At 43.2% G+C, this 72,089-nt stretch overlaps 1 protein-coding gene across 1 annotated transcript; it reads right to left on the bottom strand.

The window, feature by feature from the left end:
* Positions 1–39,524: 39,524 nt before the first annotated feature.
* On the bottom strand, positions 39,525–40,296 carry LOC122690082 (60S ribosomal protein L15-like). Its single transcript, XM_043897046.1, has one exon. It carries the CDS (start codon positions 40,187–40,189, stop codon positions 39,575–39,577), a length of 615 nt encoding a protein of 204 aa, XP_043752981.1. The 5' UTR covers positions 40,190–40,296; the 3' UTR covers positions 39,525–39,574.
* Between the last annotated feature and the right edge of the window lie 31,793 nt (positions 40,297–72,089).

The following is a 72,089-nucleotide window of genomic DNA, read 5'->3' as shown; positions in this document are numbered from 1 at the left end:
GTCATGTGCTGTAGAAGCTGCTGACCTTCACACTCCCTGAAGGGAGGACACGGCGGAAAGCAGAAATGAGGCACCTGTGCTCCGGGAACAGCTGGAAGGACAGGTCTTCAGCTCGTTAGACGTTCTCAGGAGCTGATTTTATGAGCCCATTTCCTGTGTCGCCTCCTATCTAGAAAAGCACAAACATCCTGCGTGGTGACGACTGTTTCTCATGATGAACAGAAGCTCCAGGAGACTTGCAGAAAATTTCTGGAAAAAATACGTGCCTGACTGCACAAACTCCCCCTTCACCAAAATCACATATATCCTGACCTTGCCCCGCTGCCTCTTTGGAGTATCTGAGAGCTATCTGGAGAGCGTTGGCTGCTAAGTCAGATACTATATCCTGACCTTGCCCCGCTGCCTCTTTGGAGTATCTGAGAGCTATCTGGAGAGCGTTGGCTGGTAAGTCAGATACTATATCCTGACCTTGCCCCCCTGCCCCTTTGGAGTGTCTGAGAGCTATCTGGAGAGTGTTGGCTGCTAAGTCAGATACTCTGCAGGTGCTGTTTCTCTGTGTGTGGGGAGAATGTCTCTATGAAACAAGGAGAGAGACCCCCTCCCCGCATTGCAAGGCATCGAGAGGGGAGAGAAACTAGCATTTCAGTGACACATGCCATCAAACTTCGCTTTTCTCAAGACTCTTGTTCTCGTCCTTTAATACATATTTCACCAGCCTGGTGGGAGTTTAATCATTTTCTCTTTGTTCTCTTATAGAATAAAGTTTTAGGAATACAAATGAAGAGGAAAGGGGGAAGAAAAAAAAAAAGACTCAGAAGGTCTGTCATTATTATGAGGCTGTCAGACCCGGAAAATATAGGCAGTCATAGAATTCTGTTTTTAAAGTATAATAATGACTGAAAAATATAGGCAGCCATAGAATTCTGTTTTTACAAGTATAGTAATGACTTCTAATCATTAATTACACGGCACGATAGTAATTAGCATGATAGAGACACTCTATCCTTTCATTTAACATTTATTTACTGTGCTTTAGGCGATGTGTGATTTAATTTTAGCACACTGCACTCCGCTCATTACATAAACTGGTGTTTACCCCAAACTGCTATTTTTATGGAGATGAAAATGTCAGTCCATTCTACAAACTGATTTTAATGAGGAAAAATCTAAAGAGACCTGAGGGAAGGAGGGAAGGAAGGTGGGATGGAGGGAGGGAGAGAGGGAGGGAAAAATAAATAAGGTTTCAACTGGTTTTTAAAGGAAAACAAAGATAATTTCACCAAGATTACAAAAGACCTAGGAAGTAGTAATGTAAAAAGTGAGTGAAAGGGAAGTTCAAGATTTCTCTTCCTCTGTGTGACATCTTTACTTTCATGACTTGTATCTCCTTTATAACTGACAGTTGTGATCTACACATTGCAGGACGTTGTCAGACTATTTAGCATTTCTGTAGCACAAGAGTGCTGGAGAAGACTCTTGAGAGTCCCGTGGACTGCCGGGAGATCCAACCAATCCATCCTAAAGGACATCAGTCCTGAATATTCATTGGAAGGACTGATGCTGAAGCTGAAGCCCCAATCCTTTGGCCACCTGATGCAAAGAGCTGACTTATTGGAAGAGACCCTGATGCTGGGAAAGATTGAAGGCAGGAGAAGAAGGGGTGACAGAGGATGAGATGGTTGGATGATCACCAGCTCAATGGACATGAGTTTGAGCAAGCTCCGGGAGATGGTGATAGACAGGGAAGCCTGGCGGGCTGCAGTTCATGAGGTTGCAGAGTTGGACCTAACAACAGGATTCTGTTGTCAGATCACATTTAACTTTGTGGTTGAATGACCCACATCCCTTTCTACCTGTTGAGTGTAAACTTGGGTCTTTAAGTGAAAACATGTATAACGTAATGAATATAGCTAGTATTTTACAATAAGTATAAATAGAGTGTACCCTTTAAACACTGAATCACTGTATTCTGCACCTGTAACATATATAACACTGCACATCAACTCTATCTATGTAAAAAGGCATGAGAGAACAAAATTCAAACATGCATAAAATAAAAATAGGACTTCCCTGATGGCAGTGTGGTTAGGAATCCTCCTGCCAATGCAAGGGACACAGGTTCGATCCTTGGTCAGGGAAGATCCCACATGCCTTGGGGCAACTAAGCCCATGTGCCACAACCACTGAGCCTGTCCTCCAGAGCCGGAACCTGCAACTACTAAGCTCCTGTGCCCTAGAGCCTGTGGTCCACAACGAGAGAAGCCACTGCAGTAAGAAGCCCGCACACCACAACTAGAGAGGCGCCCATGCACCCCGCAGTTAGACAAAAGCCCACCCAGCCACCAGCAGCCAGTGCAGCAGAAAATGAATAAATAAAGTTAAAATAAATAAATATAGCAGTGTGATCATGTCAAAAAACAAAACTACTAACTTTTTTTTTTTTTTTTAAGAAGTGAGAGTGTAGCCAAATGACACCAGGACGTTCTAACAGATAAGTCTAAGTAAAATCCGCTCAGTCGAGTCTGACTCTTTGCGACCCCGTGGACTATACAGACCATGGGATTCTCCAGGCCAGAATACTGGAGGGGGTAGCCTTTCCCTTCTCCAGGGGATCTTCTCAACTCAGGGATTGAACCCAGGTCTCCTGCACTGCAGGCAGTTTCTTTACCAGCTGAGCCAGCAGGGAAGCCCAAAAGACAGGTGGCGCTGAAAGAGAAATGGTTTGGATTGCTTCACAGGAGCCTGATCCTCTGAACAATTCAATCTTTGCAGAGGGCAGTCTTCAGGACACTGTATCCGGTTTAGAATGAGTTAGGAAAGTGATAAAGGGTTTTTTTTTTGGGGGGGGTGTTTAAAGATATAATGGGGCTTCCCAGGTGGCATTAGTGGTAAACAATCTGGCTGCCAGGGCAGGAGATGAAAGAGACACGGGTTGAATCCCTGGGTTGGGAAGATCCCCTGGAGGAGGAAATGGAAATCGACTCCAGTATTCTTGCCTGGAGAAGCACATGGACATAGGAGCCTGGTGGGCAACCGAGTGAAGCGACTTAGCACACACAAGATATACTGATCACTTCTGTCAAGAACAAAAACAATTAGCTATACATGTGCTAAATGAGGAGGGCTTAGCAACCCACTCCAGTATTCTTGCCTGGAGAATCCACAAGGACAGAGGAGCCTGGCGGGCTACAGTTCATGAGGTCACAAAGAGTCTGATGCAACTGAGTGACTAAGTACAGCACAGCACACCTGCTAAATAGATTTCTACTTATAATGCATTAATTCAGACGCTGACACGCTTAGCAAAGTGTCAACCACACATCGGCACGTGCCATGGGCACCTGCCACCCACCTCCACAAGGATTAAATCAGGTGCTGCTGAAGCTGCTGCCCTTCATCACCTCCTGAAAGGGGCTCAGGGCGCAGAGCAGATAGGAGGCATCTGTGTCCTGGGAGAGACTGGCAGGACAGGTCTGCAGATGGCTAGACGTTTTCAGGAGCTGATTCTGTGAGCCTGATGCTTGTATCACCTCATGTCTAGAGAAGCACTAAGATCCTTCACGGTGATGACTGCTCCTCGTGAGTAGCAGTAACCGTCACGAGACCAGCAGAAAGTTTCTACCAATAATAATAATAATAATAATATATGTGTGTGTGTGTGTGTGTGCCTAATTGCATGTACCCTGCCTCAGCAAAATTACATACATACTGACCTCCCCACTCCACACGTCTTTGGAGCAGCTTCTCAGCCGCTATCTCAGGGGCTGTCTCCCGGACTGAAGTCCTCACTTTGCCCCAAATAAAACCTGACAGACAAGTCTAAGGCTGTGCATTTTTTAAGTCTAGAAAAGGTACTGAAAAGTGAAAGGCAAAGTCGCTCATTTGTGTCCGAGTCTTTGCGACCCCATGGACTGTACACTGCATGGAGTTCTCCAGGCCAGAATACTGCAGTGGGTGGCCTTTCCCTTCTCCAGGGGACCTTCCCCACCCAGGGGTCGAACCTGGGTCTCCCATATTGCAGGCGGATTCTTGACCAGCTGAACCACCAGGGAAGCCCCACAAAAGGTACTAGTTTATTGAAAAAGTTAAGAGTGTGGTTTACTGTCAAACCACATTAAATAGGTCAGACAACAGGCACCTGTCAACATCTGTGGAGAAAAACAAGTAACAATATCAAACACGTATTTTAAAACTCTATTTCTTAAAGTAGAAACTTTTCAAAGAGCAATCAGCAAGTAAGGTAATCTGACGTATATTTGAATCAGAGCACAGCAAACGGAATTGATTAAATATGGTTCTGTCACTTGCTTATTAATTTAAACTGCATACTCTTGAATGATTCAATAAAGAGTAAATTTTAAAATGAAAACTCAGGGGGTTTAAACATTATTAAGAAAAGGAGTTTCAAGTTGCACTTGTTTTTATAATGCCTCTTAAATTTTTCTCGGCAGCTGCACAAATCCCATTATTATAATTATTTATAGCAGACTTGTTTTCTACAATCAGGATATAAAAGTTATTGGTGAGCTCGTTCAGAGTGAAGTATTTCAGTCATGATCCAACTAAAACTCATTCATCTTTACGAACAGACATGATCTTCTTCCAGCGATAACTGGTGAGGAGCTTCCCTGGTGGTCTAGCAGTTAAGAATCCACCTGCCAATGCAGGAGACACAGGTTCGATCCCTTGTGTGGCGAGATCCCAAGTGCCAGGGAGCAACTAAAGTCCATGCGTCACAACTGCTGAGCGTTCGCTCTAGAGCCCACGAGCAGCACCTACATGCGCCACAACTACTGAAGCTTCTGTGCCAGAGACTGGGCTGTCAAACAACAGAAGCCACTGCAATGAGAAGACCACCCAACTGTAACAAGAGAGTAACCCCCACCACTTGCCACAGCCGGAGACAAGCCTGCACGACAACAAAGACCCAGCACAGCCAAGAATAAATAAATACATGCCATTTTTTAAAAACTTATCATTAAAAAAATAAGGATGCTGAATGAAATAGCCTCTAAAGCAACTTCTGTTTCCAACATTCCTAGATCTGGTAAAGGTTAGGCTGCAGGAAACAGATTTTTTCCAACACCGAGGTGACCTTGACTTAGATATTCAAGTGCAACGAAGACAAGCAGCGATGCATTCCCTGTGAACATGTGAAAGTACTTAATCAGTCTGAACAGCCTGAGTGAATCAGAAGGAAGTGATGAAGTGAGAGGTTGTCTCCATGCAGAAGCCAACAGCCCTCCCATGAAGTCCACTGGGATGTCTGTTCTTCTCCATCTCCCGATCAGCATCCCGCCCACCATCCACCACGGCGAGTCTGCACGCCCTGAGTTACCATCCCCATCAATTCAAGATGGCACCCGTGAGGTTTGCAGCAACTACACAGGAGCTGCTCTCGGTACATCTCTGCTCTAAGAAGAGAAGGGGGACAGAAGCTCAAATCACTCACAAGGGAAGGTAAGCTCACTCAGACGTGAAGGCGTCAATGAATTTGAGTGTCTGGCTCTCGGCTTCCCCATGGACTGTAGCCCGCCAGGCTCCTCTGTCCATGGGATTCTCCAGGCAAGAATTCTGGAGTGGGCTGCCATGCTCTCCTCCAGGGGATCTTCCCCACCCAGGGGTCAAACCCATGTCTCCTGTGTGCCCTGCACTGGCAGGTGGCTTCTTTACCACTGAGTCACCTGGGAAGTCCCCTGACATTAGAACACAAGGTTCATTTTCCCCAAGTTATCCAACTTCCTTTCATTCATTCGTGCTTAGTCGCTCAGTTGTGTCTGACTCTTTGCAACTCCATGGACTGTAGCCCACCAGACTCCTCTGTCTGGGATTCTCCAGGAAAGAATACTGGAGTGGGTTACCATTTCCTCCTCCAGGGGATCTTCCCGACCCAGGGATCAAACTTGCATCTCTCAAGGTCTCCTGCATTGGCAGGCAAATTCTTTACCACTGAGCCACCTGGGACTCCTCTTATATCTATATCAAAATTATAAATTAAACCAACCCTTTGTGTAGGTCTGTTATATTTTCTTGATCAGAAATGAAGTGCTTTTGCATATTTTTCACATCAATCTCTCTGAATATTTTTGAACCAAAAATAAAAAACACACACAAACAAACAAACAAAAAAAAAACAGATACAAATTCTAGCAGAAGAATATCCAAAGAGAAACAAATTCTATCAGAAGAATTCCAGTAGTGTCTGCACCTTTATTTTAGCAGTCTGCACTTGGACAGACAATTCAACAATGGCCTTGGGCTGAAGCTCAGTTTACAGTTTTACATTTAAAAAAAAAAAATTTGGTAACCAGTATAACGTAGTGAGTCATGGATACAAATGATGTCTTTCCTTCCAGTGTTAGGCAAAAGCAAGGGTTTGCTTCACTCACTCTTACAATTGCTTGACATTGTTTAAGGGCTTCATTCTTGACCCAGGCTCAATGACTGCACAGAATGACAGTCAGTTCTGGGAAAAGTCCAAAGCTTTGTTTTAGGTAATAAACAGTTCTCCTTCACCACGGAAAAGCGATTGTTACCAAGTTCAATCAATTTGCTAATAGCTCTGCCCCTCTTTCTCCAGAAACTCAAGCTTTTTGTCAGATATGGCATTTTACTTTAGAAATCTTTTTTTTTTTTTTTTGGCAAGAATCATTAATTTATTCTTAATGGTTTTGAAGATTAAAAAAAAAAAAACTGTTAATTTAAAATGACAATCGGTGTCTGCTCCTGTTACCGAAAGCCGGGTCCGGTTGTTTGCAGCTCAAATGGCAATAAGGAAGCCAGGCTGGTGGAAAGGAAAGTTTGCTTTATTTTGGTTGCTGGCACTTGTTGGCGGGGGAGGGCAGGAGCCTGTACAAAGGCCAACCACCCGCCCCTGACAATCAGGGGGCTAAGAGCTTTTAAAGACAGAGGGAGGGGGCTTTTTGAAACATATGGTCAGCCCTGACAGTCATCCTGAAGTTGGTCAGCGGTGGCCTGCTCAGCATCACCTTGGTTGTTTCAAGTGCAGTTGATCTCCACTTCCAGGGTCGCTTTCTTCCCACGTCCTGCAATCATGAGAGCTTATCACCTGGCTACAGTCTGGTCATCACGTGGCTAACCTCTCCACCTGGTGGGGGGGGTCTCAGCACCTATAAGACAGCTCACAGGACATCAGTTCAGTTCAGCCGCTCAGTCGTGTCCGACTCTCTGTGACCCCACGGACTGCAGCACGTCCAGGCCTCCCGGTCCATCACCAACTCCCGGACCTTGCTCAAACTCATGTCCATCGAATCGGTCATGTCATCACAGGACGTGGGTCAGACTATTGGACAGTCCTTGAGGAGGAACTAAAGGGGCTTTGCTTTTAGTGAGTACATGATTATTATTTGACGGCTTTCCTTTGTTTCTGCACGTTCTGCCTTCTCTGATTAAAGTGATCCTTCGGCTAAGGTTTTTCACATAGAAAAGGCAGGCAGAGGACATGGAAGGCAAGGACCAAAGGCTCCAGCTACATTTCATTACCATATAGTGTCACCTCTTCAAACATTACAAGTCTACTTTGTTTAAATTGTTTTCTATACATACTAAAAAAGAAAAGCTACATTCAAATGTCCTTTTACAAAAACAGCTTTGTGAGCAGATGTGTGTGTGTGTGGTCACATCTTAAAACATTAGAAGTCTACTTTGCTTTCTCTGGACTTCCACGTTGGCTCAGACGGTAAAACATCTCCCTACAGTGCGGGAGACCGGGGTTCCATCCCTGGGTCGGGAAGACCTCCTGGAGAAGGAAATGGCCACCCACTCCACTTCTCTCGCCTGGAAAATTCCATGGGCAGAGAAGCCTGGTGGGCTACAGTCTATGGGGTCGCAAAGAGTCAGACACAATTGAGCGATTTCACTTTCTTTTGCTTTCTATACGGATTGAGAAAGAAAAGCTATATTCAAATGCACTTTTACAAAAAAATAGCTCTGTGTGCAGATGTGTGTGTGTGTGTGTGTGTGTGTGTGTGTGTAATTTCCTGGGTAGGTTCTCCTGGAAGAGAGCCTGCTTTCAGTTGGGTCTGCATCTCTGCTTGGGATATGGGCACGCTGGTGATAAACTATGTCTTGACTATTCAAGGCAACTCACAGGCATGATGGAAGAAAAGGAGACAGTGAAGACGCTCTGGGGAAGGCAATTTAAATTACTCTTTACACAGCATCTCTTTTTTTCTTAACTGGAGGATAACTGCATGCCAGTATGGTGATAGTTTCTGCTGTCCAACAACATGAATCAGCCATATGTATACATATGTCACCTTCCTCTTGAGCCGTCCTCCCCCATCCCAGCCCTCGAGGTCACCACAGAGCATCAATCTCAGCTCCCTGTGTTATAAAGCAGCTTCCCACTTGCTGTCTGTCTTACACACGGTCATGTATATATGTCAGGGCTACTCTCTCCATTCATCCCAGCCTCTCTTTCTCCAACTGTGTCTTCACAAGCCAATTCTCCATGTCTGCACCTCCATTTCCTCTCTGCAAATAGGTTCATCGGTACCAGTTTTTCTAGATGCCATGTGTAGGTGTTAATAAGTGATACTTGATTTTCTTTTTCTGACTTATCTTCAGTCTACACAGCATCTCGAGAGTGAGCGGCCCTGTGTGAGTGAGGTGGGCATGGATGTGGTTAGAATGCCAATTTTTTTTTCCCCCAAAGGCAAGTGAATGGAGGCACTACTGCACCTCAGCTCCTTCGTGCTCCAGGCTGAATAGAGATGTTTGGCAAACACAGTTCATTTTCAGTGAAATACGGCTGTCTGCCCGTTAACATTGCTGTATGTGGATGACACGGGCTTTTAGTCAAAGAAATCAAGCCCTCCTAAAGGGGATCCCTTTTTTTTTTTTTTTACTGCCTCAGTTCACAGAGGATGAACACGGCTCTAATATGGTGTTCTGATACACACTATTCCTAATATAGTTTTATGAGCGGATAGGTTCAACTCCTGAATTTCTCAGACAGCCAGAAAAAGCAACACCATTTCCCTCTTCCCTTCCAAAAGAAATAAAAGAATCACTGTTACAAAACTTTGGATATGTGGACTTTCCCCTGCAAAAACGATCTAAATATCATGTGATGTCACCTGTGTGTGGATTGTTTAAAAAAAAAAAAAGTGACACCAACTAAATTATACAAAAGAGAAACAGATTTAGAAAACAAACTTATGGTTACTAAAGCAGAAAGGTGGTGTTGGTGGGGACAAGTTAGGAGTTTGGGATTCACATATGGATGCTACTATATATAAAGAGGTAACAAACAAGTACCTGCTATAGAGCATAGGGAACTACAGTCAATATTCTAAAATAACCTATATGGGAAACAATTCAGAAAAACAATAGATATGTGTATGTGTGTGTGTGTGTATATGTGTCAGTAACTCATTCATGCCCAACTCTGCGTCCCCATGGACTATAGCCCGTCAGGCTCCTCTGTCCAAGGGATTCTCCAGGCAAGAATACTGGCGTGGGTTGCCATTTCCTTCTCTGGGATATACGTATATGTATAGGTATAACTAAATCGCTTTTCCAGGGCTTCCGAGGTGGCTCAGTGGCCAAGAATGTGCCGCCCAAGGCAAGAGACAGGGGTTCTATTCCTGGTCCGGGAAGAGTCCGCATGCCTCGGGACAACCAAGCCCAGCTCCCACGACTCCTGAGCCCGTGCTCTAGAGCCTGGGAGCCCCAGCTCCCGAGCCCACGTGCTGCAACGATTAAAGCCCGTGTGCCGGGAGCCCGTGCTCCACGAGAGAAGCCACTGCAGTGAGAAGCCCACCCAGCACAACCAGAGAAAGCCCACTCATAACAACGAAGACCCAGCACAGCCGTAAACAAATCAAACGACTCAGACAGCTCAACAAATAACTCACATCACCTTTCTGTACGCCTGAATCTAAGACAACGTTGTAAATCAACTATACACCAATATAAAATTTAAAAACTTTAAAATAGTAAAAGCTTAAAAAATAAACAAAAAGCAAAACAAACAAACCAGAAACTCCACCTGTTGCTTCATGATGCAACGTACGCATTTTATTTTAAACCTCAATGGAGAGAGGCATATCTCAAACCTATGGTGAAAATTACCTAGGGAGAAATCACTTCTGAGGGCATATCCTTCACTGTCCAACCACCACACTTGCTTTCTGGTTACCAAATGTGTGTGTCAGGTCCCCCAGGAAGCTGGGTTCCTGCAGTTCTATATGATACTAGCTGGGCTTGGTGCACACCCCACAGGTCACAGGTTCAGCCCCATAAGACAGCCATCACCAGAGGTCACCTTGAAGACCCAGGCTGGCCAACCAGCTGTGACCTGGGGTTCCCATCACTCCCACTTCGGTCTGATCATTTCCTAGACCAGCCTACAGAACTCAGGGAAAGATACTTATGTTTACAAATGTATTCTCAAGAATATAATAAAGGATCCACCCAGAGAAAAACATGAACTGAAAGGATATGTGCACCCCACTGTTCACTGAAGCACTGTCTACAATACCCAAGACCTGGAAACAGCCTAAATGTCCACCAACAGAGAAATGCATAAAGAGGATGTGGTAAATAGATACAATGGAATATTATTCAGTCATAAAAAGGAATGAAACAATGCCATTCTCAGGAACATGGATGGACCTAGAGATGATCACACTGACTGACATAAGTCGGAAACAGGAAGACAAGTATCACATGATTATCACTTACATTTGGAATCTAAAAAGCAATGATAGAAATGAAGTTACAAAAGAGAAACAAGACTCACAGACTTAGAAAATAAACTTGTGGTTTCCTGGCTGGAAGGGTAGGGAGAAGGGATAGTCAGGGAGTCTGGGATGGACATGGACACACTACTGTATTTACCATGGAGAACCAGCAAGGACCTGCTGGACAGCACAGGGAAGTCTACTCAATGTCAGGTGGCAGCCTGGATGGGAGGGCAGTTAGGGGGAGAATGGATGCCAATGGACATGTATGGCTGAGTCCCTCTGCGGCCCCCCTGAAACCATCACAGCACTGTTAATCAGCTGTGTGTTCAGTTGCTCAGTCATGTCTGACTATTTGCAACCCCATGGACTGTAGCCTCCCAGGTTCCTCTGTCCATGAGATTTCGCCACTGTTACAAAGATGATGATAATTAATATAGATGTGTAGAAGTAGAAACAAATATATATATATATATATAAAGACTATATAGAGAGAGTATATGTATAAAGGATATATATCTATCTATAGATAATCAAGTCTACATAAATCCCAAGGACAGAGGAGCCTGGTGGGATTCAGTCCACGAATTCATAAAGAGTCAGATACAACTGAGCAATTAAACAACAACAGCAACATAATGCAGTTATAGCTTCATCTGTCTTAACTGCAAAATCATTTTGAAGCCCAAAGATTAGAAAATTTGATTCTAAATGTTTAACAATCTATGAATAGCAAATCACAGCTTTGAAACTTTTGATTTCCCGTTTTATCAAAACTACCCTGAATTTACCTTTATAATTTTCACTGGAAATTGGGCTCTTGTTGGTACAAGTGGATCGGCTGTCACAGTAAGTGAACTAAGTCAGAGAAAGACAAATATCATATGATGTCACTTATTTGTGGAATCAAAATATTATACAAACATTATTTTTTTGTGGAACATTCATTCATTAAAAATAACCAGACAATCGGTAGCTGGTTACTCCATGCAATTTTTCAGAATCTGAGCAAAGTAGTTCAAAAGTAAGAAATAGTCTCAGTAGATTTTTGGCAGCTCTTTAAACCCTGTTTGGTGAATATACGGTTGGCCATCACATGGGAGCATTACTTAAGAAAAGGAAAGAAGGGAGAAGAAAGGAAAGTAGAGGAAAAGTAATTTTTTTATATCCCCAAAGGAAAATAAGATACCTTTATATGTTATTTGGGGCTTCCCTGAGAGCTCAGTAGGTAAAGACTCCTCCTGCAATGCAGGAGACCCCGGTTCGATTCCTGAGTCGGGAAGATCCGCTAGAGAAGAGATAGGCTACCCATTCCAGTATTCTTGCGCTTCCCTTGTGGCTCAGCTGGTAAATAATCCATCTGCAATGTGGGAGACCTGGGTTCGATCCCTGGGTTGGGAAGATCCCCTGGAGAAGGGAAAGGCTGCCCACTCCAGTATTCTGGCCTGGAGAATTCCATGGACTGTATAGTGCATGGGGTCTCAAAGAGACGACTGAGCGACTTTCACTCACATCACCTATGTTATTTGAGCTAATCCTGAAAATAGTAGTGTTTTTCAATAGCATAACTCACAACTACGCTTCTGAGTCAGAAAGCCAGTCAGTAGCTAAAAAGTCATTTTCAAAATCCTAATATTTTACAAGTGGGCTTGTGCCCTAGTTTCTCATTGAAATGAAATTTTACTCAGGGCATTTATTATTCATTAGGCTTGAGTCTTGGCTTTAAATCACTCTAATGAGGAGGTAGGAGGGAACAGAAATTTCCCATTATACGCTTTCACAGGAAACGTTTAAACACGTTGCCTCTGCATTATTTAAAACAGAGCAGTAAGAGCAATTCTGAAATACCATCCACCTACTCTAGCAGCTATGCCAACTGACATTTAAATTCACTCAGGTTTCTATGGACAATGGTGGAGGAGAAGAGTGATTAGGCCGTTTAGAATGGCATTAGGGGCTGTCCGCCTGATGGGAAGGAGTGGACAGAAAGTGAGGTGGTTAATTACAGGGGACAGTCGGTCGTACCCAAGAACAGCACTGGGGCAGAGGAGAAGGCTCCAGTTCTGTCTTCAGTCATGGGAAATGACCAAATGATTCTGCCGAATCCTCATGGCGAATGGGAACTGGGAAAGTCATGAGAAAGCTGTTGTAAGAGAAATTAAAAAGAGAAAAAAAAATTGTCTTGGATGAGTGAGGGTGTCAAAGGAGGAAAACTCAGACCTCCTTGGAGGTTTGGTGATGAATACTTCACGCTTCCACTACAAGGGGCGTGGGTTCCATTTATGGTCTGCGAAGTTCCATATACCGGGAGTTATGGCCAAAAAAAAGGAAAAGAAAAACAGACACACATGCACACAATGAAAGCTTTACCTTAGGTGTTTGGAATCAGCAGGTAGACACTATTAGGTATAAACTAGATAAAGCAACAAGCACCTACAGTATAGCACAGGAAACTATAATACATATCGTGTACTAAACTATAATGAAAAAGAGGCTGAAAATTTTATATATATATATATATATATACATACACATTTACATACACACACATATGTATAACTGAATCAGGTCATTGTACACCTCAACCTAACACAACATTGTAAATCAACTACAGTTCACTCATAAGAAGAAAAAAAAAAAAACTTTGAGTGAAGCTGCTGCAGATAACACTGGGAATGTCACTGGGATTTCTGAGCCTTGGCATGACCGATATTGGGGACCAGCTTCAACTCGGTTGTAGGGGTATTGTCCTGGTCATCACGGGACACTTATCGATGCCTCCATGGCTCCCATTCCCTAGATGTCAGAAGCACCCCTGCTCTACTCATGACAGCCAAAAACATCTCTACCTCTCTCCTGAGGGGCGAAATTACCCCACCTGAGGACCAGCATCAATGGAAAGCTGAAGCATATAGCTTCTAATCTGTAGGATACAAGAGAATTTACAATTCCAGGTCATCAACAGACTACTGTTCTATCTACACTAGATATTCTGTTGGTCCATGTTGGGTCTTGGCGCTAGTGGTAAAGAATTCGCCTGCAGGCTTGATCCCTGGGTCAGAAAGATCCCCTGAAGAAGAAAATGGCAAACCACTGCAGTATTCTTGCCTGGAGAATCCCACAAACAGAGGAGCCTGGTGGACTATGGTCCATAGGCTCGCAAAGAGTCAGATGGGACTAAAGTGACTCTGCGTACACAAATAGCTGCTAGCATAACTTATATACATACCTGTAAATACACACACACACACACACACACACACACACACACACACACTTGATTTCCCACCTCTATACAAATCTAATAGCATAATTTCTAATACAGTGAATCTAGAAGGAATTCCTGGTTATTTCTTTTAATATTCAAAGTTTTAAAGGATTGACATTTCGGGCTTACTTGGTGGCTCAGTGGTAAAGAGTCTGCCTGCCAATGCAAGAGACCTGGGTTCCATCCGTGGGTTCGGAAGATTCCCTGGAGAAGGGAATGGCAACCCACTCCAGTGTTCTTGCCTGGAGAATCCCATGGACAGAGGAGCCTGGCGGGCTACAGTCCATGGATTGCAAAAGAGTTGGAGAGGACTGAGAGACTAAACAACAAACAAACATTTAGATCCATCACTTTTTATATAAAACCCAGTTTTCTCTTCCTAATTTGCACAATATCCCATTAAAATGTGTCAAGAGGTCATGCGTTTCTGCCTTGTACCTCACATATTTTTACATCTGTATTGAGACAGTGTTTAAATTTGAGAGGGTAGACTATGGATATTTTTATCACAATATTCAACAACATTGAAGGAAAACTCTTGGTGACTTCTATAGTGAGAACCAACATAGTTTCTTGATTTTTACAGACTGAATTCTGTCTTCTCCCTCTCCCCAAAATGTATATGTTGAAATTATAGCTCTCAGGAGTTCAGAATGGGACTGTTTGGTCTTTAAAGGGGGAGTGAAGATAAAACGTGAAGAAGGCAATGGCACCCCACTCCAGTACTCTCGCCTGGAAAATCCCATGGACAGAGGAGCCTGGTGGGCTGCAGTCCATGGGGTCGCAAAGAGTCAGACAAGACTGAGCGACTTCCCTTTCACTTTTCACTTTCATGCATTGGAGAAGGAAAATGCAACCCACTCCAGTGTTCTTGCCTGGAGAATCCCAGGGATGGGGGAGCCTGGTGGGCTGCCGTCTCTGGGGTCGCACAGAGTCGGACACAACTGAAGCGACTTAGCAGCAGCAGAAGAAAATAAAACGAGGTCACTAGTTTGGGTCCTGATGTCATAGGACTGGGATCCTTATAAGAAGAGCTCGGGACACAGATAGCCAGAGGCACGACCATGTGGGGACACAGGGAGCAGACGGCTGTCCACATGCCCAAGAGAGAGGTCTCAGGAGGAACCAGCCCTGCCCACACCTGGGTCTCAGACTCCAGCCTCTAGGACTGGGGGCGACATCACAGTCTCTTATTGCTCAAGCCACTCCATCCTTGGTATTTTATTATGAAAACCCAAGCAGAGAAACATAATCAGGTTCAGCCTTACCAATGCTTTTTGATAAATAATCTTTCCTTAACTTGGAATAAAACAAAAAAAGAGAGAAATTGACGTGTTTTAAACTGAAATATCTACTTCTTCACCCTCAATGATGCTAACGGACTGAATAAAACAGGAATGAAGAATTATTATTGCTCCTGTTATGTTAAATTTAAATTTATATCTTTGAATTCATGATCCCAGAAGATACTTCAGAACAGTTCATCTTCACATTCACAACTGTAATCGTATTCCCTCAGATGATTACTATATTTTTAAAGCAAAGCCGTGGCCATTTCCTTAACATTCTTTATTAATCATGTTTAGATTTGGTTCCTGACGTTAGTTATTTTAGAATCCAGATGACTGAATGCCCGACAATCATATTTCAACATTGTAATAAAAAAGAAAGAAAGTGTAGTCACTCAGTCTGGTCCGACTCTTTCTGACCCCATGGACTGTAGCCCGCCAGGCTCCTCTGTCCATGGGATTCTCCAGGCAAGAATACTGGAGTTGGTTGCCATTTTCTTCTCCAGGGGATCTTCCCGACTTACGGACTGAACCCAGGCAGATACTTTACTGTCTAAGCCACCAAGGAAGCACCTCTAATAAACTGAAGTGAAGTGTTAGTCACAGAGCCCTGTCTGAGTCTTTGCAACCCCAAGGCTTGTAGCCCACCAGGCTCCTCTGTCCATGGAATTCTCCAGGCAACAACACTGGAGTGGGTTGCCATTTCTTTCTCTAGGGGATCTTCCCAACCCAGGGATCCAACCCAGGTCTCCCACATTACAGGCAGATTCTTTACCATCTGAGCCACCAAGGAAATCCGTCTAATAAAGTGAAGTGTTACTCAGTCATGTCCCAGTCTTTGTGACCCCATGGACTGGAGCCCACCCAGCTCCTCTGTCCATGGGATTCTCCAGGCAAGAATACTGGAGTAGGTTGCCATTTCTTCCTCCAGGGAATCATCCCGAGTCAGGGATCAAACCCACGTCTCCTGAATTGGCAGGCAGATCCTTTACCACTGAGCAACCGGGGAAGCCCCAGCATGACATTAAGTACCTTAAATTTACTGTTGAACTTGAGTGGCTGTCCTACACCCTGCACCCTCAGGCTGCCTCTCTTCCACGCCCACCTCAGATCACGGTCATAAGCAGGAGGACATGTTCCTCTGGGGGGCTTTCCCGGCAGCTCAGCTGGTAAAGAATCCACCTGCAATGCAAGAGACCCTGGTATGATTCCTGGGTTGGGAAGATCTGCTGGAGAATGGAAAGGCTACCCACTCCAGTATTCTTGGGCCCCCCTGGTAGCTCAGCTGATAAAGATATCTGTCTGCAAGGCGGGAGACCTGGGTTCCATCCCTGGGTTGGGAAGATCTCCTGGAGAAGGGAAAGGGCCACCCCACTCCAGTATTCTGGCCATGGAGAATCCCATTGACTGTATGGCCCATGGGGTCGCAAAGAGTCGGACGCGACTGAGCAACGTTCAGTTCTTCCTGTTCCTCTGGCATGCTGACATCATCAAAAAGGCCTTGTGCAAGGCATGTGCAAAGAAACAACACAGGTACCCTGGGTTGCTGTAGAACCCTAGCATCGCTCGCCAGTGGAAACTGAGCCAGCACAGGTTTCCAAAAACATCTGTGGTGGATAAGCGAGTTGGAAAAAGCAGTGCTCAGTAAGACAGACACACACAATTCGTGTCAGGTGAGGGGGCTTTAATCCTGTAGGGGCTACATCACCACCCATCACTCCTTCGGTGCTGCATGAGAATCCACTTGGGCTCTTGTTACAAAGCTCCTTCTAACCCTGCACACCTGGTGGGGGGGGGGGGTGTGTGTGGCTGTGTTTTCAACCAGCTCGCCCAACACACCGCAAGCTGCGGATCCTCACACGAGTGGTCCCCAGTCTTTTCCACACTAGGAACCTGTTTCGTGCAAGAGAATGTTTCCAAGGACCTGGGAGGCGGGGAATGGTTTCAGGATGATTCAAGCACTTTACATTTTTTGTCGCTTTATTTCTGTTCTTAGTACATCAGCTCCACCTCAGATCATCAGCCATTGGATCCCGAAGGCTGGGGACCTCTGCCCGGGACTCCACTGTGCCTAGCAAGCCCATAGGGCTCCACGACACAGGGATTACAAAGGAGAAAGATGTACTGATAGTTCACTTACTTGGACAAAAGTCATGCATATAGGTGATATTAGAATCTTCCAGCCAAGGTGCATGATCTTAACAGAAAAGCAATCATTCAAACAGGAAAAGAAAACAACCAGCCAACCAACTAACCCAGGGCTTCCCTGGGGGGTCCAGTGGTTTGTTGCAGAAACCTGTAATCAAGAAACCAAGTACCATACCCAGAGAGTCGGAGAACTCAGGTTTATTACGCCGGCGGGCCCAGAGGAGTTAACTCTCCAAGCTCTGAGCCCAACTGCGAACAAAGGAGTTACAGAGTTTTTATAGACAGATTATAGTGGGCAACACTGGCTGTTAATAGGCTGGTTTAAACTAAGGGGTTTCGCACACCAAGAACAGCAGTCCAGATGGGGAGGGGGCATGCCTGACCTTTACACGGACAGGCATGATTAAGCAGGTTTCCAGGGGCCTGGCAATTGCAAAGAGCAGGAAAAGGGTGAGTGAGATCAGCTCCAGTTCCTCGAATTCTAAGTCCCCACTTTCTGAGACTATGAGACCGAAGTGATCCAGACTTTGGAAGGAGCAAGCTGAGTGACAGAGGCAGAACGAGCAGGAGGTTATATAAAATTTTAAACTTGTCCTCTTCAGTTAAGAATCTGCCTGCCAATGCAGGGCACACAGGTTCCATCCCCAGTCTGGGAAGATCCCACATGCTGCAGGGCAAAGAAGCAGGTGCATGACAGCTACTGAGCCTTAGCGCACCTACAGTGGGTGGTCCACAACAAGAGAAGCCAGCGCAATGAGAAGCCCAGTGCAAAACCGCTCCTAGAGAGGAGCCCCCTGCTCGCTGCACCTAGAGCAAGCCTGTGCACAGCGAGGAAGACCCAGCACAACCTACAACAAATAAATAGTTTAAAAATTAAACAGACCAAAAAAAGAAGCCAGCACTGAGTCTCCGAGCACCAAGGATATGGAGCCTGGGGTTGACGGGTCCACAAACACATAAGAAAATCAAGAGAGGGAAAGAGAAGGGGGGCAATCATACAAACAGCAACAATGTTACTGAACTCAATATATACTGCAAGTCTGAAAAGCACAGAGGATGGCCACCTGGGGCCGTGTGCACTCAGGCCCAGGCGTCCCAGACCCAGGCTGCTAGAATCAGTGGCACCAAAAAAAAAAAAAAAAAGCAAAACTGCAAAAAGTCTTTACCAACAAAGGAAGGAAAGAAATGAATGCAGGCAAACCAAAAACTCGCCAGGCTGAGCACAGAGTTGCAAGTGGGCCAACACCACAAACAGGGAGATTCCTAGATGCAGGAAGTGAACACACCTGCTCAACCGCAAGCCTCGGGGAGGAAACTGAGGTGTCCTGGTCACAGGGAAATCCCAGAGGACACAGCGTGTCCAGCGAGCAATCTGGGGAGCACCGAGGGGCAGAGCTGCAAACTGAGCAAACGGCTCCGCTCTAGCCATCCACGACTAGTCTGCCGTAAAGCTACGTCGTAAACGTAGGTCGTACGGCTGCGTCTGCTTTCTGACCTGCCTGGCGCACTAGCGTATGCTAGTCTAGGTTAATATGCTGTCTAGGTTATGACCAACCTAGACAGCATATTAAAAAGCAGAGACATGACTTTGTCAACAAAGGTCCGTCTACTCAAGGCTATGGTTTTTCCAGTGGTCTTGCATGGATGTGAGAGTTGGACTATAAAGAAGACTGAGTGCTGAAGAATTGATGCTTTTGAACTGTGGTGTTGGAGAAGACTCTTGAGAGTCCCTTGGACTGCAAGGAGATCCAACCAGTCCATCCCAAAGGAGATCAGTCCTGGGTGTACATTGGAAGGACTGATGCTGAATCTGAAACTCCAGTACTTTGGCCACCTGATGCGAAGAGCTTACTCATTAGAAAAGACCTGATGCTGGGAAAGATTGAGGGCAGGAGGAGAAGGGGACAACAGAGGATGAGATGGTTGGATAGCATCACTGACTCGATGGACAGGAGTTTGAGTAAGCTCTAGGAGTTGGTGATGGACAGGGAGGCCTGGAGTGCTGCGATTCATGGGGTCGCAGAGTCGGACACGACTGAGCAACTGAACAGAACTGAACTGAAGAGTACACTAAGTGTAATCCCAACTCAAATTACCCTCAATCTTACTCCAGAAATGTACATGGCCACTTCAAGACCACCAGACTTGAAGAGACGTATGAGAGAGGGGAAGTAAGAACTTGACATTCCTTTTTCTAAACCATGTATGGCTAGAATTCATAAACCAAAGAAGACTTGGAGTCAGTGGAAGTTTTATTTCAAGATTTAGTTGAAGCCTTTTTTTTTTTTTTTTAAGAGGGGCTTCCTTGGTGGCTCAGACAGTAAAGAATCTGCCTGAATGTAAGAGATCCAGATTCGATCCCTGGGTCTGGAAGATCCCCTGGAGGAGGAAACGGCAACCCACTCTAGTATTCTTGCCTGGAGAATCCCATGAACAGAGGAAGGAGCCTGGTGGGCTGCAGTCCATAGGGATTGCAAAGTCAGACACGACTGAAGAGCAACCACCAGGCGGACAGCCTCTTATTCATAAGCGGCGCCACAGAATGAACACGGGTTGTGGAATCCAAGCTGAGTTCGGGTGACCTTGACTAGCTTTATCCACGGTCCGCCTTGGCAGGGAAATAAAAATGCATGTCCAGGGTCTAAGAGAGCACTCAAACAATAGCTACTTAAATCATTGTTAGCTGCTGTTATGTTTATTGTAGAGGAAATCCTATTCTTAGTTGAATCTCTGGATCTCAGGACTACTGCAGGTTCTCTTTATTCTGATGGGTTGGCAGTGTGGGTCACCAGCATGGTGCATTGTTGAGGATATGAGCAGAAGGAAGCATGCACGCTCAAAGCACAGGTGCTTTAGCTAGGTATATGGAAAAAGCTGGAAAAGAATGTTTAATGCCAACAGGGCAATATTTAAAAAAAAAAAAAAAAAAAACCACAGGGAGGAACTCCCCTGCTGGTATAGTGGCTAAGCCTCCATGCTCCCAAAGCAGGCAGCTGGGGTCCGATCCCTGGTCAGGGGGCTAGATGCCAGATACTGCAGCTAAGACTTTGCAAGACCCCACATGCCACAACCAGAGACCCCAGAGGCCACAACCACAGACCCTGCACGCCACAACCACAGAACCCACACGGCACAATTAAACACCCCACACGCCACACCTAAGACCTGGCACAATCAAATTAATATTTAAAAAAAAAACCCTATATGCAAAACAGAAAAAGAGACACAGATGTACAGAACAGACTTTTGGACTCTGTGGGAGAAGGCGAGGGTGGGATGTTCTGAGAGAATAGCATCGAAACAAGTATACTATCAGGGGTGAAACAGATCACCAGTCCAGGTTGGATGCATGAGACAAGTGCTCAGGGCTGGTGCACCGGGAAGACCCAGAGGGATGGGATGGAGAGGGAGGCGGGAGGGGGGATCGGGATGGGGAACACATGTAAATCCATGGCTGATTCATGTCAATGTATGGCCCACTACAATACTGTTAAGTAATGAGCCTCCAACTAATAAAAATAAATAAAAAAATAATAAAATTTTCTTTTTTTAAATCACTGGGAGAAGCAGTGGCTTCCAAAAGCAACCAGTCCCAGTTCCCAGCCTTCTTCCACATTCCCCAGCTGGTAGCATCTTTCTGGTTGGCACCACCACCCAGACATCACACACCCCGCTGGCCCACCCCCAGATGTGTAAGTCCTGCCCGGTGAAACCTTCTCCAGGCGCCTGAAGAGCCAGCAGGCCTCGTCCTCCTCAGAGGTCGGGGTCCCAGGCCCCCAGACTAGGAGCTCTGTGGAGCTCAGTCTCTCCCCTCTGATCCCCGCCTCCGGGAGTGGCAGCTGCTTTCTCTGGATACTATCTCTGTGACCACAGACACTCTCTTGCCCTTTTCAGTCTTCCAATAGCCCCTGAACCATTTCCCTCTATTAAATTCTCTGCTTAAAAAAAAAAAAAAAATCACAGGGAGAAGGCTGGGTTCATTGACAGAAAGGCTAGATTCTTCATGGAGGCTGCGGTGAGCGTCTGTGGCTTTAGGCTAGTAGGGTTGTTCCTCGGTACCTCAGCCACTGTTTCATCTGAAGCTAGGACTTGCCAGGTGGCAGAGTGGTAAACAAACCGCCTGCCAATGCAGAATACGTGAGTTCGATCCCTGGGTCACGAAGATCCCCTGGAGGAGGGCATGGCAACCTACTCCAGTACTCTTGCCTGGAGAATCCCAGGGACAGAGGAGCCTGGTGGGCTACAGTCGTGGGGTCACATGGTGTTTGAAACAACTGAATGTCTGAGCACAGGGAAATTGAAATAGACGCCCCTGAACATTAAGAATGCAAATTCTTCCAAGTCATCTTTCTAACAAAGAATTCAGTGGGAGCTGTACGTGTTCCCAGGTTAAGCAGTGTAACTATGTATTGCCTCTGTAAGTGTGGCGGTTTAGATTGTATAAAACTAACGAAGGGGGAAGGGATAGGGAGTCTGGGACGGACATGGACACACTGCTGTTATTTAACATGGAGACCCAACAAGGACCTGCTGTCCAGCACAGGGAACCCTGCTCAATACCCTGTAATAACCTTATGGTCACCAGGGGTAAGGATGGGGGAAGGGATAGTGAGGGAGTCTGGGATGGACATGGACACACGGCTGTGTTTACCATGGAGAACCAGCAAGGACCTGCTGGATAGCACAGGGAACTCTGCTCAATGTCACGTGGCAGCCGGGATGGGAGGGGGGTTGGAGGACAGTGGATACATGTGTATGTGTGGCTGAGTCTTGCTGCTGTTCCCTTGAACATATCACAACATTGTTAATCGGCTATACCCAGGGATGAAACCCAGGTCTCCCGCATTGCAGGCGGTTTCTTTACCAGCTGAGCCACAAGGGAAGCCCGACTATACCCCAATACAAAATAAAAAGTTCAAAAGGAAAAAAAGAAAACCAACCTCAAGAACCATCCACCCTGTATGCTTAGGCAGTCAGCGTGGTGAAGCCCTGGTTATGAGTGTGGTGAACTAAGGCGGAAACTGAGACTTGCCTCATCTCTGCTCTTAAAACTCCTTCAGCAACCAGTGCCTCAGATGTTAGTGGGAACAAGACTGAGAGGAGCTTGGACTCTTAATTTGGTTTTTGTATGTGGTGTGAGAGAATGTTGAAATTTCATTTTTTTACACGTAGCTGTCTGGTTTTCCCAGGAGCCCTTATCAAAGAGACTTGTCTTTTCTACATTGTATAGTCTTGCCGTCTTTGCATAGATTAACTGACTCAAGGTGTGGGTTTATCTCTGGGTTCTCTATCATGTCACTGATGAGTGTGTCTATGTTTGTGCTAGTTCTATGCTAATCACCTTAGCTTTGTAGCACGGTCTGAAGTCAGGGAGCATATTTCCCCAGGTTTACTCTTCTTTCTCAAGACTGGCTCGGCTATTCAGGGTCTTTTGTGTGTGTGTACAGACTCCTGGTCCAATTCTGTGAAAGAGTCCATCTGCGATGGGATAGGAATTTCAGTGCACCTGTAGGTGGCCCTGGAAAGCATGTTCTTTTCTAGGAAGATTGATTCTTCCAGTCCAAGAACACAGTGTTTCATGCCATCCGTGTGTGTCCTCTTCGGTTATTTTCATCAGCTTCTTAAAGTTTTTGGATCACAGGTCTTTTGCGTCTTTTCTTGTTGTTCATCTGCTCACTCATGTCCGACTCTCTGCTTCCCTACGTAGGTTTATTCTTAGGTGTTGTATTGTTTTTGATGTGAATGATAACCGTGATTGTTTCCTTAATTTCACTAATGGTTCACTGTTTGTGTATAGCAATGCCGCAGATTTCTGTATACTAATTTTGTATCCTTTAACTTTTACTAAACTGAGTGATGAGCTCTAATAGTTTTCACATGTCTTTAGGATTTTCTGTATATGTATATATTGTGTGAGTGAGCGCTCAGTCGCTTCGCTCTTGCTTAGGTCCTCCGTTTTGCGCTGTGTCTGATTCTTTGCAACCCCATGGATTATAGCCCGCCAGGCTCCTCTGTCCATGGGATTCTCAGGGCAAGGATATTAGAGTGGGGTTGCCACGCTCTCTTCCAGGGGATCTTCCAACCCAGGGATTGGACCGGACTCTCCTGCATGGACAGGCAGGTTCTTTACCACTAGTGGCACTTGGGAAGCCGTGTATATATAGCAAACAGTGACAGTTTTACTCCTTCTTTTCCAGTTTGTATTCCTTTTATTTGATTTTGTTTTCCTCTGCTCTGACGAGGACTTCTCAAACTGTGTTGAATAACAGTGGTGAGAGTGGACATCCTCGTCTTGTTCCTCATCTTAGAGGGAATGCCTGTCAGCTTTTCACCATCGAGTATTACATTAGCTGAGAGCTCAGTTGGTAAAGAATCTGCCTGCAATGCAAGAGACCTGGCTTCAATTCCTGGGTTGGGATGATGCCTTGGAGAAGGGATAGGTTACCCACTCCAGTATTCTTGGGCTTCCCTTGTGCTTCAGCTGGTCAAGAATCAGTCTGTAATGAAGGAGACCTGGGTTCGATCCCTGGGTCGGAAAGATCCCCTGGAGAAGGGAAATGCTACCCACTCCAGTATTCTGGCCTGGAGAATTCCATGGAATGTATAGTCCGTGGGGTCGCAAAGAGTCAGACACTACTGAATGACTTTCACTTTCCTTTCACTTTGTCATTTATGGGCTTTGTTTTGTTGAGGTAGGTTTCCTGTCTGCCCGCTTTCTGGAGAGGTTTTCTCATAAATGGATCTTGACATAACAGCCTTTTTATGAGCAAGCTCTTCCTTTATGGGATCAATCTTGCTGGTGCATTTTCCTGGTCTGTGTGAGGAGCACAGTCGTACAACAAGGGAAGGAAAGCAAATGTCTCCCAACCAAGAGGAAGGTACCCCAGCCTCCTCAAGTCCTGTTGTACTGTGAACGCTGCAGACATATTTTAATCGCTTTTTAAAATTCTGTTAATTTTAACCGGAGGATAATTACAATACTGTGATACTTTCTGCCACGCATCAGGATGAATCACCCATAGGTTTACATGTGTCCCCTCCATCCCGAACCCCCCTCCCGCCTCCCTACCCAGCCCTTCCCTCTAGTCTGTCACAGAGCACCGGTTTTGGGTGCCCTGAGTCATACATCAAACTCCCACTGGCTAGACAGATGGTAGTGTATATGTTTCAGTGCTTCTTACTCTCTCAGATCAGCCCACCCTCTCCTCCTCCCACTGAATCCAAAAGTCTGCTCTTTACATCTCTGTCTCCTTTACCGCCCTGCATGTAGGACCATCTTTCTAGATTCCATATTTATGCATTAACAGACGATATTTGTCTTCCTCTTTCTGACTTGCTTCATTCTGTATAACAGGCTCTAGGTTCATCCACCTCATTAGAACTGAATCGAATGTGTTCCTTTTTATAGCTGAGTAATATTCCATTCTGTATACATACCACAACTTAGTTATCCATTCATCTGTTGATGAACACCTAGGTTACTTCCGTGTCCTGGCTATTGTAAATGGTGCTGCAGTGAACTTTGGCATACATGTGTCTTTTTCAATTCTGGCTTCCTCGGGGTACTAGTGTCTTAAAATTGAACTAGAGTTGAATTTACAGGGCTTTGCTCATTTCTCCTGTACGGCAAAGTGACTCCGTTATATACCTATATACATTTTTCTTCATATTTTGTTCTTTCTATTAGGGTTTGGACAAGGAAATGGCAACCTACTCCAGTATTCTTGCCTGGAGAATCATGGGCAGAAGAGCCTGGTGGGCTACGGTCCATAGGGTCACAGAGAGTCAGACACGACTGAAGTGACTAAGAATGCACGGTTTATCCCGGGAGGTTGGATATAGTTCCCTGTGCTCTACAGAAGGATCTCATCATTTGTCCATTGTAATATTAAGAGTTTGCGTCACCTGACTTCAAACTCCCAGTCCGTCGCTCTCCCTTTTCCCTCCCCCGTGAAAAGCACAAGTCTGCTCTCTGTGTCTGAGTCTGCTGTACGCTGATTTCTGCTGTATTTTAGATTTCACATGTAAATGATATCATGTGATGTTTGTCTTTGTCTGACTTGAAACTTCACTCTGCATGATCATCTGTAGTTGCATCTATGTTACTGCAAATGGACTGTAGCCTGCCAGGCTCCTCTATCCATGGGATTTCCCAGGCAAGCATACTGGAGTATGTTGCCATTTCCTCCTCCAGGGGACCTTCTCAAACCAGGGATTGAACCCATGTCTCCTGCCTGGCAGGCAGATTCTTTACCACTGAGCCACTGGGGAAGCCTTGAATATTTTATTCAAGGACCCTACTGAAGACAGTAGCCCTGATATGTCCACTTAGATAGCCCTGACTGACTGCTGCAAAGAGGTAAGTAGGGAGCCAGAATATATAGATGTTTCTGCTTGGGGGATGGTACATGTAGTGGAACATCATAAGATGACTTCTATTCACAAAAAGCCAAACATCTGAAGGTAATAATGTTAACTCTTTTTCTGTCTTTGGGAAGTCAGTATCTTTTGGCCTTTTTATACAGTAAAAACATGGTTGGATGGCATCACCAACTCAACGGACATGAGTCTGAGCGAGCTCCGGGAGTTGGTGATGGACAGGGAAGCCTGGCGTGCTGCAGTCCATGGGGTCGCAAAGAGTCTGACCTGGGTTGCCTATTGAACAACAGAAATGTTTGGGAAGTTGTAAGGGGATGGGCTGACTGAAGACAGTCCAGGATGTCTTTCAGGCATGGTAATAAAGGCGATTCTGCTTGGCAGTGTCTTTTCGAGGGTGTTTGTGTTGTTAATTACTTTTTGATGTCCCAGGATGCTGGTGAGGACGTGGAACTGTAGGAAGTCGTTGTCGGTGGGAACACAGAATGGTACAGGCACTCTGGCAGATAATTTGTCAGTTTTGGTTTTCTACCAAATTTATTTTATTTATTTATTTGGCTGAGCCAGGTCTCAGTCACACCACACAAGATCTTTTAATTCCAGCACACAAGATGTTTAGCTGTGGCATGCAAATTCTTAGCTGTGGCATGTGGGATCTAGTTCCCAGACCAAGGATCAAACTGGGGCCTCCTACATTGGGAGCATGGAGTCTTAGCCACTGGACCACCCGGGAAGTCCCTGGCACTTTCTTAAAAGTAAACATCCTTTTGACCATGCGATGCAGTAATAACAGCCCTTGGCATTTCCCCTAAGGCATCAAGAACTTAACATCTGCACAGAAACTGCAGTGGATGTTTGCGGCATCTGTATTCACAACCTGGAGGCAGTCACGATGTCCTTCAGTAGGTGAACTGGCTAATAAAATGTGGGGCAGCCATGCAACAGGCCATTAGTCATCACTAAAAAGAAATGAGCCGGCAAGCCGTGAAAGGACATGGAAGAGACAACAATGCTCTTCACTGAATGGAGGAAGCGAGTCTGAAAAAGCTACCTTCTGTACGATGCCGAGCTGGCGACGTTCTAAGGAAGGAAAAACGATAGGAAAGGTAGAAAGGTCAGCGGCTGCCTGGGCGGGGAATGGAGGAACAGCTGGGGCATATGATGTTTAGCAGTGAGATTACTGGTATTTTAACGGTGGATACATAGCACCCTGGGTGTGTGCATCCTACGTTGTTCCAGTCTTGCCCCACTCTTTGTGGCCCCAAGGACTGTAGCCCAATGGGCTCCTCTGTCCACGGGGTTCTCCAGGCATGAGTACTTGAGTAGGTGCCACTCCCTCCTCTGGGGGTGTGTGTGCGTGTGTGGGTGTGGGTGTGTCTGTGTGGGTGTGAATATACATGTATACATTTGAATATAGATGTATATGTTTGCCTATATGTGCATATGTTTGAATATACATATATTTGAATATGCATATATTTGAATACACATTTGAATATATACATGTTTGAATATAGATGCCTGTATTTGAATATGCGTGTATATGTTTAAACATACACATATGCATTTGAATATAGATGTATATGTTTGCCTATATGTGCATATGTTTGAATATACTCATGTATATTTGAATATGCATGAATATATTTGAATGTGCACATATACCTATGAATATAGATGCACATATTTGAATATACATGTGTACACTTGACTATATATACATGCATTTGGATATGCACACGTACATTTGAATGTGTATGTATATACTTGAATATACATATACATTTCAATATAGATGCATACATTTGAATATGCATATATACATTTGAATATACACATATGCATTTGAATATAGATGTGTACGTTTGACTATATGTGCATACATTTGAATATATGCGTGCATTTGAATATGCACATATACATGTGAATATAGATGCACACATTTGAATATACATATGTACACAAACACAGATACATACATGTGAATATGCATGTATACATTTGAATATACACATATGCATTTGGATATGCACACATACATTTGAATGTGTATGTATACATTTGAATATACATGTATACATTTGAATATACATATACATTTGAATGTGCATATATGTGAATAATAGAACATATTAACACCAAGAACGAAGCGTAATGTAAACAACGGGGTGATGGTGATCTGTCGTATAGGTCTATTAGTTTAACAAAGGTACCACTCTTGGTGGGAGGAAGGTTGATAATGGGGGAGGCTGTGCATATGTTCAGGCCGGGGTATCTGGTAAGTCTCTCCACCTTCCTCTCAATTTTGCTGGAAACCTTCTAGCACAGGGAATTCTACTCAATATTTTATAATAACCTATACAGGGAAATAATCTGAAAAACATATACATTATATATATATATATATATATATAATGTGTGTATATAACTGAATCACTGCTGTACATCTGAAACTAAAAAACCTTGTAAGTCAACTCAGGTTACTTCAGTCACTCAGTCGTGTCCGACTCTTTGCAACCCCATGGACTGCAGCACACCAGGCTTCCTTGTCCATCACCAACTCCAGGGGTTTACTCAAACTCATGTCCATCGAGTCAGTGATGCTATCCAGCCATCTCATCCTCTGTCATCCCCTTCTCCTCCTGCCTCCAATCCCTCCCAGCATCAGGGTCTTTTCCAATGAGTCAGCTCTTCGCATGAGGTGGCCAAAGTATTGGAGTTTCAGCTTCAGCATCTTGTAGTTAGGAATAAATGCACAATCACTTTTATTTTTTTTTCTATTTGTCCATCTGTTGTCTGTTCAGTTTTCTCTTATTTTCCTCATCCTTTGGATTGCTTGAATAATTCTTATCCTCCCCTTGTGTCTCATTTGTCATCATATTATCTAAATCAGTATCATAGGAGACCACAGTGTCTTAGCCAATGTTCAGAGTCATAGCAATTCATTGATGCAGGACTCTTTCACTGAGGAAGGAACAATATTGAGCAAAAAGCCTATAACTGACTCATGGGTGTATGATAAAACTCAAGTCTACCCCATTGCTTTTCCCAAGGAACCTGCGGCCATTTGGCGAACCACAGACATTTTCCTGAATGAATATAAATAAGGGGGAAAGACAAACTTCTAGGCAATTTTTAGATACTATGATATTAATCGACACATTAAAGGCATAAACATGGTTGTTTTGTACTCTTTGCAACCCCGTGGACTGTAACCCTCCAGTATTCTTGGACTTCCCGTGTGGCTCAGCTGGTAAAGAATCTGCCTGTAATGTGGGAGAGTTGGGTTCAATCCCTGAGTCAGGACGATCCCCTGGAGGAGGGAAAGGCTACCCACTTCGGTATCTAGCCTGGACAATTCCATGGACTGTATGGTCCATGGGGGTTTCAAAGAGGCGGACACGACTGAGCGACTTTCGCTTTCACTTTCAAACATAGGTACCCTGGAAAGAAAAAGATATTTTCATATTGAAGGTTATCTAAAAAAAAGAATTTCTATTAAAAAAATAAAAAGCTTCATGGCTCTGCTCTCCATTAGGTGCTAAAAAGGTCACACTTTTAAAAGGAAAATGACTCATTAGCATTTTACTCCTAGTGCTCTGATTATCATTGCCGCTGTACCACTGCTTTTGAGCAGTCTGTGTTGTTTAAGACTATACCTGGCTGAAGGTTCACCAAACCTATGGCCACTGACCTAAAATAAAAATTGCTTAATTAGGAAGTTAACCTAAAACAAATGTTAAGGAAATTATGCAGGAAGAAAATAAAATTAAAATTTAAAAAAAAAATTTCTTTTTGTATCACGATAGGAAAAGAAAGCCCGTTAGCCAAGTGCTATCTGTAACCTTTGGTGTTTGTGCAAATGCAGAATTTCATGGGTTGCCTGTTTCTCCACTGGGAGATTTTACAGATGGAAGAGGGAGTGGACAACGCATCGTGAAAAGCCAGTGTTAATATACGATACTTGTTTTTCTCTTTCTGAGTTACTTTATTATGTATGACAGACTCTAGGACCATCCACCTCTCAACTACTGATTCACATCCATTCCTTTTCATGGCTGAGTAGTATTCCATTGTATGTGTGTACCAAATCTTTACCCGTTCATCTGTCGATGGACATCTAGGTTGCTTCCCTGTCTTTCCAGCTGCAAACACTACTGCTGTGAATACTGGGGGTACATAACTCTTCTTGAATTATGTTTTTCTCAGGGGTATCTGCCCAGTAGTGGGATTGCTGGGTCATATGGTAGATTTATTCTTAGCTTTTTAAGAAGTCTCTGTACTGTTCTCCATAGTGAGTGTACCAGTTTACTTTCTCACCAACGGTGCAAGAAGGGTTCCCTTTTCTCCACATCCTCTCCAGCATTTATTGCTTGTAGATTTTTTTTTAATTTTATTATTTGTGGCTGTGCTGGGTCTGCATTGCTGTGCCAGCTTTTCTCTCATTGTGGCGAGTGGGAGCTCCTCTCTCATTGTGGTGTGTGGGCTTCTCACTGCGCTGGCTTCTCCTGTTGCAGAGCGTGGCCTCCAGGGCACATGGGCTCAGCAACTGCGGCTCCCAGACTGTGCAGGAGTTGTGCTGCACAGGCTTCGTTTGCTCCATGGCGTGTGGGATCTTCCCGGACCAGGGACTGAACTCATGTCTGCTGCACTGGCAGGCGGATTCTTCACTGGTGAGCCGCCAGGGAAGCCCCCTTTGTAGATATTTTCGGTGAGAGCCATTCTAACCGGTGTGAGGGGATTCCTCTTTGTAATCACTACCGTGTGTAAAGTAAATAGTTAGCGGGAAGTGGCTGTGTGACACAGGGAGCTCCACTTGGTGCTGTGATGACCTAGAGGGGTGGGGTGGCGTGGGGGCAGGAGGGAGGCGTAAGAAGAAGGGGATAGAGGTATACATACGGCTGACTTGTGTTGCTGCATGGCCAAAACCAACACAGCATTGTGAAGCAATTATCTTGCAATTAAAAAATAATTCTAAAGGGAAAAGCCACAGTGAGTTCCTTCCTTTGAGCAACAGTAGGGTCTCCTGACCGTCTCTCCCAAAAGGAGGCTTCCTTATGAATCGGGCCCTCTGGCTCCACACAAAGGGAAGACAAACACATGTGTCTCCCTGACATCCTGCCCCAGGTGGAGCAGTTGCTGTTGAGTCGTTCAGTCATGTCTGACTCTCTGTCACCCCGTGGACGGCAGCACAACAGGCTCCTCTGTCCTGTACTATCTCCAAGAGTTTGCTCAAACTCATACCCATCAAGTCAGGGATGCCATCCAACCATTTCACCCTCTGTCATGGCCTTCTCCTCCTGCTCTCCATCTTTCCCAGCATCAGGGTCTTTCCAAAGAATGGGCTCTTTGCATCAGGTGGCCCAGGTATTGGAGCTTCAGCATCAGTCCTTCCAATGAATAGTCAGGGATGATTTCCTTTAGGATTGACTGGTTTGATCTCCTTGCAGTCCAAGGGACTCTCAAGAGTCATCTCCAGCACCACAGTTAGAAAGTATCAATTCTTTGCCACCCAGCCTTCTTTATGGTCCAACACTCACATCCATACATGACTCCTGGAAAAACCATAGCTTTGACTAAATGGACCTTTATCAGTAAAGTGATGTCTATGCTTTTTAGTACTGTCTAGGTTGCTCATAACATTTCTTCCAATAAGCAAGTTTCTTTTAATTTCATGTCTGCAGTCACCATTCACAGTGATTTTGGAGCCCAAGAAAATAAAGTCTGTCACTGTTTCCATTTTCCCCCATCTGTTTGCCACAAAGATGGGGCTGGATGCCATGATCTTAGGTTTTTGAAAGTTGAGTTTAAAACCAGCTTTTTCACTCTCCTTTCCCCTTCATCTAGAGGCTCTTTAGTTCCTCTTCACTTTCTGCCATAAGGATGGTTTCATCTGCATATCTGAGGTTGATAGTTCTCCCATCAATGTTGATTCCAGCTTGTGCTTCCGGAACACCCTGTCCCAGGGTGAGCAGATAGTTCAGGAAAGTTAACTTCAGGTGGAGAGAGGCAGGCAGACTACACCCTAGGACTTGTTTTCCTGTGGACACTGTCACAAACACCACGGGCTGAGGGGACTAAAACCAGAAATGTATCATCTCCCAGTTCTGGAGGCCACGAGTCCAAAATCAAGGTGTCGACAGGCCACCCTGCCTTGGAAATCTGAGAAGGAGAATGTGTTTGCCTCTTGGAGCGTTAGGTGGTTGTTGGTGCTCCTTGGTCTTCCTGGGCATGAATGGGTTGGGGGGGCTAGAAAATCCCTTTGGATTTTTCTGTAGCATCTTACAGGAAAATTCTCACAAATATTTTGACCAACCAGATACATCACTTTAGTCTCTGCCTCCAGCATCACAAAGCCATTTTCCCCCCTGCCTCTTCACATGGTCTTCCCTTCTCTGTCTGAGTCCTTTTTCCTTTATTCCTGGCCCTGCTGTGCCAGGGGTGGGATCTTGGTTTCCCGACCAGGGATGGAACCTGGGCCCTTGGCAGTGGACATGCAGAGACCTAACCACTGAGGCCAACCAGGGAAGTCTCCCTCCATGTCTGTATCTTAATCCTCATCCCTTAAGTGGACACCACTGATGGTGGATCAGCACCCACCCTAATGAGCTCATCTCACATTGATCGCATCCTCCCTGACCATCATATCTGCCTCCCCTCACATTTGTTCAGAATGATCATGTCTGCTCATGATGACTGGGAATTTCCAGGTGGCACCAGAGGTAAAGAACCTGCTTACCAATGCAGGGGATGTGAGAGACACAGATTCAATCTCTGGGTAGAGAATATCCCCTGGAGGAGGGCACGGCAACCCAGTCCAGTGCTCTTGCCTGGAGAAACCCATGGATAGAGGAGCCTGGCGGGCCACAGAACATGGGGTTGCAAAGAGTTGCACACGACTGACTGACTGACATTTTTAAATTTCAATCTGATAGAGAGATACATAGAAATAGATGATAGATAATAAATAAATACATGACAGATAATAGATTACCAGACCACCTGACCTGACTCCTGAGAAATCTGCATGCAAGTTAAGAAGCAACAGTTAGAACAGGACATGGAACAACAGACTGGTTCCAAATAGGAAAAGGAGTACGTCAAGGCTGTATATTGTCACCCTGCTTATTTAACTTATATGAAGAGTATATCATGAGAAACGCTGGGCTGGAAGAAGCACAAGCTGGAATCAAGATTGTTGGGAGAAATAGCAATAACTTCAGATATGCACATGACACCACCCTTATCGCAGAAAATGAAGAACTAAAGAGCCTCTTGATGAAAGTGAAAGAGGAGAGTGAAAAAGTTGGCTTAAAGCTCAACATTCAGAAAACTAAGATCATGGCATCTGGTCCCATCACATAATGGCAAATAGATGGGAAAACAGTGGAAAGAGTGAGAGACTTTATTTTGGGGGTCTCCAAAATCACTGCAGATGGTGATTGCAGCCAAGAAATTAAAAGACGCTTGCTCCTTGAAAGAAAAGCTATGACCAACCTAGACAGAATATTGAAAAGCAGAGATATTACTTTGCCGACAAAGGTCCGTCCAGTCAAAGCTATGGTTTTTCCAGAAGTCATGTATGGATGTGAGAGTTGAACTATAAAGAAAGCTGAGCACTGAAGAATTGATGCTTTGGAACTGTGGTGCTGGAGAAGACTCTTGAGAGTCCCTTGGACTGCAAGGAGATCCAACCAGTCCATCCTAAAGGAAATCAACCCTGAATATTCATTGGAAGGACTGATGCTGAAACTGAAACTCTAATACTTTGGCCACCTGATGTAAAGAAATGACTCATTGGAAAAGACCCTGATGTTTGCAAGACTGAAGGCAAGAGGAGAAGGGGATGATAGAGATGAGATGGTTGGATGACATCACCACTTGATGGACATGAGTTTGAGCAAGCTCCGGGAGTTGGTGATGGACAGGGAGGCCTGGGGTGCTGCAGTCCGTGGGGGTGCAGAGAATCGGACATGACTGAGTGACTGAACGAACTGAAGATAATAGAGAGATATGGATAGATAGATACATTGAAAGGTGGATAAAGAGACAGACACAGATGATAGACAGATAATAGGTAAATAAATGATGGGTAGATAATAGATAAATAGATAGATAATGGATAGATAGGTGACAGAACAGACAACAAATGATAGATGATAGACTTAGAAATACAGATAGAAGATGGAATGCATGATAGATAGATCAAAGATGATAGATACATAGAATAGATGATAGGTAGACAGATGGTCTGGTTAGCTCAGCGGGTAAGTAATTTGCCTCTAATGCAGGAGACACAGGTTTGATCCCTGGGTTGAGAAGATACCCTGGAGAAGGAAATGGCAAACCACTCCAGTATTCTTGCCTGGAGAATCCCATGGGCAGAGGAGCCTGGGGGGCTGCAGTCCATGGGTTGCAAAGAGTCAGACATAACTGAGTGACTTAGCACACATGCACCCATGATGATTACAACTGTTTGAAAAAGACCCTCTTTCCAGGAAAAGTTCACATTCCTACTGCCAAGGATTTGGAATTGGAAATATCTTCTTACAGGACACAATTCACCCCCATCGCACCCATGTGAGTTTGAGGGCAATGAATGTAAGCGTTGAGGGTCCCACGGTCTCAGAAGCAGTGAGTGGACGAGGCTGTGTGTGTGACCCCAATCCTGGCTGACCCCTGGGGGAATGAGCTCGCCATTCCTCAGACTTTCCCCCATACAAGGAGGAGTGAAAAAGGATGGGGGCTGGCAGGTGTTCCTGCCTCTGGTGACCATCCCAGTGGTCCTCACCCAACCCCAGCCTGCTCAAACCCTCTCCTCATGCATACAGTTCCAGTATTTTCTTCACCATATATTTCTTGGCATTATTTTTGCTTTTCACAAACGTGGCCTTAAACATTATCAGTCTGACGCCTGAATTTTCAGAACCCCTTAACTTCTCTACCCCAAATAAGACTCCTTGTCCCCTCACCCTAGTCCTCGCCTGGATCCATGATTATCAGAACGTGGTGCCGGATGTAACATTCTAGCTCCCCCAACGCGGTCAAGTTGCCCTGAGTGATAATGTTCTCCAAAAAGCCGTGTGTCCTCTCGAAGCTCACGTCTGCCAGCTGTCTCAGACCCACGGCAATTTACAACCTGCTTCCACACAGATTTTATTACTTCAAATGGATATTTAAATAGGCGTTTCAATAATTTAAGCAGGCATGTCAATAATTCATTGAGCATCAGATCACTGGTGGGGGGCAAAGTGGGAAAGCAGACTAGGATGTATATGTCCTGAGTTCATTTCTTTCCAGTTCAGTACATCCAGACATCCAGATGCTAGTACAACCAGATGTGCCAGGTGGGAGGTCAGCCCATGAGGGAGTTGTGCTGGGCCCACGGGGGTCAGGATGTGGAAATCTCATATTTAAGACTTGTGTTCTTTCTCTCATGTTGACATTGAGGGCTCACTTAGTTATATCAGGGCTTACTAGATCAGGGTTCCTTGGTAGCTGTTCTAACTGTTGCTTCTTGACCTGCATACAGATTTCTCAGGAGGCAGGTAAGGTGGTCTGGTATCCCCATCTGTTTCAGAATTTTTCACAGTCTCTTGTGATCCACACAGGATAATAAGGTGGAACTATTCAGTTTCATTTTGGAGGATTTTATGTACTAGTTCCCTGGGAGAGTGTCCCAGTTTTGGGTAAAATACACTGGAGTATTTTATGTGAGATAGCAGGTGGGTATGCTTCATACTGTTATTTCCTTTTTTTATTATTATTATATTTGAAATGCCTGAACCATAAATTACTTTTCAAAAGAACCAGGTGAAAACCAAGCCATAAAAAGCAGAGATGATATCAAGCTTCATTATGGAGGCCAAGCCATAAGCACATTCAGTTCACCCAGAGCGAGGGTGCTAATCAGTCTTTCAGGAGTCCATGTGTTAATAGGCATCACGGGCTTCCCTCGTGGCTCAAATGGTAAAGAATCTGCCTGCCAATACAGGCAAACTGGGTTTGATCCCTGTGTCAGAAAGATCCCCTGGAGAAGGGAATGGCTACCCACTCCAGGATTCTTGCCTGGAGAATCCCATGAACAGAGGAGCCTAGTGGGCTACAGTCCATGGGGTCGCAAAGAAGCAGACATGAGTGAGCGACTGTCAACGTTCACTCTAAGAAGATTATAACAGGGGCCAACTGGGTCTTGGGTACTGTGGACGACATGGATTGAGTAGGAACAGTGGGATAGCTGGATTCTAGTTTTCCACCTCAAACTGCACACGCACACATAGACACACAAACTTGTAGAACTAATAAGCGAATTCAGTAACACTGCAGTGTTGTGGTTTTTTTTGCTTGTTTTGGTGTGTTTGTTTTAATTCCACTCAAGATCATATATTGATAGTATTTGTCTTATACAGAGCTTGACTGGATCAGAGCTCCCTTGATCATAAGGGTTTCCCTGGTGGCTCAGATGGTCAAGAATCTGCCTGCAATGCAAGAGACCCAGGTTCGATCCCTGAGTCGGGAACATCCCCCGGAGGAGGGCATGGCAACCCACTCTAGTATTCTTGCCTGGAAAATCCCTTGATCATATCAGACTTGGATCCTCACATTCTGAGTTCATTTCTTTCCGTCTCTGAAAATCCACCTAAAAACACCACTGGCAGTAGTTCAGTTCAGTTCAGTCACTCAGTCGTGTCCGACTCTTTGCGACCCCATGAACTACAGCACGCCAGGCCTCCCTGTCCATCACCAACTCCCAGAGTTTACTCAAACTCATGTTCATTGAGTTGGTGATGCCATCCAGCCATCTCATCCTCTGTCGCCCCCTTCTCCTCCTGCCCTCAATCTTTCCCAGCATCAGGGTCTTTTCCAAGGAGTCAGCTCTTCACATCAGGTGGCCAAAGTACTGGAGTTTCAGCTTCAGCATCAGTCCTTCCAATGAATATTCAGGATGGATTTCCATTAGGATGGTCTGGTTGGATCTCCTTGCAGTCCAAGGGACTCTCAAAGAGTCTCCTCCAACACCACAGTTCAAAAGCATCAATTCTTTGGCGCTCTGCTTTCTTTATAGTCAAACTCTCAGGAAATGTGACTTAGGAATGTGCTGTGTCTGACAGATTCATGATCACACTTAGCTAATGAGACAGGAACTTAATTGTATGCTTTTTTCCACATGTTCATTCTATTGAGATAGAATGGATGTATTAGTTCAGCTGTGTAGCATAAAAGTTTGATATTTGTAATACACTATAAAATTATCACAATAAGAAGTCTAACATTTGCCAACATCCCTAGTTCCAGAAAATTGTTTTCTTATAAGAAATCTAAAATTCAGCTTTCCTAGTAGTTTTCAAATATGCACTTCAGTGTTAATGATGGTCACTACGCTATACACTACAACCCCATGTGTGCTCAGATGCTAAGTCATGTCTGACTGTTTGCAACCCCATGGACTGTAGCCCACCAGGCTCCTCTGTCCATGGGATTTTTCCAGGCAAGAAAACTGGAGTGGGTTGCCATATCCTTCTCTAGGAGATCTTCCTGACCCCAGAATCAAACCTGGGTCTCCTTCATTGGCAGGCAGTTTGTCTACCACTGAGCCACCAGGGAAGCCCGCATTATATCCCCATGCATTCCTTCTTTTGTAACAGAAAGACTGTACCTTTCCACTCCCTTCATCCATGTTATCTTGCCCCCACCCACTTGCCTTTGACAACCATCAGTCTCTTCTCTGTAGGTAAAAGTTTTGTGTCTGTTTGTCTTTTTTTTTTTTTCAATTGTGTGTTTTTCATTTGTTTTGATCCCATGTATTGAGATCATGTAGTATTTGTCTTTCTCCGACTTACCTTACTTAGCGTAATTCTTCCATGCATGCTGTCACAAATGGCAAGATTTCATTCTTTGTTATGACATAATATTTTCTGACACAGACACACGCCACATTTTCCACACCCATTCATCCACAGATGAACATTTATTTAGGCTGTTTCCATATCTTAGCTCTTGTAAACAATGCTGCCCTGAACACAGGGAGGAGGTACACTCGGTCAGATTAGTGTTTTCGATTTCTTGGCGTAAATACCCAGAAGCACAATTGCTGACCGCAAGCTAATTCTCTCTCAAATTTTCTGAGGAAACTTCTCTCATTTTCCATATTTTCTGCACCAGTTTACACCGCCACCAGTAGTACACAAGAATTCCCATTTCTCTACATCCTGAACAAGGCTTCTGATTTGTCCCTTTGATGACAGCCATTCTGACGGTGTGAGGTGATGGCCTCACTGTGGTTTTCATTTGCACATTCTGTTTCAAAATGTTTATTCCTTTTTTTTAAATTTTTGGTGGAATTTTTAATTTTTTTATAATTTTTTAAAATCTTTTAAAAAATTTAAAATTTTTTTTAATTTTTCATTGCAACATGGAGGCTCTTCCTTGCAGTGCATGGGGCTTCCTCCAGTTTCAGTTAGCAGTGGCTAACCTCTAGCCACTCTCAATAGTTGTGACACATGGGCTTCACTGCCCCGCTGCCTGTGGGATTCTAGTTCCCAGACCAGGGATCGAACCCCAGTCCCCTGCTGTGGCAGGCGGATACTAAACCACTAGACCACCAAGGGAAGTCCCCGTCCCCGGTCGTATTCTTGATGAGTCATGCTGTTGAGCATTTTCTCATGTACCTACTGGCCTTCTCTATGTCCTCTTTAAGAAAAACATGTATTCAAATTCTCTTGCCATTGTTAAATGGGACTTTTTCCCCCCACTAATAATTTATTGACATATTCTAGATATTGATCCCTTATCGGATATATAATTTGCAGACCACATTTTTTTTTCCCTCGTCACTAAATTGCCTGTTTTGATGGTTGTCCTTTGTGGCTCAGCTGGTAAAGAATCCACCAGCAATGAGGGAGACCTGGGCTCGATCCCTGGGTCGGGAAGATCCGCTGGAGAAGGGATAGGCTACCCACTCCAGTATTCTTGGGCTGCCCTGGTGGCTCAGCTGGTAAAGAATCCACCTGCAATGAGGGAGACCTGGGCTCGATCCCTGGGTCGGGAAGATCCGCTGGAGAAGAGAAAGACTACCCAACTCCAGTATTCTGGCCTGGAGAATTGCATGGACTGTATACTCCATGGGGTCGCAAAGAGTCGGACAGGACTGAGAGACTTTCACTTTCACTTTCTTTGCTGTGCAGAACTTTTTTTTTTTTTTTAATTTGACGTTGTCCCAGTTGTTTATATTTGCTTCTGCTGGCAGATCAAAAAGATCATGACAAAGACCTATGTTGAGAAGCTTTTGTATGTTTTCTCCTATGGATGTTACAGGCCTCAGTTCTTGACATTCAAATCTTTGATCCGTTTTGAGGTGAATTTTGTGAGTGAGGTGTAAGATCAGGCTCCAGCTCCATTCCTTCGCGTGTGACTATCCAGATTTCCTATTCCTGTCGTTTTAAAATTAGTTTTAGTTGGTGCAAATGGGATTATTTCATTCTTTTTCATGGCTGGGTAATATTCCACTGTGTATATGTATATGTATATATACACCACCTCATCTTTATCTATTGCTCTGATGATGGATATGTAGGTTGCTTCCATGTCCTGCCTATTGTAAACAGTGCTGCAGCAGACATTGGGGTTCATATTTCTTTACAAATTATGGTTTCCTATTGATACATGCCCATGAATGAAACTGCTAGATCATATGGCAGTTCTCTTATTAGTTTTTTTTTTTTTTTAAGCAGACAAGAACATCCTAAATTGTTTATTAGATAAGAAATTTACCAACATTACATATATTAGCGGTAGCAGTGGAGCTGGAGAGTATTGCACCTTCTCCAAGCTGCACGACGAGAGCCACCGACAGTGTGGTGGAACTTGTGGCCCTTGCCCAGGCCGGGGCTCTTTCTGCCTGCAGACGTCAGCCCCCACATCTCCCTGTGCTTGTGGACTGGTTTGGTGATCCACTGGGTGTCAGGGTTTCTTCTGATAGCTTTATGGAATGGATCAATGAGGATAACCTCAAAGAATTTGTATGTAGAATCTTCACCAACCCAGTAGGAATTCAGGACCCTCAGGGCCCCACAGTGGTGGCCAGCGCGCTCCTCCGCAACCGACTGCAGGCTTCGAGCAAACTTGAGCTGGTTGACACCATGGTGGACAGGCTTGCCGTAGGTGGCACCCTTAGGAACGGGGTGTTTGCGGCCCCCGCGGCGCACACGGACCCGGTATATGACATAGCCTTGCTTGGCCTTGTAGCCCAGCCTGCGCGCCTTGTCGGGCCTGGTGGGGCGCGGGGCGCGGTGCAGCGCCGAGAGCTGGCGGTACTGCCAGCAGCGCACCTGCAGCAGGAAGCGCATCACGTCTGACTGCTTCTTCCTCCACAGCTCCTGGATGTACTTGTAGGCGCCCATGTCGGCTCACCCCAGCCCGGTCCGGGGGGCCGCCTCTCCGCGCCCCGCGCTACCCCGCGTCTCAATCAAACCCGCGCCGCGCAGGAGGCAGGAGAAACTCCCAGGACGCAGGGCCCCTGCGCCTGGATGGCCGACGTGGAGGGAGATCGGCGGCGGATGAAGCGGCCCTCTTATTAGTTTTTTAAGGAACCTCTTTACTGTTCCCCATAATGGGTGTACCAGCTGACATTCAAATAGTGTAAAAGAGCTCCTTTTTCTCCACACCCTCCATAGCACGTGTTGTGTGGAGACTTTTTAATGATGATTCTTATTGGTGTGAGTTGGTCTTAGTTCCTATTTGCCTTTGTCTAATAATTAGCGTAATTGAGCATAGTTTCATGAGGTTTTTGGGCATCTGTATGTCTTCTTTGGAGAAATGCCTACTTAGTTCTGATCACTTTTTGACTGGGTTATCTGTTTGGTTTTTTTTCTTTTTTCTTTTTTTTAATGATCTGCATGAGCTGAGCTGTTTGTGTATTTTGGCAATTGATCCACTGTCGGTCATTTCATTTGCAAATATTTTCTCCCTTTCTGTGGGTTGTCTTTTTGTTTTCCTTGTGGTTTCCTTGGCTGTGATTTTTTTTTTTTTTTAAGTTTAATGAGGGCCCATTTGCTTCCTTCTATTCTCAGCTTCTTTACTCTAGGAGGTGGAGCAGAAAAGATATTGCAGTGACTTATGTCAAGGGGTGTTCTGCATATGTTTTCCTGTGAGTGTTTTATAGTATCAGGTTACATTTAGGTCTTGAATTCATTTTGAGGTTTTGTTTTTTTTTTTTTTTAGTGTGTGAGGTTAAAGTGTTCTAATTTCATTCTTTTACATGTAGCTGTCCAGGTGTTCCAAAACTACTTATTGAAGACTGTCTCTTTTCCATCATATATTCTTCTCTCCTGTGTGTTCAGTCACTACAGTTGGTCCAACTTTGCCACCCCATGGACTGTAGCCCACCAGGCTCCACTGTCCATGGGATTCTCCAGGCGAGAATACTGGAGTCGGTTGCCATGACCTCCTCCAGGGGATCTTCCCAACCCAGGGATCGAACCTGTGTCTCTTAAGTCTCCTGCACTGGCAGGCGGGTTCTTTACCACTAGCTCTAGCTGTGTGGCTTTATTTCTGCGCATTCTGTCCTGTTCCACCCATGCACATTTCTGTTGGGCCAGTATCATACTGTTTTGACTTTATAGTATATAGTATAGCTTTGTGGCATAGCCTGAAATCAGGGAGCCTCATTTCTCCAGATCCATTTTTCTTTTTCAAGATAGCTTTGGTTATTCGGAGTTTCTTTTGAGTTTCTACACCTGTTTTAAAACTTTTTGTTTTAGTTCTGTGAAAAATGTCTTTGGTCATTTGATAGGGATTGCACTGAATATGTAGATTGTAGTACAATCATTTCACAATATTGTTTCTTCCAGTCCAAGGACATGGTATATTTTTTTTATCTATTTGTATTATCTTCAGCATCTAGAGTTTGTAGAGAACAGGTCTTTTGCATCTTAGCTGGGTTTATTCCTAGGTATTTTATTCTCTTAGATGACATGGTAAATGGGATTTCCCCCTTAATTTTTCTTTCTGATTTTTCTCTGTTAGTGTATAGAAATGCAAAAGGTTTCTGTGTGTCAATTTTGTATCCCGAAACTACCAGATTCATTGATGAGCTTTAGTAGTTCCCTAGGAGCATTTTTAGGGTTGCCTTGGCATAGTGTCATGTTACCTACAAGTCTGGAGAATCTGTCCACAGTGCAAGGGACACAAGAGATGTGGGTTTGATCCCTGGGTCAGGAAGATCCCCTGGAGAAGGGAATGGCAACCCATTCCAGTATGCTTGCCTGGAGAATCCCATGGAAAGAGGAGCCTGGTGGGCTATAGTCCACGGGGTCGGACACAACTGAAGTGACTTAGCACCTGCAAGCAGCGACATTTTCTTCTTCCTTTCCAATCTGCATGCCCTTTATTCTGCATTCTTCTCTGTTCACTATGGCTACAACTTCCAAAACTATGTTGAATAAAACTGGCAAGAGCGGGTTTCCTTGTCTTGTTCCTGATCTTAGAGGAAATGCTCTTGGCTGCAGGTTTCTTGTATATGGCTTTTATTTCGTTGAGGTAGGTTCCCTCAACAATCTGGACAACAATATGCCCACAATCTGGACAGCTCTTATCATAACTGGGTGTTGAATTTTGTCAAAAGCTTTTTCTGGAGATGATAATGTGGCTTTTATTCTTTAGTTTGTTGATGTGTTGTATCACACTGATTGTTTTGCAAATACTGAAAAATCCTTGCATCTCTGGGACAAACCCCACTTGATCATGCTGTATGATCCTTCTAATGTATTGTTGGATTTGATTTCCTAGTATTTTGTTGAGGATTTTGCATCTATGTTCATCAGTGATACTCTCCTGAGATTTTTATCTTTTCGTGGTATCTCAGGTTTTGGTATCAGGGTGATGGTGGCCTCATAAAATTATTTTTGGAGTGTTTCTTCCTCTGCAGTTTTTTGGAAGTGTTTCAGAAGGGTAAGTGTCAAGTCAAAGTGAAAGTCGCTCAGTCATGTCTGACTTTTTGTGACCCCCCCCACGGACTATATAGTCCATGGAATTCTACAGGCCAGAATACTGCAGTGGGTAGCCTTTCCCTTCTCCAGGGGATCAAACCCAGGCCTCTGCATGGCAGGCGGATTCTTTACCAGCTGAGCCACAAGGGACACCCTCCTCTAAATGTCTGATAGAATTCCCCTGTGAAACCATCAGGTCCTGTACTTTTTGTCTACTGGGAGCTTTTTAATCAGTTTCATTTTCAGTACTTATGATTGGTCAGTTCATATTTTCTGTTTCTTCCTGGCTCAGCCTTGGAAGATTGTTCCTTTCTGAGAATTTGTCAGTTTCTTCTAGGTTTTTCTGTTTTATTTGCATAGAGTGGTTTTTAGTAGCTGCTTATGGCCCTTTGTATTTTTTTTTCCCCTTTGGGTGCTCTGGGGCATTTGTTGCGATGCGTGGGCATCTCTGGTTGTGACGTGCAGGCTGTAGAGTGTGAGGGCTCAGTAGCTGCAATGCTTGGGCTCTCTAGTTGTGACACATGGGATCTTAGCTCCCCACTGCATTGGCAGCGTGAAGCCTTATCCACTGGACCACCAGGCAAGTCCTCTCCCTTGTATTTCTGTGGTGTCCATGTGTAACATCTCCTTTCTCATTTCTAATTATACTGATTTGAGTGAGCCCTCCCTGCCCGCCACCCCCCACCCCACTTTTTTTACCTGGTTGAGTCTGGCTAAAGGTTTATCACTTCAGTTTATCTTTTCAAAGAATCAGCTTTTAGTTTCACTGCTCTTTTCTCTTTTTTTAATTTATTTATTTTAACTGGAGGCTAATGACTTTATAATATTGGAGTGGGTTTTGCCATACATTGACATGAATCAGCCATGGGTGGACATGTGTCCCTCATCCTGAACCCTGCTCCGACCTCCCTCCCCATCCCATCCCTTAGAGTTGTTCCATTGCACTGGCTTTGAGTGCCCTCTTTCATGCATCAAACTTGGACTGGTCATCTATTTCACATATGGTAATACACATGTTTCAATGCTATTCTCTCAAACCATCCCACCCTAGCCTTCTCCTACAGAATCCAAAAGTCTGTTCTGTACATCTGTGTCTCTTTTGCTGTCTTGCATATAGGGTTATTGTTACCATCTTTCTAAATTCTATATATATGTGTTAATATACTGCATTGGTGCTTCTCTTTCTGACTTACTTCACTCTGTATAATAGACTCCAGTTTCATCCATCTCATTAGAACTGACTCAAACGTGTTCTTTTTTATAGCTCAGTAATATTCCATTGTGCATATGTACCACAACTTCCTTATCCTTTCGTCTGCCAACGGACACCTAGGTTGCTTCCATGTCCCAACTATTGTAAACAGTGCTGCAATGAACAATGGGGTACACGTGTCTCTTCCGATTCTGGTTTCCTTGGTATGTATGCCCAGGAGTCAGAATCTAACATATACAACGTATGTAAGCATTTTTATGGTGTATTTTTTAAAATGCCCTTTATAAGCATTAAACTCAGCTGTCATCAGCAAAACTCTAGTTTCTCTAATTTATATATTGGAGTCTATAGCGTAGTAACTAAATTCTCAAATCAGATGACCAGCAAGCAGAAAAGTTGAGATCAAATATATATATTTGATCATACATAAAAGTTGAGATCATACATCTTATGTCAGCATACAGTTAAGCAAGATAAATTATTTCAGTACATTGTTCCCACATTTTTACAAAACTCTGTTTCTTCTTTGAATCAAGCTGTGTGTCTACTGGACTATGAACGTTTAATTAGAAAATAATGAATGTCGTCATCAAATTTTGACTCAGTGACTTCATTTTAGAAAACCCACTAACAAAGTGGGTGACAAGAACAGTTGCTTCTTGATCTTTAAGCTACCAAAATAAAGCTGAATTTCCCCCATCGAGGAAAATTTTAATGGTGAACAGACATACAGATTCTAACTTACTCATCATGAAATAAAAAACTTAAATATAATTGCACAGACATTAGGTTAGCAAACATTTAAGTATCTACTGGATGCACAAACTGCAACACACCAAGCTTCCCTGTCCTTTTCCATCTCCCAGAGCTTGCTCAAACTCATGTCCATTGAGTTGGGGATGCCATCCAACCATCTCATCCTCTGTCGTCCCCTTCTCCTCCTGACTTCAATCTTTCCCAGCATCAGAGTCTTTTCCAGTGAGTCATCTCTTCACATTAGGTGGCCAAAGTACTGAAGCTTCAATGTCAATCCTTCCAATGAATATTCAGTGTTAATTTCCTTTAGGATCGATGGGTTAGATCCCCTGAGTCCCTTGGTATTCTTTAGTAAAATAGAAAAGCTATGTTTTATGTTACTCAGCTAACCCTTTCACTGAGAAACCAGGACATATGTAATTGCTGTTTCTGTTTTTTTCTTTTTTTTTTTTTCTTTTTGGATAGAATTTGGTTTTGATCTCAACTTTTCTGCTTGCTGACCATGTGATTTTAGAATTTAGATACTACCCCCAAAGTTTCCAGTATATAAATTAGGGAAAGTACAGTTTTGCTGACAACAGCTGAGCTTAATGCCTATAAAGAGCATTTTTCAAAAACACACCATAAAAGCTTACATATGTACACAAAAAATGCATTGACAGCGTGTTTTTTGGCTGTATTGTTGTAAAAGAAAAAAAATGGAAATGAGTTAGAGCCAGCAGGAGGTGTAAATAAGTAAATCTGAGTATTTGTCTGTATACAATAGTGCATTCTACTGGAGTTTAAAAGAGTTGGCTAGATTTATGTATTACAAGGGCTTCCCTGGTGGCTCAGTGGTAAAGAATCTGCCTGTCAATGCAGGAGACTGGGGTTCGATCCCTGGGTCAGGAAGATCCCCTGGAGGAGGAAATGGCCACCCACTCCAGTACTCTTGCCTAGAGAATCCCATGGACAGAGCAGCCTGGTGGGCTACAGTTCAGGGGGTCACAAAGAGTTGGACACGACCGTGCAACTAACACACACATGACTGCATAACAAAGAGTCAAATAATTAGGAAAATACATATACATTAATGTACTTCTAACACCAAATTTAAAAGTATTCACTGTGTTTTTTTATATTTTCAGTGACAATATAGCTTTCAGATTCTGTGAGAATTTTATAAAGCAGTTAGTCTACCTCCACCTCTGCAGAGAGAGGAAGTTGAATACTGAGCCAGCTTCAAATGTATCAATCATAATTTGACTTAATTATTTAACTTCAGATTTATCAATCACAATTTGATTTAAAGAACAGAACCAAGGTGTATTTAATCTTTTACAAATTGTGACTGGTGGGCACATGGATTTTGGGGGAAAAAATATGATAGCAATGTATAACTTAGAGACATTTCTGAATTAAAAATAACAAATGCATCATATTGGGCTGGGCCATTTTTTTTTTAAGCCTTTGTTGAATTCATTACAATATTGCTTCTGTTTGATGTTTCAGATTTTTGGATGCAAGGCATGTGGGATCTTTGTTCCCCAACCAGGGATCGAACCCACATCTCCTGCCTTGGAAGGTGAAGTCTTAACCATTGGACCAACCACCAGGGAAGTCCCAAATGCACCATATTGAAACTTGGCTCTATATTCTTTGATTTCCAGGATATTCAGTTGCAAGATAAAACATTCTCACCTAAGCTGAGTATACGCTACAAGGAAGCTGGTATCCTGGGGGACAAATGCAGAATTTGTGTGTCAACTAATAATTGTAAAGTGTAGTATGGGTTCCTTTGAGAGCTCAGATTCAGATAGAACAGAACCAAGGTGCATTGAGTCTTTTACAAATTATGACTGGTGGGCACATGGATTTTTGGGGAAAAAATACGATAGCAATGTATAACTTATAGACATTTCAGAATTAAAAATAACAAATGCATCATATCGGGGTGGGCCACTTGGTCTGAGCCAAGTTGGGCCATATTGGTTTGGCCCATATTTGCTGGTGGTTTAGAAACTACAGTAACAGGACCGCCTAGGTGCCGGTATCAACAGTGGTAAAAGTGCTGCACTTTCTGGAACTGTCAAACTTAAATGAGGTTTGCCTTCTGTGTGCTAAGTCGCTCAGTCATGTCCGACTCTTTGCAACCCCATGGGCTGGAACGCACCAGGCTCCTCTGTCCAGGGGATTCTCCAGGTGAGAATGCTGGAGTGGGTCGCCATGCCCTTCTCCAGGGGATCTTCCTCACCCAGGGATCAAACCATGTCTCTTAAGTCCCCTGCATCTGCAGGTGGGTTCTTTACCACTTCAGCACTACCTGGGAAACCCTAAGTGAGATTTTGGTGGCTTCAAATACTGAAACGCAGAGATGCAAATGTCACATGCAAAGAGAATGAAAACTGTACCACAACTGCTCTTACTAAGTACAACTATGTACATCAGTTCAGTTCCTCAGTCATGTCCAGGCTCTTTACAACCAACTCATGTGTCCAACTCTTTGCGACCCCATGGACCGCAGCACACCAGGCCTCCCTGTCCATCACCAATTCCCAGAGTCCACCCAAACCCATATCCATTGAATTGGTGATGCCATCCAGCCATCTCATCCTCTGTCGTCCCCTTCTCCTCTTGCCCCCAATCCCTCCCAGCATCAGGGTCTTTTCCAATGAGTCAACTCTTCGCATGAGGTGGCCAAGGTACTGGAGTTTCAGCTTCAGCATCAGTCCTTCCAATAAACACCCAGGACTGATCTCCTTCAGGATGGACTGGTTGGTTTTCCTTGCAGTCCAAGGGACTCTCAAGAGTCTTCTCCAACACCACAGTTGAAAAGCATCAATTCTTTGGTGCTCAGCCTTCTTCACAGTCCAACTCTCATATCCATACATGACTACTGGAAAAACCATAGCCTTGACTAGATGGACCTTTGTTGACAAAGTAATGTCTCTGCTTTTTAATATGCTATCTAGGTTCTTCATAACTATGTACATAAACAGAGATGAACTCTAAACCTGGCTGCAAGCCATACTTAACATTTATGTATATATCTATGGTGTGTTGGTGTTTATTTCAAGTCTGAATTCATGTTACTACTTATTTTTCAAAAATGTTACATTATTGAAGTATAATTGATTTATAATGTGTTAACGTCTGCTGTACAGAAAAGTGACTCAGTTATACACATATGAACATTCTTTTTCACTTTCTTTTCCATGATGGTTTATCCAAAGATGCTGAGTATAGTTCCCTGTGTTCTGCAGTAGGACCTTGCTCTTGACCCATGCCATGTCTCATAGTTTGCATCCACTAACCCCAAACTTCCAACTCTTCTCTTCACCCCCCTCTGGCATCCACAAATCTATTCTCTAGGTCTGAAAATCTGTTTTTCTTTAGTAGATAAGTTGGGTTTGTGTCGTATTAGTTTAGATTCCACATATAAATGATATGATGCAATACTTGTGTTTCTCTGCCCGGCTTATGTCACTTAGTATGATAATTTCTGTGTCCATTCACATTGCTGCAAATGGCATCATTTCCTTCTTTTTTTTTAATAGCTCAGTAATAGTATGTCATTGTCTATAAATACCACATCTTCTTTATGCATTCATCTGTTGATGGGTATTTAGGTTGCTTCTATGTCCCAGCTATTATAAATAGCACTGCTATGAACATACAGAGAAGGCAATGGCACCCCACTCCAGTACTCTTGCCTGGAAAATCCCATAGACGGAGGAGCCTGGTAGGCTGCGGTCCATGGAGTCGCAGAGAGTTGGACACGACTGAGCGACTTCCCTTTCACTTTTCACTTTCACGCACTGGAGAAGGAAATGGCAACCCACTCCAGTGTTCTTGCTTGGAAAATCCCGGGGACGGGGGAGCCTGGTGGGCTGCTGTCTATGGGGTCGCACAGAGTCAGACATGACTGAAGCGACTTAGCAGCAGCAGCAGCTATGAATATACAGGTGCGTGAACTTTTTTTCAAACTAGATCTTTGTGCAGATATATGTCCAGGCGTGGGGTTGCAGGATTATATGGCAACTCTTAGTTTTCTTAGGAACCTCCATACTATTTTCTGTAGAATCTCCAGCAGTTTACATTCCCACCAATAGTGTAGGAGGGTTCCCTTTTCTCCACTATGTTTCCAGCATGTACTATTTGTAGACCTCGGAATGATAGCCATTCTGACCAGTGTGATGTGGAACCTCATTGCAGTTTTGATTTACATTTCTCTAGTAATTGGTGATCCTGATTGTCTTTTCCTTTGCCTGTTAAGTTTGAATTGGTCCCATTTGTTTATTTTTTGCTTTTATTTCTATTGCCTTGGGAGAGTGTGACCTAAGAAGACATTGGTGTAATTTTCATCAGAGAATGTTTTGCCAGTGTCCAGTTTTAGAAATTTTATGGTATTGTGATTTATATTTAAGTCCTTAGGCCATTTTGAGTTTATTTCTGTGCATGGTGTGAGGGTGTGAACTAACCTCATGAGGCTGTCCAACCTTCCCAACAACACCTGCACAAGAGACTGTCTTTTCTCCACTGTATATTCTTGCCTTCTTTGTCAAAGATTAATTGACCTTGGTGTGTGGGTTCATTTCTGGGTTCTGTTTTCTGTTCCATTGATGTATATGTCCTTTTTTGTGCCAATATCACACTGTTTTGACTACTGTAGCTTGGTAGAATGGTCTGAAGTCTGGGAGGGTTATGCCTCCTACACTGTTCTTTTTCCTCAGGATTGCTTTGGCTATTCTGGGTTCTCTATTCAGGTCAGTAGCTCAGTCATGTCTGACTCTTTGCGACCCCATAGACTGCAGCACTCCAGGCTTCCCTGTCCACCACCACCTCCCAGGGCTTGTTCAAATTTATATTTTTGAGTTGGTGATGCCATCCAACCATCTCATACTCAGTCAGTCCCTTCTCCTCCTGACTTCAGACTTTCCCAGCATCAGGAATTTTGCCAGTGACTAGTTTTTTGCATCAGGTGGCCAAAGTTCTGGAGCTTCAGCTTCAGTCCTTCGAATGAATATTCAAGACTGATTTCCTTTAGGATTGACTGGTTGGATCTCCTTGCCTTGAAAGTCCCTTGCCAAGGGACTCTCAAGAGTCTTCTCCAACACCACAGTTCAAAAACATCCATTCTTTGGTCCTCAACTTTCTTTCTGATCCAACTCTCACATCCATACATGACCACTGCAAAAACCATGGCTTTGACTAGACAGACCTTTGTTGGTAAAGTAATGCCTCTGCTTTTTATATGCTGTCTGGGTTGGTCATATCTTTTCTGCCAAGGAGCAAGCGTCTTTTAATTTCATGGCTGCAATCACCATCTGCAATGATTTTGGAGCCCAAGAAAATGAAGTCTGTCACTGTTTCCATTGTTCCCCCATCTGTTTGCCATGAAGTGGTGGGACCAGATGCCATGATCTTCATTTTTTGAATGCTGTGTCTCCCATAGTTCCATATAAATTTTGAGATTGTTCTCATTCTGTGAAAAATATCATGACTGGTTTGATAGAGGTCACATTAAATCTGGCGTGCTGCAGTCCATGGAGTCACGAAAAGTCAGACACAACTGAGCAACTGAACAACAACATTAAATCTGCAGAATGCTTGGGTAATGTGGCCATTTTAACACATTACTGACTGGGAGATTTATGCAGAAACTAATGCCTTGTGACTGGTGATTTGCATGTAAGTGAGTATTGAAATACCCACATTTGGGTAAATAAAACATTTTTTGCACTTAATGTGTTTATCTGAAACTCTGTATGTGTGTTACTAAAGCATTCTAATATCTCATTAGGGTGTAACAGGCAGTGTAGTACGCATTTCTATGCAGGTGATCAGTTCAGTTCAGTCGCTCAGCTGTGTCTGACTCTTTGCAACCCAATGAATCGAAGCACGTCAGGCCTTCCTGTCCATCACCAACTCCTGCCGTTTACTCAAACTCACGTCCATTGAGTCTGTGATGCCATCCAACCACCTCATCCTCTGTCTTCCCTTTCTCCTCCTGCCTTCAATCTTTCCCAGCATCAGGGTCTTTCCAATGAGTCAGCTCTTCGCATCAGATGGCCAAAGTATTGGAGTTTCAACTTCAACATCAGTCCTTCCAATGAGCATTCAGGACTGATTTCCTTTAGGATGGACTGGTTGGATCTCCTTTCAGTCCAAGGGACTCTCAAGAGTCCTCTCCAATACCACAGTTCAAAAGCATCAATTCTTCGGCACTCAGCTTCCTTTATAGTCCAACTCACACATCCATACTGGGAAAACCATAGCCTTGACTAGATGGACCTCAGGTTCATTTAGAAAAAAATTTTTTTTCCTTTTCGATGCAATTCTAAAAGAGATTGCTTTTTTTACATTCCATTTCTGATATTTCATTGTTAATGTAAAGGAATGCAACCAATTTCTGTGTGATAACCTTGTATCCTGCAACTTTGCTGAATTCATTTATCAATTAGACTAGCTTTTATCTTGGGTCCTTAGGGTTTTCTAAATATAGTATCAGAAAGAGTCAAACACAGCTTAGAGACCAAACAACAATATATAGTATCCTAGCATCTATGTATAATGACAGTTTTACCTCTTCCCTTTCAATTTGGATATCTTTTGTCTCTTTTCCTTGTCCGATTGCTGTGGCTAGGGACTTCCAATACTATATTGAATAGAAGTGATGAGAGTGGGCACCCCTGTCTTGTTCCATATTTTAAAGGGTAGATTTTTTTTTTTTTTACCACTGAGTATTATACTGGTTATGGGTTTGTCATAAATAACTTTTTTTATGTTCAGATACGTTCCCTCAGGGCTTCCCAGGTGGTGCTAATGGTAAAGAATCCACCTGCCAATGCAGGAGACTTTGGTTCAATCCCTGGGTTGGGAAGATCGCCTGGAGGAGGAAATGGCAACCCACTCCAATATTCTTGCCTGGAGAATCCCATGGACAGAGGAGCCTGGTGGGGTACAGTTCATGGGGGGGTCTCAAAGAACCAGACATGACTGAAGCCATCATGCCCACACATGTGTGTGACATGTTCCCTCTATACCACTTTCATAAGAGTTATTTTAATAACAAATGGAGGTTAAATTTTGTCAAATGCTTTTTCTGCATCCATGGAGATCATCGTGTGGTTTTGGTCTCTTTTTTCCTTTTTGTGGTGTACTACGTCAGTTGGTTTCCATGTGTTGAACCGTTGAACCATCCTTGTGAACTTGGGATGAATCCCACTGGGTCACAGTATATGATCATTTTGTTGTGTTGTTAGATTCGGTTTCCTGATATTTTCTTGAGAATCTTTGCCTCTGTTTTCATCAAAGATACCGGCCTGTAATTTTCTATTTTGGTACTGTCTTTGTCTTGTTTTGGTATCAGGGTGATGGTGGCTTCATAAAATGACTTTGGGACTGTTCCCTCCTATATATTCTTTAGAAAGAGTTTGAGAAAGATCGGTACAAGTTCTTTTTCTGTTTGGCAGAATTGGCCTGTGAAGCCATCTGGTCCTGGACTTTTATTCACTGGGAGGTGGTTTTTTTGTTTTTGGTTTTTGGGGTTTTTTTTTAGGTTTTCTGTTTGTTTGATGGGTTCTATTTCACTTCCATCTTGTGATCAGTCTTTTCAAATTACTTCTTTTTTGGTTCAGTTTTGCTGGGTTATGTTTCCACAAGCTTGCCCGTATCTCCTAGGTTGTCCAGTTTGTTGGCATATAATTGTTCATATTTTTCATATGCATTTTTTCACTGTGCTGGGCCTCCATTGCTGTCAGCTGTCCAGTTTTCCCAGCTTTTGAATATTTCTCCCAGTATTTTTCATATGCATTTTTTCACTGTGCTGGGCCTCCACTGCTGTCTGTAGGCTTTCTCTAGTTGCAGTGAGCAGGAGCTGCTTCTCTTGCCATGGAGCACGGGCTCCAGGTGTATGGGCTTAGACGCTCCATGGCAGGTAGGATCTTCTCAGACCAGGGGTCAAACCCATGTTCCTTGCACTGGAACATGGATTCTCAACCACTGGACCACCAGGGAAGTCCCTATATGGTTGTGTTTCCATTGTTTGTTGTCTTACACTATTTTTAAATTTCCTCTTTGATTGCATTTTTGCCCCATTGGCTTTTTTTAGTAGCATATTGTTTAATTTCCATGTAATTTTTTTGTTTTGTTTTTTTTTCCTTTGTTTCTTTATCTGTGAATGATTTTCTAGCTTGATGCCTTTGTGGTCAGAAAAGACGCTTGACATAATGTCTATACTCCTAAATTTTCTGAGGCTTAGCTTGTCCCATGCCTGCCTGCTAAGCTGTTTCAGTCATGTCCAATTCTTTGCAACCCCATGGACTGTAGCCCGCCAGGCTCATCTGTCCATGGGGATTCTCCAGGCAAGAATACTGGAGTGGGTTGCCATTTCCTTCTCCAGGGTGTCTTCCTGACCCAGGGATCAAACGTACATCTCCTGCATTGGCAGGGTTATTTACCACTAGTGCCTCCTGGAAAGCCCATTTGGTGCCGTAGTATGTGGTCAATCCTGAGAATATTCCACATGCACCTGAAAAGAATATGTATTCTGGGGTTTTTTTCTTTCTGTGGGAGGATGGAGATGTAATGTCCTGAAGATGTCCATCAAGTCTAGCTGTTCTATTGTATCCTTTAGGATCTGTGTTGCCTTATTTTCTAGAAGATCTTGGTGTTCATGTGAGAGGGGTGTTAAAGCCTCCTACTATTCCATCATTCTCCCTTTATACCTGCTAGTCTTTGTGCTACCTATAAAGGGTGCATATATGTTGGTGAGTGTAATATCTTCTTGTATTGTGTGTTCCTATACTGGATGCATATATGCTGACAAGTGTAATAATCTCTTTTTGTATTGATCCTTTGATCACTACATGGAGTTCTTCTTTCTCCCATGTTATAGCTTTTGTTTTAAAGTCTATTTTGTGATAACGATAACCCTATATGCAAAAACAGAAAAAGAGACACAGAAATACAGAACAGACTTTTGAACTCTGTGGGAGAAGGTGAGGGTGGGATATTTCAAAAGAACAGCATGTATACTATCTATGGTGAAACAGATCACCAGCCCAGGTGGGATGCTTGAGACAAGTGCTCGGGCCTGGTGCACTGGGAAGACCCAGAGGAATCGGGTGGAGAGGGAGGTGGGAGGGGGGATCGGGATTGGGAATACATGTAAATCCATGGCTGATTCATATCGATGTATGACAAACCCACTGGAAAAAAAAAATAATAAAAAAAAAAGTCTATTTTGTTTGGTCTGGGGCTTCCCTGATAGTTCAGTTGGTACCTGCAATGCAGGAGATCCCAGTTCAATTCCTGGGTTGGGAAGATCCACTGGAGAAAGGATAGGCTACCCACTAAAGCATTCTTGGGCTTCCCTGGTGGTTAAGCTGATAAAGAATCCGCCTGCAGTGCGGGAGACCTGGGTTCGATCCCTGGCTTGGGAAGATCCCCTGGAGATACTAGAAGATCCTCTAGTATTCTGGCCTGGAGAATTCCCTGGACTGTGTAGTCCATGGGGTCGCAAAGAGTTGGACATGACTGAGCAACTTTCACTTTCGTTTGGTATGAATATGGTGACCACTGCTTTCCTGTCATTTCCATTTTCATGAAATACCTTTTTGCATTCTCTCACTTTCATTCTCTGTGTATCCCTTTGTCCTAAAGTAGGTCCTTACATCAGAAACATACTTGTATGATTTTCTACTGTTTAAATCTACAGATGACTTATGGTCCAGAGTATCAATTATATTTGAGTATCTTTCTTAGTGGTATTCCAAAACAGTATGTCAGAGAAGGAAATGGCAACCCACTCCAGTATTCTTGCCTGGAAAATCCCATGGACAGAGGAGCCTGGTGGGCTACACTCCACGGGGTAGCAAAGAGTTGGACACGACTGAGCAACTTCACTTTCTAAAGGCAGCGTATTCTGGAGTCTTATTATTGTTGTTGTTTTTTTTTTTTAAAATTCACTCTGCACTCTGTGTTTTTTACTGGAGCATTTAAGTCCATTGACCTTTTAGGTCATTACTGAAAGATATATATATATGTTTATTATTGCCATTTTAAATCTTGTTTTATATTCTTGTCTCTTTCTTTTCCCTTTTCTGATTTGCTGATGTTCTTCTGTATTATGCTTACGTTGCCTTCTTTGTGCTTTTTGTGAATCTATTCTTTGCTTTTGATTTGTGGTTGCCCTGTTTTTCGAGTGTGTTAACCCCTTTGTCATGGTCTCTGCACAGGTTAGAAAAGAATTTCTAGACATGAGGGTGAATTAGCAGAGAACAGAGTTCATTAGAGTGGGAGACAATGCTAGAACAGTGGAATGGTTCAAGGCAGAGCTGATGTCTTTTTTGCAGGCTAGTAGCTGATTTTTATAGCCTCAGGACAGAAAAAATTCCTGCTGGAAAAGAGACATCACGTGAATGGTTAGGCTGCCAAAGGGTAACAGAGTGGGTATTTTACCGAATAAGGTGTCAGGGAACTGGCTGGTTTAGGTTAGGAGGGCTCACAGCAGCAGTTGCTATGGGGCTTGGTTAATTCTGGAGATGTTTGTTCTGTGACCCATGGTACAGGGGTCCACACCCTTCCTATACCTTACCTACCTGCTTTAGACTAGTAGTCATATAGGCTCAAACATATTCTGGGGGAAAACATGTGCATTTCTTACTGTCCTTCCCCACATTTTATGATTTTGATGTCCTCTTTTATATTCGTGTGTGAAACCTCTTACTGTTCATTATCATCTCTTTCACGGAATTTTTTTTTTTTAATCTCTGCCCTGACTTACGTAAGTGATTTACTTTCCCATTGTGACTTTCCTATAGCTTCTTGCTTCTTTTTTATTTAGAGAAGACCTATTAATATTTTTTTTTTAAGGATAGGTTCAGTATTGCTGTGTTCGTTTAGTTTTTGTTTGTCTGAGAAATTCTTTCCCCTGTGGACCTAAGTGATCATCTTGCTGGGTCCAGTAGCCTAGGTTGCAGGTTTTTTTTTTTTTTTTCCTTTTCCTTTTCAGGACTTTGAATATACCTTGCTGCCCCCTTGTGGGCCTCCAGTGTTTCTGCAGAAAAATCCAGATAGTCTAGTGGGGCATTCCCTGTGTGTAACTCTTTGTTCTTCTCTTGCTGCCTTTAGAATTCTCTTAAGTTTTGCCATTTTAATCATGATACGGCTTGAAGTGGATCTGTTTGGGTTCATCTTGTTTGGGATTCTCTATGTTTTCTGTACCTGCATATGTTTCCACCTTTAGGTTTTCAGTGATGGTTTCATAATTTCTTAAAATTTAAAAAAAAAAAAAAAAGCCATAGCTTCTTTTTTACTCCCTTTTCTCTTCATTCTTCTCAGTGATCCCTGTTATGCACAGGGCTTCCTTGGTGGCTCAGACAGTTAAAAAAAAAATCCACTTGCTATGCAGGAGACCCAGGTTCAATCCCTGGGTCTCAAAGATCTGCTAGAGAAGGGAATGGCAACCCAGTATTCTTGTCTGGGGAATCCTATGGACAGAGGAGCCTGGTGGGCTACAGTCCATGGGGTTGCAAACAGTCAGACACAACTGAATGACTAACACTTTACTTTTCAGTCCTTTTATGTGTTTGCTTTTCCTACTGTGATTTTTCCCTTTCTTAGAGATTCTTGCTTCTTTTCTATGTAGAGAAGAAGCTTCGAGTTTTCTTTTAGGATAGGTTTAATATTGCTGTATTCTTCTAGTTTGCTTGTCTGAGAACTTCTTTCTCTCCCCATCTACTCTAAGTGAAAACCTTGCTGGGTAGAGTATCCTAAAGTCAAAGTCCCTCAGTCGTGTCCGACTCTTTGCAACCCCATGGACTATACAGTCCATGGAATTCTCTAGGACACAATACTGGAGTGGGTAGCCTTTCCCTCCTCTAGGGGATCTTCCCAATCCAGGGATTGAACCCAGGTCTCCTGCATTGCAGGCGGATTCTTTACCTGCTGAGCCTCCAATGACGCCCAAGAATACTACAGTGGGTAGCCTACTTCTTCAGCAGATCTTCCCGACCCAGCAATCAAACAGGGGTCTCCTGCACTGAGGCGCATTCTTTACCAGCTGAGCCACAAGGGAAGCCCAAGAATACTGGAGTGGGTAGCCTATCCCTTCCCCAGCAGATCGTCCCGACCCAGGGATCGAGCTAGGGTCTCCCGCATTGCTGGGGGATTCTTGACCAGCTGAGCCACCAGGGAAGGCCAGAGTATCCTAGGTTGCAGGTTTTTCTGTTTCAGGATTTTGAATAGATCTTGCTGCCCCCTTGTGGCCTGCAGAGTTTCTGCAGAGCAATCAGCTCACAGCCTTAAGGGGAGTTCCCTTGTAATTATCTGGTTGTGTTTCTCTAGCTGCCCTTGGAATACTCTAACTTTTGCCCTTTTAATCACCATATGTCTTGGTGCAGGTCTGTTTGGGTTCATCTCCTTGGGGACCTTTCCTTTTATACATTTGGCTGTAATTTCTTCAGAGACATTTTCGACTCCTTTCTCTCCTTCTTTCTTCTCCTTCTAGACTTCCTATTATGCATACATTGGCATGTTTTATATTAACCCATGGGTGTCTTATATTGGTTCTTTTGTTTTTTCTTCTCCACTCACTGTGCCGCATTGATGGGTGAGTTGATCCTGGTTTGGGGAAGATCCTCTGGAGGAGGACATGGCAACCCACTCCAGTGTTCTGGCCTGGAGAATCTCATGGACAGAGGAGCCTGGCGGGCTACAGTGCATGGGGACACTAAAGAGTCAGACATGACTCAACAGGGAAACAACAACAATAACAGTTGACCACTAGGGAATTCTAGTACTGACCTTTTAAATTCGTATTTCAGGTAGAAAGAGTGCCATCATGAAAATACTTCTAAAGAAACAGATTTTTCTGCATGATGAATGCTGTCAAAACACTGAATAAACTGATTCCTCTCTTTTTTTTTTCTCCTACAGAGTTACATGGCAATCTTACAAGTTGACTGTATGAGACCTTCTGTCAGAGCTCAGTAACTATTCTGCAAGAAGTGGTCCATATGTAGATTTATGTTTGATGTATTTACAGGAGGAGATGTCCGTGTCCTTCTGTCCTGCCATCTTGATTTGTGTGTTGACATTTTGAAAGTGAAAGTCACTCAGTCGCGTCCAACTCTTTGTGACCCCATGGACTGTAGCACACCAGGCCTTCCTGTCCTTCACTATCACCCGGAGCCTGCTCAGACTCATGTCCATCGAGTCAGTGATGCCATCCAACCATCTCATCCTCTGTCATCCCCTTCTCCTCCCGCCTTCAACCTTTACCAGCAGCAGGGTCTTTTCAAATGAGTCAGTTCTTTGCATCAGGTGGCCAAAGGATTGGGGCTTCAGCTTCAGCAGCAGTCCTCCCAATGAATATTCAGGACTGGTTTCCTTTAGGACAAACTGGTTGGATCTCCTTGCAGTCCAAGGGACTCTCAAGGTGTTTCTACTATGTCTCTACCAGTTTCTACTATGGTCGTCTATCATACTCCTTTGCCCATTACCATTTGAGCTTATTATCTCAGTAAGTGGTCCCACCAGCCTGTCTTAAAAGAGGTGGAAACTTTTGGCTAAGCTAGAAACTTCCTTAGAGAAGCAGAGACTTTCAGGAATAAAGTTATTGGCAGGTGCTTTCACAAGAACTGGGCTGTAGTTATGTGAGGAATGAGAACATAATTTCCTTCGTGGACATGTTCATCAGGTCTGAACTCCTAAAGGGAGGGAGACAGTTGATGCCTCCGTGCGGATTGAGTTTCACATGTCCGTGTGTTTCACCCTTGCCTCTGGCAGGAGGGAGACTCTGCAGATGCCACAGAGATTTATTGCCCTGCATGCTCCTCTCCACATCAGGTATTCATAGAACACTGTACTATTTCTCCTGGGTCAGAATGACAGAAGATGAAGATGGGCAGATTTTGCGGCTGGAGGACAGGAAACATTTGTGCCCCCAGTGGACTGGCTTTCTGAGACCTCTTTTAAGGATAACAATCCTTGGGAAATACAACCAGGAGCTGTCAGAAACACATCACGACGGGACTGGCATTCCTTGCACGGTGAGGAGGAGAAGGGTACCCAGAATCATGATGGATATACACGAGAGTATCTCCTCCCCTAGAGGCCCCGGATGCTGAAAACTGCAGACTAAGGGCAGTGTCTGCACTTACTGTGAAACACTATGCAAATGCACACAAACCATCAAAACACTGAGACATGTTTAAGACACACACTCAGTGCTTTATGTGTCCTTGGAGTTGATAAGTAAGCTTGATAATGATAAGCATTCTTGGGCTTCCATGGTGGCTCAGCTGGTCAAGAATCCGCCCGCAATGCAGGAGACCTGGGTGCGATCCCTGGTTTGGGAAGGTCTCCTGGAGAAGGGAAAGGCTACTCAGTCCAGTATTCTGGCCTGGAGAATTCCATGGACTGTACAGTCCATGGGGTCACAAAGAGTCAGATACAACTGAGTGACTTTCACTTGGTAGGGAAGTCTTAAGCATATCCATGGGATGACTAGGGTTCAGGGCCAACTCTCATCTTAAATTTTTTTTTGTCAAAGTTTTATTCACACAGAGTCATATTCATTTCTCTGTATCTTTTTTTTTTTAAGTTTCCACATAAGTGATATCATATTTCTTTGAGTTAATTCACTGAGTATGATAATTTCTAGGTCCATCCATGTTGCCTCAAATGGCATCATTTCATTCTTTCTTATGGTTCAGGAATATTCCGTTATATATACATGTACCAAGTCTTCTTTATCTACTCATCTGTTGATGGACATCTAGGTTGCTTCCATGTCCTGGCTACTGTAAATAGTGCTGCCATGAGCACTGGGATTTTTCTGGGAATATGCCCAGTAGTGGGATTGCTAGATCACATGGGAACTCTATTTTTAGTTTTGTAAAGCGCCTCCATGCTGTTCTCCATAGTGACTCCACCAATTTACATTCCCACCAGCACTGTAGTAGGAAGGGCCCCTTCTCTCCACACCCTCTGCAGACTTTATTGCTTCTACACTGTTTGATGGCAGCCATTCTGACTGGGCTGAGGTGATCTCTCACTGTGGTTTTGATTTGCATTGCTCTGATGTTCTGTGATGTGGAGCATCTTATCATGTGCTTTTTTGCTAACTCTATGTCTTCTTTGGAGAGAAATATCTATTGAGATCTTCTGCCCATTTAACATGTTTTTACTGGCATTGAGCTGTACAAGTTGTTTGTATATTTTGTAGGTAAATTAATCCTAAATTTTGTCTGATTCTGAACAGTGTATAAGAGAACCCGACTGTGCATGCATTTCTTAGACTCTGTCCTTAAACTCTGTGTTCAGAGATATACCCAGGGTGATTTAAATATGTGTGCTTTATTATTCCTCATTGCTGTATAGCATTTTTTCATATTAATTTAAGAGATTTTTTTTACCCAGTCTACTTTTGACAAGCATATGTATGATCTGGGGTATTGTTCATACAAAAGAAGCTTCTATGAATATCACAGTACGTGCTTTAGAGTCTAAACATTTGTGAGTTATCAGTGATACATGCATTCAAGTATAATTGTTGGTTCATGAGTTATCCTTGTGGTAGATTTCCAGCAGAAGCTGACCTCTATTCTGAAAGCTGATGACAATTTACAAGCCAAAAAGACGTGAGTGATAATGTCCATTGATTCACAGCTCCAAGTTCAACTGGGATTTTTCACGTATGTTATCCTAGCCAATTTTATGGGTAAAGACATGATATATTCTTGCTACATTTATGTTTATATTCTATGGGTGAACTTAAAAACTTTTCATGTGTCTATGAGTTGTAAATGATTACTTACCTCTGAACTACCTATTTATAATTTCCCTCATTTAACTTGTCTTGGGGGCTATGTATTTCTCTGTATGTATTGTTTTTAATATTTCTTGGGAGAAACAGACTGAAAATCTATCCTCGAAAATAGATGGCTCATTTTCCATTCTAACGTTAGAGACAGAATTTTACATTTTCAGGTAAGTCAGTTAATCAAATGTTGTTTGGGGTTTTCATTTATGCATTAAACAATCCAGTGTGATAAAGTCATTTTAGAACATTCTCCTGAAAGGTTAGCAAATTTTGATACTTGGCTCTAAGTTCTTAACAAGCCTATAGTGTTAATTGATTCATTTTTTTAAGGGTGCAAACATAGTTGACTGAAAGTTGGCCTTTTCGTAGTCAGTATTCTGAGAAGTGTGTTTCTCTATTTCTCTTCCCCCATTGAACTGTTTATGTTCCTGCCAAAATGCTCGTATTGATTTGACCACCCGTCTGTAGGTCTGTGTGGGTTTTCTCTCTGTATGATCACATCGTGGACGTAGAAACACCTTTCTCTAGCCAGCACAGAACAGACGGGGTGACCGAGGCTAGCAGGGTATTGCTCCTGTGAGACAAATTACATGTACATCATCCACTGTAGGTTTTTACGAAGCCTTTGCTTTGTTAAAAGGGCTCCTTTCAATTCCAGTTTTCTAAGCAATTTCTCATAAATGTTTGTAGGATTTTTTTTTCTTTTTTTGCCATCTGTTGAAAAAAATATTCCAGCTTTAAGGGGAATAATGTGCTTTTACTGAAAGGGGCACACTCTGCTGTCGTGAAATGGGCTTCAGTTGATTATAAAGTTGTTTTTATACAATCAACTTGTGTGTTAATTCTACATCCACCCTGATGAGCAACTGTGGCGTGGAAGAAGCTGTCTGACCACACCCTTTCCGGGTGACCTTGAATTTCATAGATTCCTGCATCTCCAACCAGCATTGCAAACCCTCAGAACTCAAGGCTGGGACAGGTAGGTGTCAAATGTCACTGCCATCCTAAAGGACCAGTGTCGGAATAAATAATTTCCAACAATTTCTCTCACCGTAAGTTTGTCTTATTCTTGATCTGTTTTTAAATCCAAATGGATGCATGGTTATTTATCATTACTGGACTAATGTGTATATTATGAAGCCAAATATTTAAGAGTGAAGGTTGGTTAGCATCAATGCTTCAAAAAACTGTTCGTATGACATGTCTGAAGATACAGTATATAAGTACAGCTTTGTACAAGAGAAGCAGCTATGAATGTTGCTGGAAAGTACCTCAGGGTCTAAACATTTGTGAGACATCTGTGATATGTGTGTGCAAGTACCACTGTCGATTCATGAGTTACTCTTATGTTGGTGGATTTCCAACATAAGCTGAACATTACTCTGAAACGTTGATGACAGTGTATAAGCTGAGAAGATGTGGGTAGTAATAATGCCCCACTGATTGACAGCTCCAAGTTCCGTCAGTATTTTTCAACTAGGTGCTGTCTTAGCCAACTTGACGGGTAAAGACGTGATACTTCCTTATTACATTTATGTTTATATTCTATGAGTGACCACCTACGTGTAAAAACGTTTCATGTCTATGAGTTCTAAATAATTCAGTTCAGTCCAGTCGCTCAGTCGTGTCCGACTCTCTGCGACCCCATGAATCACAGCACGCCAGGCCTCCCTGTCCATCATCAACTCCCAGAGTTTACTCAAACTCATGCCCATTGAGTCGGTGATGCCATCCAGCCATCTCATCCTCTGTCGTCCCCTTCTCCTCCTGCCCCCAATTCCTCCAAGAATCAGGGTCTTTTCCAACAAGTCAACTCTTCGCATGAGGTGGCCAAAGTACTGGAATTTCAGCTTCAGCATCAGTCCTTCCAATGAACACCCAGGACTGATCTCCTTCAGGATGGACTGGGTGGATCTCCTTGCAGTCCAAGGGACTCTCAAGAGTCTTCTCCAACACCAAAGTTCAAAATCATCAATTTTTCAGCGCTCAGCTTTCTTCACAGTCCAACTCTCACATCCATACATGACTACTGGAAAAACCATAGCCTTGACCAGACGGACCTTTGTTGGCAAAGTAATGTCTCTGCTTTTTAACATGCTGTCTAGGTTAGTCATAACTTTCTTTCCAAGGAGTAAGCGTCTTTTAATTTCTTGGCTGCAGTCATCATCTGCAGTGATTTTGGAGCCAAAAAAATAAAGTCTGACACTGTTTCCACTGTCTCCCCATCTATTTCCCATGAGGTGATGGGACCAGATGCCATGATCTCAGTTTTCTGAATGTTAAGCTCTAAGCCAAATTTTCACTCTCCTCGTTCACTTTCATCAAGAGGCTTTTTAGTTCCTCTTCACTTTCTGCCATAAGGGTGGTGTCATCTGCATATCTGAGGTTATTGATATTTCTCCCAGCAATCTCGATTCCAGCTTGTGCTTCTTTCCAACCCAGCGTTTCTCATGATGTACTCTGCAAACAAGTTAAATAAGCAGGGTGAAAATATAAAGCCTTGACGTACTCCTTTTCCTATTGGGAACCAGTCTGTTGTTCCATGTCCAGTTCTAACTGTGGCTTCCTGACAGGCATACAGGTTTCTCAAGAGGCAGGTCAGGTGGTCTGGTATGCCCATCTCCTTCAGAATTTTCCACAGTTTATTGTGATCCACACAGTCGAAGGCTTTGGCCTAGTCAATAAAGCAAAAATAGATGTTTTTCTGGAACTCTCTTGCTTTTTCGATGATCCAGCAGATATTGGCAATTTGATCTCTGGTTCCTCTGCCATTTCTAAAACCAGCTTGAACATCTGGAACTTCTCAGTTCACGTATTGCTGAAGCCTGGCTTGGAGAATTTTGAGCATTACCTTACTAGCGTGTGAGATGAGTGCAATTGTGCGGTAGAGTTTGAGCATTCTTTGGGATTGCCTTTCTTAGGGACTGGAATGAAAACTGACCTTTTCCAGTCCTGTGCCCACTGCTGAGTTTTCCAAATTTGCTGGCATATTGAGTGCAGCACTTTCACAGCATCATCTTTCAGGATTTGAAATAGCTCAACTGGAATTCCATCACCTCCACTAGCTTTGCTCATAGTTATGGTTCCTAAGACCCACTTGACTTCACATTCCAGGATGTCTGGCTCTAGGTGAGTGATCACACCATTGTGATTATCTGGGTCATGAAGATCTTTTTTGTACAGTTCTTCTGTGTATTCTTGCCACCTCTTCTTAATATCTTCTGCTTCTGTTAGGTCCATACCAATTCTGTCCTTTATTGAGCCCATTTTTGCATGAAATGTTCCCTTGGTATCTCTAATTTTCTTAAAGAGATCTCTAGTCTTTCCCATTCTGTTGTTTTCCTCTATTTCTTCCTCTATTTCTCTATCTAAATAATTACTTCTCATATATATCTGTATATATTTAAAATATACACATATTGAGGTAACTGAAAATTATGTTTCACAGATATCAGATTAGTTGTTGCCAAGGACTAGTATTGCAGGGAAAGAATTAGTCATAGAGGATCATGAGGGAACTTTTTTTTAAATATAAATGTATTTATTTTAATTGGAGGCTAATTACTTTACAATATTGTAGTGGTTTTGCCATACATTGACATGAATCCACCATGGGTGTACATGTGTTCCCCATCCTGAACCCCCCTCCCACCTCCCACCCCATCCTTATGAAGCATAACACTTTTTACAGCAATAATTTTATTCTTATAACTTGATGCTGTTCATATTGCAAATATTTACATATTGAAAGAACACAGAAATAAAAGCTACTCAGCCTAATGTATCTATGGATTTAGGGTGATAATGATGTGTCAGGATAGGTTCATTGGTACAAAGTACCACTCTGGTTGGGGATGTTGATAGTGGGGGAGGCTCTACCTGTGTGGGAGGAAGGGGCATGTGAAACTCTCTACTTTCTATTCAGTTTTGCTGTAAACCTAATACTGCTCCAAAATATAAAGTCTATTAAGTAAAAAACCACTAAAAAGAAAAAAAGAAAAAAACCACTAAAAAAAAAGAAGAAATGATTACTTCTCTCTGAACTACCTATTTCTAATTTCCTTCCTTTTTTGTATCGGGGGTTATGTATTTATGTGTGTGTGTTTTATATTGGCAGGATAAAAATATTGAAAATATATCCTTGAAAATGGATGGTTCACTTCTCACCCTTTGCCATTCGAGACAGAATCTTACATTTTCATGTAAGTGAAGCAATCAAACTTTCTGTTCTGGGTGTTGTGTACCTGCTTAGTCACTCAGTTGTGTCCGGCTCCTTGTGACCCAATGGACTGTAGCCCACCAGGCTCCTCCGTCCATGGGATTCTCCAGGCAAGAATACCGGAAAGGGTTGCTATTTCCCTCTCCTTTCTCAGTTTTAATTTATATAGTTTGCAATCCAGGGTTGTAAAGTCCTTTTCAAATATTCTTCTAGAAGTTCAGGAATTTGGATATTTGGCTTTAAGGTCTTAACAAACCTACCAGGTTTAATTGATTCGTTTTTTTAAGTGCACAAGCGTAATTAACTGAAAGTTTGCCTTTCTCTACTCAGTATTCATAAAGTATGTTGCTCTGTGTCTCCATGGGTTCACTCTTGCTTTCCCACTGAAATGTGTATCTTCCTGTGAATGCCACGCCCTTCTAACAAGGGTTTATCATGAGGGCATGAAACCTCCACCCACCTGCAGCTTTTTCCTTGAAGGGATCCTTGTCTCCTCACATCACGGTTTTTCTAAAATGAGTTTTTGAAACAGCTTATCAAGTCCCACAGAATGTAGTTTTGACAATTTTATTTGAACTTAACTGAATCAGTCGGTTAGTCAGGAGAGAACTGACATCTTTGAGTCTTGTACACGTTGACGTCAACAAAATTGTTGTTTTGTTGCCACTATAACGTGATACGCTTGTCCACGTTTTCTAAAGGATTATTACTGGTTGCATTTTCTAAAGGAAACTGACTAATGTAAGTTGATTCTCTAACCACGCCATTAAAATGCTCATACTGATTTGACCTCCCACCTGTAGGTCTGTGTGGTTTTCTCTCAGTATTCCCACATCCTGGATATAGAATACCCTTCTCTAGCCAGTGCAGTAAAGAATAGAAGTGGTGACAGAATAGAACACAGTACAATACTGTAAAGTAATTAGCCTACAACTAATAAAAGTAAATGAAAAAAATAAAAAAATTTAAAAAAAGAATACAACAGGGTATTTCTTCCCGTGCTAAATAACACGTGTACATTATTTGCTGTGTGTCTTCAGAAGGCCCTTTCCTTTGTTAAGAGAGCTCCTCTGAATTTCCATTTACAAGGACACAGGCTCACAAATGTTTATAGATTTATTTTTTGACATCTATTGACAAAAGCGTCACTTCAGATGACCATTTATCAGTGGTGAACTGCTACGGTTTAAAAGATATTTCAGGATTAAGGGGGGGATAGTAAGCTTTCACGAAATGGGTTTCAACTGATTATAAAGCCTATTATTTTTATACATTCAACGTGAGTGTTAATTCTACATCCATCCCAGTGAGCAACAAGTGGTCTGGAAGAAGCTATCTGATCACACTCTTTCTGAGCAATACTGAATTTCATAGCTTCCTGTCTCTCCGTCAAGCACCACAAGCCCTCAGAACTCAAGACTGGGTGTTAAACATAACTGCTGTCCTAAGGACCAGTGTCAGAATAAACTATTTCCACTACTTTCCCTCGCCTTTCATCCATTTCTCTGATTGTTGATGTCTTTTTAAATCCAAATGGATGCACGGTTATTACCATTATTGAATTAACATGTACATTATGAAGCCCAACATTTAACAGTGTGGCTTGGTTCAATGACACGTCAAAGAACCATTTGTATTATCTGTCTGAAGATTCAGTACATAGGTGGAGTGCTGCTGAATAGTCAGCGAAGACTTACAAGATTTTCTATTTGAAAAAATAGTTGTGTTCTGGAGCTTGTGTCAACCTTTACTTCAGTGATTGCATCTTGAAGAGCTATTACGTGCTGTTCTGATCATTACACAGCCTGCGCGGATAGATGGAAGTGCTCTATCTTCTAGTGGACAGGCGAGTCTTAGGCAGAATAGAGAGTCCGTACAATCTTTCAAGTGCATTTGAACAGAAAGCATTTGTGTGTGCGTGTGTGTGTGTGATCTGATACAAAACTTTGGGTCTTTCCAAATTCACAAGACCATATGGCTGTAATAATATACGGCTAATCATGCTCCAAATAGTTGATGCTTCTTATTTATCATCAGCAGAGGGATATTCAGAGGTAAGTGAACTGCTGTGTGTCAAAGCTTCACGAGGAGGGGCAAGTGGGCATTCACACATTGAAGAAAGCCTGCCTTTTTCCCATTTTCCTTCCCTCTGCATGGGTATGACTCTCTGATGCTGAAATCTCTGGCACCTGACATTAACTCTTAGGCCTTGCTGCTCGTCTGGAGTAAACCACACCATTTCATTAAGGGAACAAAAGATGATGCTGATGAGAAAGGCATCGGGGTGTAGAGAGACACGGTTTTAAAACCTTGCACTAAATTACACAATGAACTGACTATATATATAATACTTTATCATCCATGGAAAGGTGACACAGCCAGAGAAATGTGCTCATAACATCCAGAAATTAGAAGTTCTGGTGGAGGGAGTCAGTAGCCCCACAGCTTTCATTTCTGTGAGAAGCCTTGCATGCACACACAGATGTAAATTTATATCTACATGTCTAATTGATTGTCCTCTGACTTCAGTGTTTCTGGTTTGTTCTGTAGTCAGAGCAACAATTCTGTGTGCTCATGCTGGGGGCTTCAGTTCAGTTCACTCACTCGGTCGTGTCCGACTCTTTTTGACCCCATGGACAGCAGCACACCAGGCCTCCCTGTCCATCACCGACTCCAAGACTTTGCTCAAACCATGTCCATCGAGTCAGTGATGCCATCCAACCATCTCATCCTCTGTTGTCCCCTTCCCCTCCCGCCTTCAATCATCCCCAGCATCAGGGTCTTTTTCAATGAGTCACTTCTTCGCATCAGGTGGCCAAAGGATTGGAGTTTCAGCTTCAGCATCAGCCCTTCCAATGAATATTTTCAGGACTGATTTCCTTTAGGATTGAGTGCTTAAGTGGCTTAAAATGTGTTGTTTTCAATTCCCTAGCAAATTTGACCAGTGAAAACACACACACATACACAAATGTGAAACATGGGCTTTATGAAATAATTAGTCCAAAGGGAAACCACAGAATACGCTGACACCATGGAATATATTCTCACTCTGGAACACATTTGCAAGTCTTGATCACCTTCACCTCTGAGATCTTTTCAGTTCAAGATGTAAAGTCACTAGGTGTCAGCTTCCTCAGTCGTTACATGGATAAAATGACCAGCTACACACGGTTGTCTTTAGGATGAAAAGTGTACGCATTCTTCATAAACTGACATGAGGTATGAATTTCACTTTGGGGTATGTTTCACATTTCATGTTTAAATAATGTGAACAGGATGAGAGCTTACACTGAACGGTGTCGGATTTGTGATCTCTGAAGAAGATTCAGCTCTGGAACCAGGGACCAGGCCTGATCACTGAAGAGATTCTGTGTAGCAGAGTTTTATTAAAGCGAAAAGGGGACAGACAAACCTTCGGACACAGACATCAGAAGGGGGAAAAAGAGTGCTCACCTCGCTAGTCTTAGAAAAGGGAGCTATATACTTTTTCAATTCGTTATTACAATATTTGGTTATTACAATAATTACCATATTACAATAATTGGTTATTGTACAACATCAAAAGAATGTCTCAAGGTTGTAAAGATTTTACCAGGCTCACTCCCACAATTTACATTTTAAAATGATAGGATTAGAACTTAACAATAAAAAGATCTTACCAGACCCATTCCCATAATATACATTCAGAGATAACAGGATTAGTCAGAAGGTTTTCAAGAAGGAGAAACTGTCCTCAAGGAGGATACCTTGTTGTTATATAATCCTTAGTACGGAGTTTAATAGGTAAAGGAGTACCTCAAGGCTGTATATTGACACCCTGCTTATTTAACTTATATGCAGAGTACATCATGAGAAACGCTGGGCTGGAAGAAGCACAAGCTGGAATCAAGATTGCCAGGAGAAATGTCAATAACCTCAGATATGCAGATGACACCACCCTTATGGAAGAAAGTGAAGAAGAACTAAAGAGCCTGTTGATGAAAGTGAAACAGGAGAGTGAAAGGGTTGGCTGAAAGCTCAACATTCACAAAACTAAGATTATGGCATCCAGAACCATCACTTCATGGCAAATAGATGGGAAAACAGCGGCTGACTTTATTTTTCTGGGCTCCAAAATTACTGCAGATGGTGATTGCAGACATGAAATTAATAAAAGATGGTTACTCCTTGGAAGGAAAGTTATGACCAACCTAGATAGCATATTAAAAGGCAGAGACATTACTTTGCCAACAAAGGTCCATCTAGTCAAGGCCATGGTTTTTCCAGTGGTCATGTATGGATGTGACAGTTGGACTATAAAGAAAGCTGAGCTCCAAAGAATTGATGCTTTTGAACTGTGGTGTTGGAGAAGACTCTTGAGAGTCCCTTGGACTGCAAGGAGATCCAACCAGTCCATCCTAAAGGACATCAGTCCTGGGTGTTCATTGGAAGGACCGATGTTGAAGCTGAAACTCCACTACTTTGGCCACCTGATGTGAAAAGCTGACTCACTGGAAAAGACCCTGATGCTGGGAAAGATTGAGGGCAGGAGGAGAAGGGGATGACAGAGGATGAGATGGTTGGATGGCATCACCAACTCAATGGACACGAGTCTGGGTGGACTCCGGGAGTTGGTGATGGACAGAGAGGCCTGGCGTGCTACAGTCCATGAGGTCGCAAAGAGTCGGACAGGACTCAGCCACTGAACTGAACTGAACTGTACCTGTTTTTCTCTCCTGATGTATGTCTAGCTACATTCTGCCGCTCTATATATTTAGCAGTCTTCTCTCTGTATATGCCTTCTCCCTCTCCCTTTGTATCTATCTATGCTTGCATCTATCTCCCTTTGTATAAATCTATCTTCCGTCCCTCTTGTATAGGAATCTTACCTATATCCTAACTTCTCTCTCTCTCTCTACCTTCTCTCTATATGTCTAGCCACCTTCTGTGTCTCTGTATTGAGCTATCTTTTCTCTACCCCTCTCTTCACTGTCTATCTATCTAGCCAGCTCTCTTCTCTCTGTGTTTCTGTCCTCTCATAATACTTACATGATACAACTGGAAAAGCATATGAACAATATACACAAGTACTTTTATATATTCTTTTAAGTATAAATATAAATATAAATATAAATATATATATATATATATATATATATATATATATATATATATATATATAGTTCTGGGCATTACCCAGGAAATATATATACATATTACCCTTTTCCCCATATATATACATATACATGTATTTTCATCCTACATGCGCACACACACACAGACACACGCACATTTTCATCATCTTCTTCCTGTCCCTTGGTGTGGTCCTTGGGTCAGGTTCCTGCCTCTCCTAGGCTTCCTTAAGGTTTGTACCAGGCCCCAGAGGCATGACGGAATGATGATGCTAGGACAGAAGCCTTTAAATAAGTGGAAGGTGGAAGCTGCATGCTACCATATTAGAGAAGGCAACCATCTTTTACTCCGTCTTACTTATTCCAGTGAAGTCATAATAAGTGTGTATTCAAATAGCGATCGAAGGATGTAGAGAGAATGAAGTTTGTGTTTTGAGTATATTCCGTCATCTTTTATAGCATTCACATCATCTTTTCTATCATCTCATCGTTTTTTCTTCTCATCATTTTTACACACATCATTAACATCTTTTCCTTCTCCCATCTAACCACCATTATTTGTCTCTCTCTCTCATCTATCCTTCCATCTCTCCCACTTTTACAGACAATCAAAGTGTTGAGAGGTTGGGGGAAGGACAGTGAAAGTCCAAGGTCTTTTTCCTAGGAACGTGTTCCTTAGTGCCTTCAATTACACATGTCTAAGCATAACTGAGTGACATGGCTCAATGAGTCTGGGGACATAAAGGGAAAAGGGGGTTGCAAATATATCTTCTGTATAAATTTCATGCTGTCTTCCAGATGGTAATTCAACTCCTGTATTGGAAAAGACTTGGTAAATAAAATTATATATATCTACTCCCAAGTATTAATTTGATTTTTTAATAAGTCATTTTCAAGTAATAATCCTTACAGAAGAAGTACAGCCCTGTGCCTTACTGAAAGCGCTGTAACATGCGCCCTGAGCTGAATTTATAAAGCAAAGAGCTGGCTCTTTTTCAGGATAAGTCTAGGCTACACATTACAGAACAATTTTCAGTCATTTTACTCGTTTTCTGAAAGCAGCATGAGTCAAACCACCACATGTTGTGGTTACCGATACGTTATTCCAGAGTATAAAGACTGTTTTTCGAAAAGAAAATTATTGTAATTTTGAGACATGATAGAAACACTCAGAAAACTGAATCATGGAAGCAAAGCTAGTTTGTTATTTTAGATCAATAAAATTATGCCAACATCTGGATATACAGAATTAAGGAAAGCTGACAATATACTGAATTCTATCATGTGTGGTTTTAAAACACGCACACCTAAAGAACTGTGCCTCATATTGTTTTGTGTGAGTGACTGCTTTCACTGTAATCCCTGCCTTTGTAAGAATTAACTCTCTATCTCAGTCTCAGCAAATCCACACACTTTCAACACCTACCTTCTTTGAATTCCACTGCCAAGATTTTATTTTAGTGCACTGACACTCAACAGAAATAGTTAGGTCCCTGTATTTGTGATGACACTTTCTCCCCCCTCTCCTGTTTCTGGAGAATCACCTACACAAGAGAAGAATCAGGTAGGAAAATATCCTAAAGAAACACAGGTGAGAGCCCAAAGACCACTGCTGATCACTGGTGATGGCTCTAGCGGGCTTCAAGCTATTGGGGACGGCCAATCAGTATTGTAATGTTCACTTTTTGAGAAGAGACAATGATGGAAATAGATGACTACAGTTACTTGGCAACTGAAAGGGTTTTTTTTTTTTTGGGGGGGGGGGGGGTGGTATCTGAAATCTCTGTGGTTTCTGACTCAAACATAGCAAGCTACAGATTGAAAATAAGCTTATATTTAATTAGTAGCAGGCCATCTTTGAGCAAATGTCATGTGGACACTTAAGATTACTTAGTACTTACTTAGGATTCCAATGACCTGATGTTTACAGGGAAAATCAGCACCAAGAAGTTGCCTTCAATAAATGTCTTGCTGTAACCCCCTTAAAGCAGCAACAGCAAAGTACTCAGTAGGTTTACCCTCTGTAACAGAATGTACAGCCACCTCTAGAAGTGAGCAAAGCTGACTCTTACCAGAGCCCTGCTACCCGGGGAAGCAGCCACGATGAAGAGATCTCTCACGCTCTGTGTTCTGGGAAACTCCTTTATCACCTGAGTTGGTAGGACTGCCACCCCGGCACGTCTACCTTGGCGACAAGGCCACAC

Source organism: Cervus elaphus, chromosome X, assembly GCF_910594005.1.
Source record: "Cervus elaphus chromosome X, mCerEla1.1, whole genome shotgun sequence".
Classification (NCBI taxonomy): domain Eukaryota; kingdom Metazoa; phylum Chordata; class Mammalia; order Artiodactyla; family Cervidae; genus Cervus; species Cervus elaphus.
The sequence above is the reverse complement of the archived record's forward strand: the minus strand, read 5'-3'. Positions and strand labels throughout refer to the sequence as shown.

Coding starts and splice junctions, on each gene's coding strand:
- LOC122690082 (XM_043897046.1), bottom strand. CDS start 40,189: ATGGGCGCCTACAAGTACATCCAGGAGCTGTGGAGGAAGAAGCAGTCA.